The 60,948-nt window shown below is 52.4% G+C and overlaps 1 protein-coding gene across 1 annotated transcript; it reads right to left on the bottom strand.

Moving 5' to 3' along the window:
• Positions 1-3,152: 3,152 nt before the first annotated feature.
• WNT4 (Wnt family member 4) lies at positions 3,153-18,233 on the bottom strand. The gene is made up of 5 exons (XM_086476169.1): positions 18,157-18,233; positions 6,671-6,906; positions 4,331-4,462; positions 3,833-3,975; positions 3,153-3,620 (listed from the first exon to the last, which is right to left on the bottom strand). The coding sequence occupies exons 1-5, from the start codon at positions 18,231-18,233 to the stop codon at positions 3,153-3,155; spliced, it is 1,056 nt and encodes a 351-aa protein (XP_086332295.1).
• Between the last annotated feature and the right edge of the window lie 42,715 nt (positions 18,234-60,948).

The raw sequence follows: 60,948 nt of genomic DNA, 5'->3' as shown, positions 1-60,948 counted from the left end.
AAAAAGATGCAGCTGAGCGCCCCTGGCTTATGGAAGGACAAGGGACAAGTGAAATGCACTGGCAGGGGGCAGCTTGGAGCATCCTGGGCATCTGGCACTGCATCCCCTCCAAATCCAGGGCTCTGCAGCACAGGGATGGAGGTAAGAGGCGGCAGGTCCCTGCCTCTGCATCTATGGGAAGTTCTTGACCCTTTCCAGCCCAAAAGCACCTTGAGACCACTGGCAAGTTGCTTCCAGCAGCACATGTAGCAGCTGTGGGTAGGGGAGGAGCGCACTGTTTTCACCAGATGAATATCAGCGCCCTCTCGACAGGAGGAAGTTGCAGACTTACTGAAATCTAAAATAAGGGGCCTCTTAAGCCAGTGGTGTGTCAAGTGGTTAAGGCAGAAGATTAGCGAGCCAGCTTTCCTTCCACTGATGGAAAATCAGGGATGCAGCCTGTGGTCCAAACACCAGCATCTCCTGAGAAGAGAGAGGAGGGACAGCTTTTGGCAGTGCAAAGGGGATGCTAGAGGTACCACATGGGCACCTCTCCTCCTAGCTAGGGACTCTTAGGAGGAGACCAACAACAATTAGGTGTTTGCAGCACGTGCTGGTTTTACGCAGCCCAGTGGAGGCTGAGTGCTAGAAGAAAAGCCCGTGGCTCGTTCAGCACAAACTCATTATTTAATAGAGAAAGTAAATATTAAAAAAAGTCATTTCCCACCCCCCCTCTGGTGCTGAAATTTACAGTTGTGAGAAGAGCCAGAGTGCTGTGGAGCCGGGGTATCTCCGGGTGACATTTACAGGGCTCAGCTTTCATCGCAGCTTGAAAAAATCCCGTGCGCAGAGATTATCTCCACACTGATCTGGATTGTCTTGTTCAGCTTTGGCCCTCATCCTAGATGGACAATGAGCAGAAAACTTGGCCAGTGGCCTGCGGTCTCTGACCTCCTCTGCGTGAGCTGGGACGAGGAAGAACAGTCTCCAAGGTACTTGAGAACTTGCTGCCTTGGGGGGCTAAAAGGATGGAGCTGGGGGGGGGGGGGGGGCGAAGCTTAGATCCTCCTCTGAGGATTTCATGCTGCACCCTTGGCCAACTGAGCCCCTGAGAGGCAGTTCCTGCTCTGGGGAGGAGATCTCTGGTTTGCATTGAAGTGGACCAACCCGTGGTGGTTCCACCTCTGGGTGTCCCTAGGGGGTCAGCCCCCCCTGCCACCTGGCACCCTTTGCTGAAGTTTTTTTTGGAGCTGGGGCTGAGCAGGCAGGAGGGAGGCAGCTGGGGCATATTGGGGGGATGCCTCGATGCAAACCTCCCTCACCCTGTGCTGCTTCAAGTCAGTTGTCAGCAGCCTTCCAGCCGGACGGTGTCTGGAGACCTTCCAGCGACCACAGACTCTCCCCCAGCCCATCACTGCCATAGCACAGACGGGATTTAACGTATGTCTGCATGTTCCCCCAACCTTTCCCCTCTCAAGACGAAGCAAGGAAGAAAAACAAGACTGCAGGTTTGCAAAGACCCCCTCCTCCAGCCCAGAAGATGATGGCCACAGCTCCAGGCTTTTCTGGACCATGCAGGGAGCTCTCAACTTGCACAGGAGCGCTCAGACGTGCCACTCCTTGCCGATGCCTCACTGCACCGTGGGCTGATGTTCCTGTTGGCTCAAGGTGCCATTTCGAGGTTTTTCTGCGCTCCCCTTTTGCGCCTCGACTCGCAGACAAGTGGGTGAGGGAGAGAGGAACTGGTTCGCTTTCCACCTCCCCTCACAGTGCCCCTCTGCTTATTAGTTCTCCAAATATTTCGTCCTGCAGCCCAGCAGCAAGGACTCTGCACTAACCCGATCCCAGGCAGAGGGGAAGCCGGAGAGGGTCGGACAGTGCATTATCCTCATGGCATCGCTCCAGGCCAGCCTGTGGGGAGCGAGATGGGGCAGCTGGAGCCCTGCTGCACTAAATCCCAGTGGTTGTGGCACACATGGTAGCATCCCTCCAGCTCAGCCTTCCTCTCCACTTCCCGAGGGTAAGACGGCGATAGTGGCAGAGCATGAGCATTGCCTTTACCCCCAGCAGCATCATTCCACCACCCCCAACAATTGCCCCAATTTATTCTTTTGCTTTTCTCAGCAGCCAACGGGACAGGGACTGTCTCCAGAGCCCTCACTGGGTGTGGAGAACAGGCATGTGGAGGAAGAGAAGGAGACATAGTTGTGGGATGCTGGGGGAAGGTGGGGGCAATTATGGAACAGTGGAAAAGAAATCCCCTGGGATGTCCTCCCATCAGCTCCCAGCTCTGTTAAGAGTCACTGGATTGCAGGTACTATGGCCTCTCTGGACCCTCTTCACAGTCTCCAGTTGAACAAGATGCTGGAGGAGTGAGGGGCAAGGGGGCTTGCAAGGGGAAGGGGAGCACGGTGGGAACATTGCATCCTCTGACAGCCCTGGGCAGTTGCCGAGGAGCTTCTGTAAATCAGAGTGGCCACTGGAGCTGCTCCAAAATCCATCCAATGCCGAGGAGGTTATCGAGCAACTCACAACAAGGGGATGCAGGAGTGTCCCATGTACCCCTCATACATTGATCACCCTGGCCAGGCTCTCCCTGCATCGAGCTTAACTCCCAGAGACCGTGTCACCCTGTCACCATCTGCCCATCCTCTGCAGTGCACCTGGCTGCACGCGCTGGCTGCGCTCCATCCCCTCCCGAGGCTCAGCCAAGGCAAGCAGTGCTCCGGGATGCTCAGCGCATGCCTTAAACAAATAAAAATAACTGCGATGATAGAAGATACCGAGTGCCTAACGCTAGCCTCGGCTTAAACACCTCCCATTTGCAGTGCTCCAGCGTCAGCAGGAGCTCCTCCGACGAGAGCAGGCACCACGCAGGTCCCTAGCCAGCCCCTGAGAGCCCGCACATCCCTGCTGGCACGGGACACTGAGGGGCTCTGGCTTCAGCAATAAATAAGGCAAGCAAACAAAACAAAAAAAGCCAACAATGATCAATTTTTTTAAACTTTAAATACTTTTTTTTCTTTAAAATCTGTTTTTCTCTGGGGCTCTGTCTCTGTAAAGAGCTGTGCTCTCCCTGCAGCGTCTGGGTTACTTCCTCAGTCCTGGCCATGGGGCAAGGGAGAAGCAGGGTCAGTTAGAGAGGGGGACGGATGGGCGCTCCCCTCCGTGCATCACCGGCACGTATGGATTTCCACCACCCGATGGCAGGGTTTGCACTTGACGGAGCAGCACCAGTGGAATTTGCAGCTGCACCTTTCCACAACTTCCACTTCGTCCGTATGAAAGCCTCGGCCGCAGCACATCAGCTCGCAGCCATCGATAGCCTTGGAGGTCTTGTTGCACTGCCGCCCGCTGGTGCCCAGCACCCCGTTCTTGAGGTCGTGGTCACAGAAGTCAGGACTGGAGTCCAGATAGACGAGGTCCTCGTCTGTGTGCGGCTTGAACTGGGAGTTTTTGGGCACCAGCACTTTGGTGGATCCGATCTCGCTCTGCTCGACCTCTGTGGCGCCATCGAATTTCTCCTTCAGGACGTTGCCCACTTTGCGGAAGGGGGGCATGGCTTTCCAGCACGTCTTGAACTCGCACGAGCCTGACACGCCGTGGCACTTGCACTCCACTCGCATGTTGTTCAGGATCGCCTGGAGGAACAGACACAAGAAACGAGATGGGACAGTCAGCTCAGAATGGACACAGCAAGGAGCGTGCAATGCACGGGGTCGGGAAGGGCTGTGCAGAAAGCGATGCTGATGCACGTGAGCCGCTGGGATTAAATGAAGCCGCAACGGCTGCAGAGTCCAGCTGGGATGCTGCAGAGCCTCACCGACTGCCCAGGTTTTCCCCTCACCATTACCTTCCTCCCTGCCTCATTGTTGTGGAGGTTCATTAACGCTCTGTTGGAAGAGGCCCCTTTGCTCCTCTCGCGGACGTCGACGAAGGACTGCGAGAAGGCCACGCCGTAGGCGATGTTATCGGAGCAGCCTGACCACTGGAAGCCTAAGGCAGAGAGCACGGATGAGACAGATACAGCCAGCCTGCCTTGCTTGTCCTCCTCAGCCCTGCTCTTGCTAAAATACAGCCAACCTGCCCCCTCTTCCATCTCGCTACCCACCATGCTGAGCTGCCACAGGGACTGGGGAAGCTGGGGAGTGTGGCCCTGGGGGTGGACATGGATCTCTGTCCCAGGGGTGATGCTCCTATATGCCTTTTTGAGGGACTCATGTAGACTAAGGGGAAGCTTTTTTCTTACTCTTACCTCCTTTCTGGATGGCTCCAGAGGGTGGTCATTTGCACACTTGGCCATTTTGCATCCCCACTGGATTGTTCTGTTCCCCCACCCTTGCGTGCTCACCTTGCGGGCTGCCCCCCTGCACTGTGCGGTCACATCCACACTTGTCCAGCTCGCCGCTGCTGCAGGCTCGGGTCACTGCGAAGGCCACCCCTGCCGAAGAGATGGCATAGACGAATGCTGCCTCCCGTGTCCCTGCAACAGCACAAACCATGGTGGGAAATGGGGCAGCAAGTCTGAGGCATGTGAGAGAGCTTTCTGGAGGAGGTGCAGCCAGGTGGCCAAAGGCCCTTGGTCGGCTGTTGCGTGTGTCACTGCTCCTCTTCCCTCCTCATGCTGGTGTTACGCATAAAACCCCTTGAAAAGCTGGTCTGAAAACTGGCTCTCAGCAAAACATGCTCTACAGAGCTTTCCAGTCAAGCCCTTTGCTCTGTCTCTTCCTCCCAAGATGGGGTACCCCATGCAGGACATGCATCCTCTCCGCTCCCAGGGATGCTGTTTGCTTAGTACCAAGCCTGGACCGGTCCCAGCAGACACCTTGGTGCTGGGAGATTGTTTGCAGCAGTGAGAGCCCTGCCTCGCAATAGTGAAGGAGCTGGGAACTGCCCCTCAAGGTTAAAAACATGAATGCGATGGGCAAATTATAACCTGGCAATGAGGAAGATGCAATGGCTGTATTGCCAATGTGGGGAGCGGTCTCCAGAGCTTATATGGAGAGATTGTCTTGCCTGGTGCTTGCATGGCACCTCTGCCAAGAAATCCCTCCCGCATCCAAAATAGTTGGCTGTTTTCCACCTCCAGGAGCATTCCCTGCAGCTGCAGATCCTTGCCATCCTCTCACACAGGGTCCTGTAGGTCCCAGCACCTCCCAAACTATCCTGCAAAACCCCACTCTGCTCCCAGAGCACCTTGCAAAACCACGCCGGTCCCCGGGGTGCAGTCCCTTCCTAGCCCTTGTGTCTACCTCTGTGGTGCCACGCGGGTAGGAAGAGCTTGTTTGGGAAGTCAAGGGACATCCCTGGGCGTAAATGCACAGGGTGGTGTGGCCAGGAATTAGCTCTTGCAACACCCAAATCCCCACCATTCCCTGAGGCTGGCTGAGGACAGAGCCCCTCCATCTCCAAGCAAGAAGGGTTGGCATTTGGGGTAGTCCCATGCTTAGGGGGTGTATGGGGGGTGGTGGGGGTGGCTTCGAGGAGATATCACCCTGGCTTGCCGGTCGGACAGAGGGCAGCTACTTTGGTGGTCGCAGCCCAGACTTCGGTGGCCCAGCCGTAATCTGGCCCGGGCGGCAGTGGCTGGGGAGGACCCAGCCAGCGTGGGGACTGAACCGCCTCCAAGTTAATCGAGGTTAATAGTAGGATCGTGTTGGTCGGTTTGTGCTGTGGCTGCCTAAAGAGACGACTTTTAGTTTCTGGTATTTCTGGTATTTCCAGTCCCTGAACCTTCACAAGAAGAGATCTTCACCCCTGCGTAGAGGGGAGGAAAGTCATACAAGGAGCTGGGGGGTGTGTGTAGGGGGTGTGGGGGTGTAGGCTTTGGTCTGTGGGTCCTGAGATGGGAAGCGAGAGGGTGCATCAGAGATGGCAGTGGCACCTGAGGGGAGGCAATTGCCACTTCGGTGGTCTCCAGGGGCTGCAGAGGGGGTTTCCCCTCCCTCTCCTCGCCCCGACGCTCTAGGTCCTTGCTTGGTTTGATCGCAGCCCTGTGCCTGCGGGATGCCTGGGTGCAGCTGGGATCAGAGGGGCTGGGGGCTGCCCTGGCCACAAATCCCCCCGCAGAGGCGGGTGGCTGGGTGGTGGCGGGTGACGATGCTGTCCTCGGAGGGTCCAGCCGCCGTCTGTTTTACTCGCGTCGGGCGGCAGAGGGCTGTCCTCCCAAGGTCTTGCCCACAGACGGCTCCGCTCGAGCGCAGGACGCCAGCCTGGCAACGGTCACCGCTTCGGCGCTGCCCAGAGAAGAAACCGAATAAATGCAGCCACGGCTTTGTGGAGAGAAGCTCCTGGGCTTGGCAGGGAAGAGATTAGACCTCAGAGGGGATTTCAGGGCCCCCGCTCGAACTCAGCATGTCCTTGTAAAAGGTCCAGGCTCTCTGGATGCCCTGGGCTGATACCTCCATGCAACGGGCACCCGCTCAGTGTGAAAAAGGTTTGGGAGAGGAAGCACCCAGCAGCTGAGAAACTGCAAGGGTCTGGATATCCTGCTTCCAATACAGTCAAAAAAGCCCTGCTGAAATGCCCAGGGAAGACCTGTCAGCCCCAAGACCCAACACCGGGCCATTCCCTACTCTCCCCAGCCACTGGCTCAGGGGCAAGCAAGCAAAACCCACCTGCAGTGCACGGACTGCTGTTGTAGCCGTTTCCCCGTGCAGCATCACCCCAGGCACATGTACTCCCAGCTCACCTTGTGTTACCACCTTGCCGAAGACAGGCAGGGTGTCCAGCGTGGAGCAGTTCCAGCGGCGGTTGCGGAACTGATACTGGCACTCCTCGATGGCCAGCTGGGCTCCACGCCGCACCGAGTCCATCACCTCCAAGTTCCTCTTGCACATCTGCACCTGGCGCTGGATCAAACCCTTCAGCTTCTCACAGGTCTCCTCCTCGGAGATGCTCCCCACTGAAGACAGCTTTGCCAGGTACCTGCCGTAACAGCCAGCACAACTGGTTAGGAGGCAAGGGTTGGGGGAGCATGAACCCATGTTCAGCTGGGACACCCTGTGCCGCAGACAGCGAGGAGAGCTAGCCTCTCATCACCTCCATAGCTGAGGCCTGGTGACCATCTGGGGTCACCTTAAATGTGCCACTGTGGTGGCTTTGCAGGATGCGTTTTTGGCCAGCAGAGAGCAAACACAAGCAAAACAACCATCCCTCTGCAGCCTGGTCCCCTGTCTCTCGGGGAGCCCAGCTGCTGGCTCCCCTTTGCCTCTATTGCCTGCAAGGAAGATATTTTCGGCGTTGTCTGAATGTGCCCGGTCAGGTCTCCTGAGTACTGGCACATCCAAGTGCTACTAGGAAAAGCCAGAGGTCTCTGAAGTCAGCCAAAACAAGCAGGACAGGCGCTCGGCTGCCAGCTCCAGCTGCCACACAACTCCTGCAGCGTGGCTGCGTGCTCATCAGTGACAAACATCGCCCTCCAAACTACTTTCCTGCTGGAGCCTGTTTTTAGCTCCCCTGGCCCCCAGCAGGATGGCCTCTGGGAGCTGCCAGGTTTCCCGTCACTTGGGATTCGAGCAGGGCTTGAAGTGGGGAGGACAGAGTCAGGAGCCTGCTGTTGATAAAACTGCACATGCTGGGTACCTCCTCCACCAGCCTGGCTCATGAACATGGCTGTGAGGTCTTTGCTGACCTGGAAAAGACTGGCCCAGCGTGGAGGTGACCATGTGCTCTACTTTCCATCACCCCACCCTCAGCAGAAGGAGTTACAGAGCTGCTCTTGAGCATCAGCATTAGAGGGAAAGGGGAGCTGCCCCTTTTGGGGCAAGCACCCCTCAAGCTCTTGGCATCTCTCCACCAAGCACGCGGGCACAATGGTCCATCCTGCTCATCCCAGTAACCCAACCCACCACGCCCTGCACATGTGCACGCTCACCCATGCCCCAGTCTCTGGATCCCTGAAGGGTTTTAGGATAGACCCACACAGCTCAGTCAGGCTGTTGGATAATCCCAGACCCTCTCTGGGTGCCTGTGCCAGCATGTGCGTAGTTGAGACTCCCTCCTTCCCACAGCTGCTGGCACCCGGTTTAAGTGACACTGCCGCCAGTGGAGCCCCGTCCTGCCGCGGAGCAGGGAGATCCCCTGCATTGGACAGGCAAAACTCATGCCTGCACCCGCTGACCACACCAAGCTTTAACGTCCTCAGAAATCGCCAGCGTCAGCTCATGTTGCTACTTCGTCTGCACCAAGAGATGCGAGTACTGAGCAAAGGCTTTTTGGAAACCTCATTCCTTGACTCTGCATTTCCCAGCCCTACAGAGCTTGTGGGTTTTTTTGTTTGCTTGTTTTTTTCCTCCTCCTCCCAAGTTGCGACATCCTGCTAAGGATTTTTCCTTTGAAGCCCTGCTCGCCTCCGAGAAGTGACTGTGCAAAAGTGGCTCCTGCTCCCTGCCTGTTCCCATGTGTCCCAGGAGCCAGATCTGCTGACTTCAGCCACAAAATCAAGTTGTCACAGCCTCTTCCTCCCATTAGCCCTGCCAGTCTGCCCCAGGAGGAGAGAACAGGATTTTCTCTTCTGTGCATCAGCAGAATTATTCACCAGCTTGGTTTCATGCTTACAACTGGGGGGCTGTGGGAGATGGTGAGAAAGCCGGCTTGGCTTGCAGCGTCCGTGGGGAGTCTGCGTGGCGAGCTGTCAACAGCGTTCAGCTTTCCTTGTGCGTGGAGATGACTTGGTGCAATGCCTCTCGGACAGTGGGAAGTGGCAGGCTGCTGTGGTTTCAGAGCCAAGTTCTTTCCTAGCCTTTATACCAGCTAAGCATCTTTGTCCAAGGCTTTCTGCTCCTCCAGGGGCACAGCCCTGTTTGCAGAGGACCGGCTGCATGGCTTCCTGATGCACACAGCTGGCTTGGAAACCCCACCGTGGCCAAACCCAGGGCTGTCACCTTTCTGCTGGCCCCCACACTGTACAATGAGTGTCCCCATCCCTATGCTGCGGTCCCAGACACAGGGTGCAACGATTGCTGTTCCCGCATCTCGCTGCACTCCGCTGACCCAGGATGAAGGCAGCAAATGACGCTCTGGAGCTTTGAGGATGTTTGATGTTGAGCAAACCCAGACTGACTGACAGCACTGTCCCCTCCCAGGTCCAGCCAGCATTTCAGTTTGGGCATGGGGAAGCTGACACACAGCAGAGCGGTGAGATTCATCCCAAGACACCATGGGTCAGTTGGTCACCTTTGAGCCTGGAAGCCAAGAAAACCAGATTCTGCCTCCGGTACTAACCCCTTGTGCTGACTTGGCTTTCCCCCCACCCTGCAACTTAAGCAGGATTTATCCTACTATGGAACCAGCTCCTGCAAAGCAGCATGGCTGGTCCTGCCGATGAGTCAGTGCCTGGTCCGACTGCAGGCACCTTGGCAGGAGAGAGCTGTGCCGCAGGTGTAACATCAGCTCTGCTCAGGATGGAAGCATCATCTCCTTTTCTAATATATTTCCCAGCTCGGTGGGATTCTCCAGGCCATAGGAAGCTATAAATTCAAAGCACACATGAAGAAAAACATGACAAGAGCCTTTCAAGCCTTTCCAAGTAGATGTGCCTGATAAGATGACTCCCCAACAAGCATTTAATGCTGTTTGGGATGATAAAATGAAGGCCAAGGATGCTTCAAAGATAGGTACAGCTCTCCAAGAACAGGTCTGGTAATTTGTTTTGCAAGTCAGGCAAATAAGATGAAGCTATCCAGAACGGTTCTCTGGACTCTCTCCCCCATGACAGGTCCTCTGTATGCCATCACCCCTCCCCAGCCCATGCATGTCTGCCCTTCCTTGTGGATGGAGGCAACTGTGCCTAAAATGCCATGGCCCCATCAGACTACAGCTTGCTACCAGTCACCTACATCCCATGAGTACCACCACTGCTTTCCAAAAAAGTGATTTTTGGGAAAGGTCCCCAGTCCAGGAGGGAACCAGAGGCTGAGTCAAGGATGTAAGGAAGGACCTTTGCTGAAGGACCTCAGCTTTAAGGCTTTCACAGGACATCTCTCCACACCACATTCAGGGGTACTGGGCAGGAACATCTCGCCCCCTTTCCCCTCTCTGGGGCAGCTGAAGGGTGAGGTAAGAGCTGGGAAATGTGCTCTGTGCTCACCAGCACTCAAAAGATGCTTCCACCCCACAAGTCACAGTGTTTCTCAGGGCTGTGGAGCCCAAGCAAGGCACCAAACCCATCTGCAGCATCCTACAGTCACCATGGAAACCCAGCTCTAGCACTGTGCCTGGTCCTTAATGAGGACCTTGCTCCAAACTTCGTTTTTCTGGGCTGAAGTGGTAGAAACCACAGAAAAGCCTTTCTCCCTCTACCCACACAGACAGCAAGACAGGTACAACAGGAGGAAACCCAACAGTTCCTGCTCTCTGAGAGGTCTCGGTGCAGATCTCCATCCTGATACTACATCCTGATTGCTGTGCAGAGCTCTATATAATGACTTAGGTCTCACATGCAGCCTCAAAACAGTCCTGCTTGTGGAAAAGTTCCCAAATAATGGCATATTATTTTCCTTTTCCAAGACTGAGCAAAGAATGTTTCAAGGGATAAGCTGCTGCCCAGGCCATTTGTTCAAGTTTTGTCTTCTTGCTTCATCATGGCATTTATGTTTCTTTTCTCCTGCCTTTAAATCCAGACGAGTCGCTCAAAGAACAAGCTCCCTTTTAATGAAAGTCAGAGAAAAAAATTTAACACAGAACTGACAGAAAGCCCTTCCTTTTTTTCCACCCACAGTATATAGATGAAGATTGAAGCCCTATAATTTAAGCAGCTGCAGTTGATCCGCTGTGCAAGATGGCAAATAAGGAAACCTCAAACCCAGGAAGCTTTGAAAAGGCGGGTGGCAGCACGAGGAGCCCTACTTAAATAAAAATGATGGTAATCATTTCAGGAGGAAGAATAACTGGTGGAAGAGCCACAGCAGTTGGCAGATAGAGCCAGAAGGAGAGGGGAGGAGATTCCCTGCCACGGGAAGGTGTGGAAATTCGAGCCATCGACAAATTCTCAACAGAGGTGGGTCAGGGAAGATGTAGTAGATGTCTTGGAGAAAGCAGAAATCTCTGGTGTTTCTTTTATTTAAACAAATGAGTTTCAAGTGTGAGAACTCTTCATATTGTCTCATTTTGGGAATATTTTCCTGAAGATGGTAACAGTTGGACCCAGGCCAGTGGTATCGCCAATATATCACTCAGAGATGCTAAGAAGTCAGATGAGCTCAGAAGCTTCACCCTGTTCAGCAAACTCTCAACCTGCCTGGGATACCTGCCTGGCCAAGGCCACAAAAGTCTTGTTCACGTCTTAAATTGCAAAGACGCTTCAGCTGTGCTCCCCTCGGAGAGGCAGCCTCTGCAAACATCCTCCCTGCTCATGGAGGAGCAGTCAGCTGTGCATCTCTGTGCCTCTTGTGGCTGAATGTGTGGTCAGCCAGTGACACAGGGTTGTACTTAGGATTGAGATTGCCTTGTGCAGACAGGTTTCTTCTGAGAAAGAAGAAAAGGCTTGTTTAGGATGGAAAAAACAAAAGTGCATGAAGATAGACAGACAGATGCATGCAGAGAGAGGTACCGACCCAGCACCGCAAGGAGATCATCTTTTCCTTGCTGCTTTCCCCTTCCAAGCAAAGAGAAGGCATGGAGAGATGTCTCAGGGCTGGCAGGTCAAAAGATGCTCTAGGTTTCTCATGGTGTCCTGCACTGTGATTAGTACTGCTGTACCTATGCCAGCAGGGCCAGGCTCGTAGGTACCACCCACATCCTTGCCATGGTTCAACAGGTTTGCCAACGTGGGCATGTCCCTGTCAGGATCTGCTGGAGACCTGCAACCTGCAAGGTTGCCCTTAGCTAGCTGATGGCTCTGCAGCAGGACATGTCTCTCCCAGAGACTAGGCATCTCTCTCCTGGGACTAGATATCCCGCCCTTCCATCCCTTCTAAGTGTAAACCACGATTTACAAAGTCATCATCCGAGAGCCTGTCTTGTTTCTTCCCTGGAAGAAAAGCAGCTCTTTGGCTCAGTCCTGCCTGTCACAGTTACTGCACGTTTCGTCTCTTGGCTGAAACCATGCTTTTACACCCTAATCTCCATCTCCAGTTAACAGCTGCCAAAACAGTCTCCCAGGAGGAGGCATTGCCACGCTCACCAATACCTGCCTACAGACCTGAGTGTGCAGCTCCACCGCCTGAGCTCGAAGGTGAACCTACAGCTCAAATCCTGTCCCCCCCCACCTTGGACCCTGCACCTAATGCCACGTACACCTAGCAAATACCCATCTACCCAGGCACCAGCCATTGGTGGTGGCCAGCCTCCCCCATCACATGTCTCTGGGGACAGCTGGTCCCAAGCCAGCGCTGCTTCTTGGCTTTCTGCGCGTCTGGGGGCAACATCTCCACGTCTCCCAAGACCAGGGTGGAAGCTGGGAAGACCCTGAGAACAGCATCCACTTTGGAAATCTGCTTTGGATGCGTAGGAAATATCCTTTACTGCATCTTCCTTTGTAAGTCAGTAGAAGCTACACCTGGGCTCCGGTACAACAGCAATGCCTTGTTGCAAGAGGAGGCAAGTGCAGGCCACTGGGCTGAGCTCTGTGGGAATTCCCCTTGTGCAGTGCTTCAGGCTAGACCTAGTTGGAGAAAATCTGAAGAGTTTTTAGTTTCGATCAGAATTTGCAAATACGTGGCGAAAGAAGCCTTGTGCAGGATTAGTTTGATCTCACCCAACTTGCAACAGACCCCAGGCTGCTCTCCATCGGCCAAGATACTCAATTAATTTTTTCCCCAAGTAATTTCATGAAAGCACAATACTGGCTCCAGTTCTGCTGAGCCAGCCAGATCCTGCACGCCACCTTCCCAGCTGCAAACCGCAACAGCCCATGGCAGCAGCTCCTGGAGAGCCTGGAGGATGCTGTTGGGGGTCACCCAGAGGCATGGGGGCAGACACCCTTGGGCTGGAGCCAAACAAATGTTACCTGCACTTTGTATCCAGAGCAGAGTCTGCCATTCGAGCAGCCTTGGATGACTGAGATTTTTTGTAGATTTGCCAGGCTTTCAAGCTTTAAGAAAAAAAATCACCAAGTACTGTAAGAGCCAGCATCATTGCACTTGTAAGGAAATAGGGAAGAACCTCCTGGAAACAGTTAACCTCCAGGATTGCTCAGCAATTTCATCATTTTAAGAAAGCCCAAATAAACGGCTGTAATGCATTTCTCTCCATCCGCAAGGATGAATTAATCGGAGGACAGTACCTCTCAGCAGAGTAATATAAACATTTTTTTTTGCTTCAATGCAAAAGTCTAGTTCTGACTCACGGAGTCATAGCAAACCATTGCAAAGAGGAAATCTGCTTCTTGCTGTTGCTCATATTTGGAGCTGATCCACTTCTGCACAATCTGGGGTGCAGAGTCATTTTATCTCGCTCATCCATCCTCCCTTGAATAAGGCTCTGCTGCTAAAGATTGAGGTGTAATTCTATTTGAGGCTTCCTTAGGAAAAGCCAGAAATGCCCATCACTGCTGAGGAGCCAGAGAGCACAGGTCCCTCCTACACCCGGGCAAACGCAGCCCTGGTTTGGGGCTTCACTGCCTGCCAGACAGGACCAACGCTCACAGACAAGGCAAACTGGTTGGAAGTCCCGCGCCGAGACTGGCAGAGGGTTCTGCAGGATGCAACCCTTAAAGCTAGTCTGTTTTCATCGCTGAGCTAAAATTAGCTGGTTTGTCAAAAGTGGCAAGACATATATAAATAAATAGATACAAATTAATAAATATTTCCAATGGAGGTTTCACTCTCCCTTCCCACACCCTTGGGGAATGGGTGTCACTGGTTGCATGCACCAACTCCATGGACCCAGCAGAATTCCTAGAGCAATGCAAAGGAGCCCTGGGCACCCCAGAAGTGGAGAGCTGCTTGTTCAACCCACAGCAGCCCTCAAAGTAAGGAACTTCTCCATCAGACCCCATTGGTCCAGCCCACCATCCCAGCTGCCAGAGCAGATGCGACTTGGGGAACTTTCCTGACACTGTCCTCGCAGCAAAAAAACAAGAGCGCAGGGAGGGGAGCGGGGCTTGGCTGGAGCAGCTTTGCCCTGGAGCTAGCTGCACCTGCCGAATCGGCGCCGTGGCTGCACCCACGGCATCTGCCGGGAAAATGCTGGACTGGTTCCTCACCAGGTGGAAAATGGGAGGGTCGTAACGACAATGCAAAGAATCCCGTACAAAATTAAACCAAGCCAGGCTCAAGGCAAAGCGAGCTCTCCCCACTACCAAAGCTGAGGAGGATCCCCTTAAAAAAATCGTCTGGTTTAAAAACAGAGGGATGCAAGTGTAGGACGCAGGCATGCTTCTTCCTAAATCCTCTGCATTGCACAGTGACCCAAACCAGCACAAAATGAGTGTTCGGGCTGCTCTTGCAACACCCCCACTGCAAAGCTGGCAGGAATGAGCACGGAGAATTGGGCCCCATGTTTGCAAAGCACCTTGTGATGTTCAGATGAAAGGGGGGCCAGAAAAACCCAAACTTCTTTCATCCCTCCCTCTCCAGCCCTCAAAAGTGGTTACTATTAGAGAGCAGCTGCTTAGCCAGGCTTGTTCGGACACTTGCAAGGTCTTCAAGTTTTCTGAGAGTGCTCAAATTCAGTTTTTTTTAAAGGGTTTAAAAGCTCATGTGTGCTCCTGGCCCTTTAAGCCAAGTCTTAAGCCCAGACGGAAGTTTTAAACCCCTGTAAATAGGGGGTAGATGGAGCTGCTGGTGGCACACCCTGCTCTGCAGCAGCATAACTGCATCTCAGACTATCCAGTGTATGTATGGAGAGAATACTCCAAAGCCAGTTTTAGCTGCAAGAAAACGGAGAGAGGCCGTAATGATTCCCAGATAGCTTGATAGCCAGGGGTCTCACCCATAAAAGATCCCTGCCCCATTGTATCCAATGGTTTCTGGGCACAGGATTTGACTCTCATCATTCAAACCACCCAAACAGCTACAGATCACAGCAGCCCCAGTGCCACGTGCAGTTAGTGGATGCTTACATCCACACCCTGCTTTGCACATTTTCTGGTTCAACAAATTGTCTAGTTCTAGTTCTAGATAAATAAATGAATAAATAAATAACTGAATGACTACTGCCCCTTACCTCCCATTGAAACTGGAGCCCAGCACTCCCATGCTGGCCTCAGAGACATGCTCCTTTGGCTGAAACCCTCTACAAAACACCCCCAGCATCGGGATGGTTTTGGACCACTGAGAGGACATATTTCTAAATTCAACCACATTACTGCACGTGCAGGTTCAAGAGCTGAATCCAGTCTGTGAAATGTGAGTTGCTCTGGAAAGTAACTTGGCTATTTCCCCTGTACAAACCATGTCCCTGGACTCCTCCAGAGATAAAGCAGAAGCCGGAGGGACCTTCCTGTGTACAACCAGTTAGATCTAAAAGGCAGTAACTATAGCCCTTTATTTAATTTTACAATTCTGTGCCTGAAGAGGCAGGAGGAAAAGCTTTAAAAGTCTCTGAGCCTCCAAAGGCAGGAGGAAGAGCAAGCCTGAGGCTTTCACAAGAAGGGGGAACAGAGCATCTCTTCAGATTCGGAGCACAGAGATTTTCTGGATAGGCAGCAAGCCAAGCAGCGACTCCCAAAACTCAGACACTGAGAAAACACACCTGAGGTTTGGTTCCTAACCAGAAAGAAAGTAGCTTGGTCTGTTTAGTGAAAAGGTTTGGCAAAATCCCTTCCAGCTCAATGGTTGCTGTAGCGGAGCGATCCCTCTGAGAGATGCCTACACTGTCTCCCTTTTATATGGGATGGGGTGGCTCAGAGGACACCATTTGCATGGACCAAATGAGCCCTTCCCCATAAAGCCAGGCTTACAGAAAACCTTTAGCTCAAGTGTTGCAAGCGGCGTCTCTCCGAAGTGCTGGGGGAATGCGAGTCCGGACAGGTTGAAAGAAGCTTTAGGGGGAAAAAAAAAAAAAAAGTCACAACTGAGCTTAATCACTAATCCAGCAGGTTTCTGGAAAAGCAAACTTCACCGTGCGCTGCCACCCAGTGCACACACCTATGTGCAGAAACATGCACCCGGCGAGGCTGGATCTGGCCCCGATGTGCTGGGTGCAGGCTGGCAGCGCCCAGGTGGCTCTGTGATAAAGCAGAGCACGCCGGAGCCCACACGCACGAGGCTTCGTGAAGACGTACGAGGCACACTCATTCCTCGAATATCTGATAACTCCTGGGATCCTTCTAACTCTGTTTATTGCCTCTGGCAGCCTTTGTTTCTGATGTGAGAAGATAAACAATGGGAATTGTCTTAATCCTAAAGGCAAAGAATAAAAAGCACTGAGCGGGGGATGATCCTTTTATCACAAAACATTTGCAACATCAAAAAAAGTTGACCCCCTTCCTTTCAAACGCACTGAAATGTATCTGCTTTTCCTCCCCTGTTGGCAGGAATGAGCCCTCCGCTCTCCCGCTGCCGAGCCCCCCGCGCCCACCCCTCGCTTCGCCAGCACGGACGGCTGCACACAGCCCTCCCCGTCTATCGCGGTGAACCACCCCTCCGCCTCGGCTTCTCAAACACGATCCCAGCTGTGTGCAGCGCCGGGGACCAGGGGGTCCCACCTCTGTGCATCCACGTGGGGCTGCTTGTTGACCTCGCTCATGAAATCCCCCTTTGCCAGGCACTTCCCTGTGCCTGTCCCTGGGCAGCCAAGGCTGCTCCTCTCCGGGGACCTGCTGTCATCCCGCAAGGCTTCCTCAGCAGGACTTTCTCCCTGCAGGAAGAACACTCCCACAGTTCCCAATATACCTTCACCAGAAGCGTGACAGCTTAAAAGACCACCTTGATAGCTGCTATGATCCACCCACCACTTGCCGGAGACGCGTGGCGCGCAAGTCGCTCCATCTGGCAAAGGAGGAAGGGAGGAGGACTAAGTGCTAATGCATCCCAGGCAGCTACTGATGGGGGAGCACCTTTTCCCACAGGCAGGACACTTGGAGAATGTTGCTGACCTGGTGCTTTCCCTGGGCGTAGGGAGCATCCTCCAAAACCTGCCCATGTCCCACGGCCTCCAGCGAGTCAAATATTGAAGGCAGTAGAGACAGACGCTGTATATCCAGACACGGAGAGGACTCCTTGCACAGGGGATGTGCTTGTGGGACCTTGCCCACCTGAGTGCAGGAGTAGGGAGAGGCACAAGCTGCTTGGGCTCTTTCACGCCGAGAGCCCTAGGGACTCCCTGTCCAGCCATGGCGTACCTGCCCTTGCCAGTGGAGACCCAGGGAGGTGAGATGGAGGCTGCCCCCGTTCCCAGCCTGAGAGTGGGTCTGCTGGGTGCGTGCACTGGGAGCTAATTAGCTCACGGCAGCCAGCAACACTGGGAGCAGGGGAAGTGACATCTCCCACCAGAGCAGATTAATCAGGAGGAACCAGTGCCTTCGTTCAAAGTTAGGTGGGAAGGTGCTGTCACGCTCCATCCCCTCTGCCACGGCAGGGGGGGGGGTCTCCCCAGAAGACAGTCCCACTGCCTTGGCAAACACGCAGGAATTTTCCAGAAAGATTTCCGCCCCTGTTTACCTTACACATTATTTCAGTGTTTGTTCAGCGGGTTCTCAATGTCACCGGGCTCCTCTGCGGCATCCAACAGCCCCCCGCCGGGAACGGGGGGCAGAGGCGTGGGCAGCCCTGCCCGCCGCAGATCCCCGGGGCCAGCGTGCTCGGCCGTCCCAGCCCTGCCAAATCCTGCCCTGGACCGCTGGCCCTTGAGCGGCGCCAGGCCCACCCCTGGGCCCTGCTCTGACCCGATGGCCCGACCTCCGTCCTCCCCTGGCGTGGCCTGGGCTCGTAACTTACGGACAAAAAGGGGACGGGGGCTCGATAACTGGCCCCCTTCCAACCAGCCTTGATAGCACACACCGGACCCGAGCGGCTGGGGAGGGTCGGCATCCCCTGCAGCCCACCTGCCCGGGGATGCAGGCTGCGACCCCCCGCCGCCACTGGTTCGGGGGGTCAGCGGGAAACAGCCGGTACCCAGCGCGATGGGGACGGGAGCCCAACGCCCCGCCGAGCACGGAGCAGCATCGTTGCGGGGGGTCGTGCCTCGATGCAGCCCAACCCCGGCGGCACCTGCTCCGCCACCCCGGGGGGTATCAACAAGTGGCGGTGGTGCGTGTCCGTGTGTCCCCCCCCCCGCCCCGCCGCTACTCACAGCCAGTTGCTGGCGTTGGCCGAGAAGGTGGCGAGGATGATGAGCAGCAGGGAGCGCAGGGAATACTCCGGGCTCATCCTGGAGGGCAGAGCGGGGATAGAGCGAGCGGAGCCGGCGGCGGCAGCCCCCCCCGCCCGCCCGGGGCAGCCGCCGCCGCAGGTGGGCGCCGGGCAGGAGCGGCGGCGGGCGCTGCCCGGTGGATGCGCCCGCGGCGGCCGCCGAGCCCGACTGTCAGCTCGGCCGGCCCATCCCGGGATGGAGCGGCGGGCCGGGGGCGGGCCGGGGGCGGGGGCAGCCCCGGGGGCCGCCCCGGCTCCGCCGCTACCTGGGCGGGACCTGCCGCCGGGGACACCCCCGGAGGCGGGACGGCGGCGGGGAGGGCACGGGTGGCTCTGCCGGCGCCCCCTGTCCCGCTGCAGACACCCCCCCCCCCCCCCTTCCTTCCTCCGCAGCGACCTCCGCGACCCCCTGGATGGGTTTGGTGAGCGCGGTGGGATCGGGGCACGGCGGGGTTTGGTTCGCCCTGGAGGTGCAGGGAGAGATGGCGGGGGGGGGGCATGTCGAATAGGGGAGGAGGGGTTTTACTCTCTTATTTGACGCTTTCAGGGTAATTTCCGCGTGGCTGTGAAAAAGCGGAGCCCGCAGGATGGGGCCTGGCGCTGCCTCGGGTTTCTGCGTTGCTGGCAGCAGCCTGGGCACCGCCGGGACTGCCTTCCCCATGAACCACCGCCCGTTCGGTCGGGAGGGGCTTCCCCAATCCCCAGTGCCTGACGATTCACCGTAAATGCCAAATTTTGGCACTTGAAAATTCACAAAGAAGGAGAGTGGTCTGGCAGATTTCTGTCAGAGTGGAACAGCGGCCGGAGCTGGCGGCAGGGACCAGGTTGCAAACCCTCTTGGTGGCTCCGCAGGGCTGCCCCCATGGAGAGCAACCAGGCACGGTGCTCTGGTCATGGGCTCTGGGCTGTGCATGTGGAGGGTGATGCTTGACCAAGTGTTGAGGCTTAAATCCACCTCTGAAGTTGTCTAGAAAGGTCCCAGGAGCTACTAGCAGCATGGCTTGCCCACCCTGGAGACCAAGAGGTGCAGTGGGGATCCCTATCTCCTCCCGCATCCACCATGCATCCATCTATCACCAGCAGTCCACATGGGTACAAATAACTTAATTTAAAGCCAGGAGCTACACGAGACGGCTGCTTGGTGTGAAATCCAAGATTCCAGGCAGCCAACAACCATGCACCGAATCTCCTCTTGACAATGTTGTTAGTTAGGTCCATTGCTAAAACCTCTTGCTACCATCTCTAAAATCTTGCCAAGCTGGTTTGGAGCTATTCAAAATTCCCTTTGTCTTTTCAACTCCATTTTCCTGCTCTCAGGGTAGCTGGGACACACTTATTCAAAGCACGGCAACTTGCACTGGGCTGCGCACATGCCTGTCGAAGTGTATTACACCTACTTTAAAATCTCTGCATTAGTTCCCTGTCAAAGCGGGGATTTAATTTCAAAGTGCTTTGACTTATATTCCAGCTCCTGACAGGCGGCAGCCCACCCTCACCTAGTCATTCATCTGGCTTTCACGTCCCTGCTGATTATCCCAGTTGAAAGCGGGATGTTGGCTGCTTTGCCGGTGAATCGGAGGTTGTTGCTGTGAGCCCTGACTGGGTAATTCAGTGCAACTGGAGCTGATTAATCTGGCTCATCATTCGAGACAAAGCTGTGGCCTTCCTCTGGCTTCTAATCGCTCTGGGTGTTGAGTGAAGTCGTCAGGAAGGCAAGAGCTAATTGAAAGGCTAAGGGGAATGAGAGGTTAGAGGGCCATGGCTGACTGGCCAGAGCCACGCAGGTCCATGGGAATATCGTATTTTTAGCCTCAGATTTGTTATTTCCCCCCTCAAGGAGAAACACCAAAGAGTTCAACAGAAGCCAGAGGAGTGGGCATGGACCCAGATTTCTGCATGGGTCCCTGGGGCACCCTGGCTGGTCTGGACACCTGTAGCCTGAGGAGCATCCCTGGCCGAGATGCTCCTGGTGCCAGGGCTGGTGGTGCTGCTGGCAGGCTCAGGGCACCCTGCTGCTCTTGGCGGGATAGTTGTGATGGCAGGATGGTGCGGTGGGTGCCTAACATGAGCTGGAAGACCTCTGCGACATGCCATAGTGGTTTCCTGGGGCCCTTCATATGGGCCCCGTGTGCTCTGGGTGATGTGAGATGCTCCTCTGCCCTATGATGTCCTCTCCCAGGACCTGGCTCCAGGCTCGTTTTGCTGACCCTGTGTTAAGGGCAGGTTAGATGGGTGGAGGTGCTTGGGAAGGCAAATCCCCCAGTCACTCTGCTCCTCACCCTGCTAGCAGCAGCAGAAGTTGCCGGCCACTTGGCCCCAGCACCCCTGGAGATGCTCCGCTCTGGGTCTGCTCACTCCTTCCTTTCACTACCCACCTTCTGCCTGCAACACGCCTGCCTTCATGCCTCTCTCGGCCTGGGTGAGAAGTTGTAGAGCATGTCCACCTGCTTCTGCAGGGGGTTCAAGCCGCTGTCTCTGGCATAGCAGGTAGAGCAGAGGGGAACATCCCGACTTACCCAGCAGGAAGGGAGGTATATACAGAAAGCATGTCACAGCGTGGGGTCATGTCCACAGGATGCACTGGGGCTAGGGTGTCCATAGGGTGACGGGTGGGAGCCCTGTGCTGGAGGGAAGGCAGATGCAGACACATCTGGAGTGAGTCATCCTGAAGGGAAGTGCTGCGTGAGCTGTCTGCAGAGATGATAAGAGTGCGGCAGGGCAGGAGGGGTGTTTATTTTATGGCCTCTGCAGTGGAAAAGATGATGAGTGTGAACGGACAGAATATGGAAATGAGCGCTCACCAGGAAAGGGGGGGGTCCCTTGGCCTTTTCAAAGATGCTCACGAAACACTGCTCAGTCGTTACCTGCAGACCAGGTGCTTTTTGCACGCTGGCCTCTTCTTCAGAAGATGCCAGGTTGCTGTAAAGACTTCACACGCAGCTGATTTGAAAGTGAGGAAGGCCCAGATCCAGGAGAGCATCTAAGGAGGTACCAGGTTTCCTGGCCTTGTACATTGGTGCAGAGCATCCTACACAGCGGAGCTGCTCCTTTGCCACCCTCTCAGGACAGCAGCTGGGGGTGAAGAGCCCTTGTCACCCCCAGTGAGGCTTGGAGCTCAACACCTGCTGACAACCTGAGCACTGCAGGGCACCTCTTTTTATTACTGCCTATGTGTTGCTTTAATGAACATCAAAACCCCATTAGGTAAGAAGGCTCCCTTTGATGTGTAAATATTTCAGTGGATGGGAAGAGGAATAAAATGCACCTGAGGAGTGTTTCATAGACTTGCCCAGCCTCTTCTCTATTCAAAGGCTGCAGAGACATTACCATTGCCATATCACAGGCGAGGAAAAGGTCATGGTGGTGGTAGTGAGAAGGGAGTTTCCAACTCTGAGACCAGTGTGAAAGCACAGAGCTTGCAAAGGTCCATGCAAAGGTGTAGCCAGACTCTGGATTTAAGTGATGTAAATACAACTGCACTGAAAAATAAGGGCAGGCAGGTAGCACTCTTGCTTAATTCCTGGATCTGACCAGTGCTATTAGTCATAGAAGTTGTGGGAGATATTTTACAGGTTCTTTCTGACTTTCTGATGCCCCTGGGGCTTACCAAATGGGATTGAAAGTGGGGTAGTCTGCAATCTGAATGGTGGTCTCAGCCGTGCGATGGGGAGAAGAGCTGCAAGAAAGAGGGAGGCAAAACTCATGGGTGAACCTGAGGCTGTAGGGGTTGACGCTGAATAGAAATAAATTCTGTTTTGCACTTAATGGAACATAAATATCAGACACTTAGCAACAGTACATGTATTAATCCTGTCCTGGAGAAAGGAGAAGCTGTTCTGAGAGCCTCCATACCAGAAAACACAGGACAATTGTACTCCTTTATAGAAACCTGTGGTTTTTCTGATGAAATTTATTTCAAACTATCCAAACATTTCAGAGCAGTGCTGATGACTGCTCAGAGAAGGTGCTGTATAGGAGTGCAGTTCACAAACAGAAGCAGCTTTGCAAAGATGAAAATTGCTCTGACAAAAGAACTGTGTCCAGTGCATTATAAACAGAAAGCGGGTGGTTGCTGTAACCCATGCTCACCTGGTCAACTAAACACAACACGATGGTCACTAGAAAATCAAGACGGTCCCTTTTCAGCTGCAACAGGAAGCCTTTAGCTCCGTGTGGGTTGCAGAGCACTTCAGCATGCGTGCTTGGGGATCTGCATTTATTTGTGTGAGTCTTCAGAAACCGCAGGCGCAGACGTTCAGTCTTAACAAATCTGCTGTGCCATCACCTGAAATTCGGTGCCAGGGCTGGAAATACTCAGTCCTCTGAGTTTATTGTCAAATAAAGCATTGAAAGAAAAGGACAGTGGCTTGGAATTTAACGTCATTGCTTTTGGATGTTGTCTCTGAACAGACCATGAAAATTTGGGAAAAATGAATGTCAATGGCGAGTTTGCGGGTGCTGTCTATGTGAGAACTTAAGAGCATTGCTGAATATGGTGAATACTTTCAAACCATACCATTGCAGAAAGAGCCAAGTTTTCCACCAGCCAAATATAGCCTTTTTCACAGGGCTGTGAATGAATTGTCCCCTGGCTTGTACTATCTTCAGAGGAGCTTGTATCACAATTCCAAGCTCCAGAGTTTAAAATATATCACAACTGATTTCACCACTCACCCGGGTGCCGTCCAAACCGAACAGATTGTAGCACTGCTGCAACAAATCTTGATCCAGGTGCTGGACAAGTGGTCATAAACAGCGATGCACGTGCAGTGAGCCAGCGTTGGAGTGACAGCCGGCTACTGCAACCTTTGCCCTACTCATCCTGCCCAGGGAGAAAACGAGACTGCAGGCTGGTCAGATACATAACACCCTGATCGACTGCTCTTCAGTGCTTATTATACCTCCAGGCATTCAGGAGCACCGAGACTTCATCCCCCGTCACGGGAGCTGGTGGGGAGCCACGCTGAGCTGAGCAGGGTGGGAGGAGGGATGGTGGCCACCAGGATTGCAAAGGGTCTTTGGGGTTGGTGATGTCCAGGAAAGGACTGGCCAGGGATGAACACCTCTGACCATTTGTGGCTTGTGGTGGAGTTGTCTTCCCATTCAGCGTGCTGCAGATAAAACCTACTCCCATGCCAGGTGGTGTTATCAATGCTGAGGTGATCAGTGTAAGTGATGACCACATTGCTCTTCCTGCATGTGACCTTTTTCAGAGGGGGTTGTGGGGACACATATTGCTCCAGCACCACCCAGCCTGTTAGTGCTCTTGCCAGTGATTTTAGCCCAGCCACCTTGCAGCTCGCCAGGCAGCGGCTAGGCAAAGTTCAAGGGAGATCTTGTCCCAGGGAATGGGACAGACGAGGCAGCTTTCGTTTAAGCTTAGCTGTACGGTCCCTAGCAGGTCCATACCATTTAACCCTCTGTGCCACCGTTCCCTGGCCTCTTTCACTTGTGGATACAAACCCAGAGGTGGGAAGGAACAGAAGAAAATCAAGGAAAAGAGAGGTGCTGATTGGAATATTTGGTCTACTGATGGTGAATAAAATGCTGCTGGAGAAAATCGTCTAAATCTCAGGCAGCAAGAAAAACTGTGCACTAGAGCCTGGAAAGAGCCTCCAAGCTTCCTCCTGGGACAAGGGCAGACAGAGACAAGTGAGCTTGTCTGTGCCGGTGGAGAAGTCCAGGACCAAAGTCCTCTGCCGCATCTCGCCCAAAGTATCTGCCTTCTCCATGCATAAATTCACCCTCTTTTCGACAGCAAAGAGGCTGCAAAGCTGCCTTGGCAAAGCCCTCTGAAGGCCATATGGAATACCAGTAAGGAACAGAGGGTTTTCTGTCTTTCACTGTCGGACAAATGACAAGACACTGGCCTTATGGCAGAGCAAGGCTATGTTTAGAGGACATCAACCCATCTTCCCCTTCCCTGAGTGGAGAATGTTTTAAACAAGGACAGCATTTCCTCTCCACACCTACCTCCAGGAGGTCCTGATATTTGTGCTGAACCATCTCTTCTATTTGCTTAACGTACAATCTGCACCCACAAAGTGGAGGAAACGGGAACCTGAGATGTGAGCAGCATCTTCTGGAGAGCTGGTCTTTGGCTTAACGGGGCCTCTCAGGTGCACATGGCACAATGCGTTGGCCGTGACTTTACAACCTCTTCACGCTGGTGGCTGATGAAGGTGCATGGATAGGGCATTGTCTCCTGGTTGAGAGGAAGATGCAGGGTTGGGCTTTGGGAGACAAACAAGGGGCAGGTCCCTGCACTCAGACCAACTCTGAGTCTGCTGCTTTGCCAAAATGCAATGGGTAATTGAATCTGATTCCCTATCCAAAATCTTGTTTCTCCTGAAACACAGCAAGAATGAAGCTCACACAGCAGTGTTGGACTGTCTGGGGCTCTTCAATTTAATTTTCTCTTGTAGCAGGAAACTTCTTATTTTAAGTAATGTTCTTTTCAGAAGTGACTAATTAAACAACAGAACAGGAAATCTAAGAGACAGTAAAATCCCCTCAGCTGTCCAGCGCATTTCTACGTAAATATGGTGGTAAAATGATGAAAACAAAACCTTTTGGAGACAAAGGCGAGTGAGAGACCTGGTGACACAGCAGTGAAAAATCTATACTTTGTTATAATAAAGTGAAACCACCATGTTTATCCTGTGTCTTGGAGGATTTGGCGCAATTATTCTTAGGAAGGGAGGGAAGCCACGTAGTAATCAGAATAGTCCAGATTTTTGCTAAAATATTTGTACAAATCAGGTTATTCAACTACAGCAAAGGACTTCTTCGGGGCTGTTGCTTCTGAAATTATCCTGCAAAACTGGAAGGACCGTAAATGCTTGGCTTTAATAGCTAGCTACATACAATGCAAACCTAATCAGTGAAGCTTGAAACGTCTGTGGCAGGGAAGAAAGGCGGCATTTTATGGCTCTACGGACATGTACAGAAGATTGGACAAAAAAGCTGCCTAACGCATACGGAGGAAGGCACCCGCTGACCTCCTATCTGCTAAGCAAAGTCACTTCGTAGTCAGAGAGAACTGGGCGAATTTTCCATGCTGAATTTTCCATGGGCTGCCTTTTGCCTGGGATGGTTGTGAAGGCTGGGAGGAGCCGTAGCACAGGACCCCCCTTGCACCCATCCTCCCCCAGGGTGTTTGGGCGGCCTCCTTACCCCTGACTCCCACCCAGGCTGCGTGGCTGTGGGGCAGGGACCCAGCAGAAACCATGCCAGCAATTTGGGGAAGAATTAGGGTTGCACTGTCTAACTTTCATTTTTGCCTCCAGCAAAGGCTAAAAATGTTCCACATCACTTAGAGGTGTCAGGTTATTTAGCTGTAGGCTGGGAACAGCCCTCAGAACATCTTGGTTACACATTACCCTGAATATCTCAGCAAATTACTTGCAGCTAATTGAAATGAAGGAAACGCAGTGGCTCAGTTTACCTCATGGACTGTATATAGCAACGCAACCACTGCCTTTTGCATTGATCATAAATCAGGATTTGTTATCCCACCTGGCAAATATTGACTTCATTTTTTTTTTCTCGGTTGGTACTTCCTTCTCACGTCAATATAGCAGTATTCATCTCAACTGCAGTCAATAGTTTCTTATTAACATTTCAGCTCTAGAAGTGCAGAGCCTCTGAATCATCTTAGACGTTCCCCAGAATCCCCAAACCTCTGGTCAGTGGTTTTCAACCTGCTTTGGTTTGCTGAGTCCAAAAAAATTTCCTGTGGCAATGCAGCCCCTTCTAAAGCAACTTAACTGTACTGATAACAGACTCCAGGTTGATGAGTTACTTTCTGTGGACCCCGCATAAGTAGGGAGTTGTGGATCAGAGGTTCAAAAGTGCAGATCCAAGAGATACATGGGAGACAGTCAATCAGTTAGACAAGAATTGTTTCGCATATTGAATTTAGAGGGATTCCTGAGTCATGGGGCAGATGTGCTCCAGAAAACCTTTTAACAGGAATCAACAAGAATGAGACTGTTGAGGTGAGCAATGGCTGTGGGTGCTTGCATATGTTTGACCTATGAATATGCATATACATATATATATTTTGATCTGTGAATTCAGCTTGTAGTCAGGAAAATCTTGCATGGGTCAAGGGATGGGAAATCCGCCCTGCACTGGCAGTGCTGCATCCATCGCCTGTCCCCTGTTCATGGGAAAGCTCCTGGGGATGACCTGGTGGCTGCAGCCTGGGCAGCCCGGGCAGCCGAGTCTGCAGCACTGGGATTTCTCCAGAGCAGAACAAAGAGATAGGTTGTAAATATTGCAGAGCTGGTGAAACAGGGGAAATGCAGAGGGGCTCAGACACAGGAAATTTGGGGAGGAGACAGGATCAGAAAGGCACATGTTCACAGTCTCACTCAGGTTAGTGAGAAAGAATGAAATGGCTGGAGGAAGGAGCGGGGAAACTCCATATGTTTGGGGGACAAACCATGGTCAGGTGGAAGGAGCCAGGATGCCTTGGAGAAGGCTAAATAGCAAGTGGAGAGGAGATTAAAAATGATAGATTGTGTTGTAGATGTACCTGTGTTTCTTGTACTCAGTAACCAGGTGGTGATGGATAGTGGAGCAACACCTTGTCTCCCTGATGAGGGAAGCTCCAGAGTAATGTCTGGGTGGTTTCTGGGCAAAGGCCAGTGGAGGGATGGCTGTTTGGGGGGTGAGGAGAAGCTAAGCACTGTTTCTAGGGCTGCTAGACCCAGTGACTGCTCCCATCAAAGGGGCAGCACTTGGACTTTGTGCCCTGGACATATGAAGAGCACTGTGGGCTACCACGATCACAAAGTGCCCAAGTCATAGGGTGGACCATCGAGTGCTGAGATGCGGGAGCCCTGCCAGGATGGTGTTAGTGAGGCAGACACAGAACAGTGCTCTGGGGACACCTACCAGGAACGCACTAACAGAGGTGCTCTTGAGCTGCAGCTGATGAGGAAGCGATACCAGGAGCAGGAAGGCACAGCACAGAAACATAGCAGTGGAGATGGAGGATGTGGAGCTTCACATCACCCCTGGGTGTCTGGGTAGGCAGTGCCTCAGGGAAAAGGGATGTTACGAGTACAGGAGCTCCCTAACACAGATATTTTCTGAGGCAGATGCTCAGCATCAAGGGAAATGTCCTAGGTCAAGACCCTCCAGGCAGTAAGCAACCTGGAGACTGGAGCTGAGAGGTTGGACATGTTCCTCCTCCCAAGGGTGTCTTCAGTGTCCTCTAACCTTGGACCTGGTAGGTTCTTTCACCTCACCCCACCCTGGGGAGGGAGAAATAGCAGAACCCATGGTGGGAAGGAAGGCCTTGGGGATGCTGAGGGTTCGGGTGGGGATGCCATGCTGAGATGCGTGACACACTACAATGGTCTCTGAAACACCTGAGAGCCTGGAGGGCATTATTGGCCTGCTGGACCCCTTTGAGATCCTCAGACGGGTCCTTTGCTGTAATTTGCAGGATGCATCATCCTGCAAAGGACAGATACCCAGCACACTGTGGGGAGCTCATGCATGGCAGGCTACCACGAAGGGCTCAACACATCTTCCTTAAGTGTAACCACTGGAAAAATATGTGTCAACTGTAAGATAATCAGCCAGGGTCCCTTTTTAATCCATGGAGAAATGCTGGCCTCTCCAGTGGACATTCACCCCAGCTCTCCCCAGTGGGTCGTTCTTGCAAAGCCTGTGGTGTTGCTTGGCAAAGCTGTAGAGAAGCCCATGTAAGTCCCAAAGACTGGACTTTTTATTGTGTGAGTGGGTGACACGAATTCATACCTGGCAGCCCATGTGAGGAGGACTCAAAGATGAAATTTGTAAACCATTTGCTGATTTGAGACATTTTCCCTGTGTGTCTCTGAAGGTGAAATTACAGCAGTAAGTCAGGCTGCCCAGGCCCACAGAGCTGCTGTCATAGATGCCAGAATTCATAAGTGCAGTAGTGGGTGACTCAGGGGTCTCCAAGGACTCCCAGTTGTAAATGCTGACATTGATATACAGGTCATCTTCCATCCTAGAAACACTGTACAAAGTGACAGACTTCATACAGCCCAGAAATGTTGCATGATTCAGGAAATACCTTGGCGCACGTCTGGCATTGAGGGAAAGCCAAAGGGAAGATGTTTAACCATCTCCCTGGCTTTCTACCAAGCTGAGATGAGCAGCACAGAGTGGCCAGTGTGCATGGACCCAGGCCTGCTGAAATGAGAAAAAACACTAAAAAGTTTTCTTTTTTTTTTTTTTTTTCCTTCCCAAAGTGCATTTTTTGGGTGTTTCTTTGTTTTTCAGACTACCGATTTCTGTCTCTTGGGGAAATTCCTTGTTTTCAAGAACACTGGGAAATATTTAGAGCACTGATTTCCAAGCAATTCCTCTCCAGAGGTGCTGGTAGATGATGGCAAAAGCCTCACAGTGAATGTGAGCAGAGCCTGCAGCACTCACCGCATCCTTTTCTTTGGACACCCTGATGTTAAGTGCACAAGGGTGCCTAGTTTGGGGACCGCAATTTAGAAAGAAGTTGAAACACACTTTGGTGAGATGCATTTTTAAGGATCTGGCCCAAACCCAGCATGCTCAGCAGATTCCTTGGGTGTCCCATCACCTCTTAGAGCTTTTATGGTCACCTGCTTTAGCACCATTTCAAAACCAAGAGTAGGTCTGTCCTCCCACCAAAGGAAACACTATGCTGAGTCAATACAGTTCTGCTCTCTTGAGCAAACCAGGACATTGCTTAGTCTACTAGGATATATGGAAACATGAAGCTGTGAAACAATTATGGTTACTTAAGAGAATCATCCAGCAAAACAAACACTAAATGTTTAGGAAAGCAAGAACAGCCATGTCCCATGGCGCACACACACAGCTAACAGGGAGCCTGACTTGCTGGGTGTTTCAGGACTAAACACAGTCTTCAGCCATAAACGCAGCAAGGAGACAAGTTTCACTCCTGCCCTGTGGTGATACTATGGATGAGGGAACATGAAGCCAGAACTGTTGAGGAAGTCTTAAGTTAAGAGTGATGCAGAATGCTACGTCCTAGTTGCGGTGAGGAGGCATCTTGCTAGCTTCACAGCCTGGATGCCCATAACTTGTCTCTTCATCTGCAGGTATCAGCTGCCAGAAATGAATTTCACTTAATCCTCCCAGCCCTCTCAAAAAACCCCTTCATATGAGGCAGGGAGCTGTTACAAACTCTGGTACCTGTGACTGGCTGTAACACTGCCCTGCTTGGCCAAGCCATCCTCCAGCCCTTCCTAGGCCAGCTGTTGGAGAGGTTTGGGGGACTGGGAATGTCGTGCTCACCTTGATGGACCAGCCCTTTCCTACAGGGAAACCTTGCCCTGCCATGGCCGATGGAGGTTGGCGCTTGATAGGGGCAGCAGCAGCACTTATTCTTGGAGTTTCTCTTTGTGCATCACAGGTTTGACCATGCTGCCACCCAGCGCAGGACCACCGAGGAATCTCGGAGGCGTGAGTTCGTGGTGACCATGCCAAGGGTGAGCGTGTCCAGCTCACTGCAGTGGCCAGGGGCGTGCTGGCTGGGACACGCCACTAGAGGGGGACACAGCCATATGTAACGGGACGTGGCCACTGGCCACGAGTGTGGACTTGTGGGGCAGACTCAGTGGCCCAGTGACCAGGTGGCCAGCATGAGCCATTGCTGTCTTGGACCTTCTGGACCTCGATTGCCCATGGTGCTTACAGCCGCTCATACCCAACCACAGGAAGGCAACGTGCCTGTGAAACTCTCTGGCCCTTTGGTTGATGGTGAAGCCAATGGATGTGGTGGTGTATGGGGTGGACTTCACTCTTCACTCTTCCTGCTTGTTATTGGTATGACTCCGAACATGGCTGAACATGAGCCAGCAGTGTGCCCAGGTGGGCAAGGCGGCCAACAGCACCCTGGCCTGTGTCAGCAATGGTGTGGCCAGCAGGAGCAGGGAGGTGATCGTGCCCCTGTACTCGGTACTGGTGAGGCTGCACCTTGAATGCTGGGTGCAGCTTTGGGCCTCTCACTACAAGAAGGACATGGAGGTGCTGGAGCGTGTCCAGAGAAGGGCAGCGAAGCTGGTGAACGGTCTGGAGAACAGGTCTTGTGAGGAGCAGCTGAGGGAACTGGGGTTGTTTAGTCTGGAGGAGTCTGAGGAGACCTTATCACTCTCTACAACTGCCTGAAAGGAGATTGTAGTGAGGTGGGGGGTCAGTCTCTTCTCCCAAGTAACAAGTGATAGGACAAGAGGAAATGGCCTCAAGTTGCGCCGAGGAGGTTTTGTTTGGACATTAGGAAAAATTTCTTTACTGAAAGAGTGGTCAGACATTGGAACAGGCTGCCCAGGGAAGTGGTGGAGTCACTGTCCCTGGATGTGTTCAAAAAACCATGCAGACGTGGCACTTCGGGACATGATTTAGCAGGCATGGTGGGGTTGGGTCAATGGTTGGACTTGGTGATCTCAGAGGGCTGTTCCAACCTAATGTTTCTATGATTCTATGACATTGGCTGACATTTTCCAGGTCTGAAAATCCTGGAAACCCTGCATTGGGTCTGCTCTGTGTGTGTAGTGGGCATACGGCATGATGGGATGTGACCTGTGGGGAACACCCAAAAATCACTCCAGTGAGAGAAAAAGTTTCAGGAGTTTTCCACTTTATTTTTTCCTTCACTGTGGCATCTCTTTAAAAAGAGATCAATGATTTGAGATAACCAGGCTGTGTGCATGTCTGGTGTCATGACTTGCAACTTCCTGCTTCTCTTTCCTTACAGACCTTTTCTTGGGGACTCTTAACTGCAGTGACTTCTGATGATGTAGCTGGTTTGATCTTGGATGTACACCTAAGTTGAGACCTGAAGATGGGGCAGGGTTTCAGAGGAACCTAAAGGAGGGTGGGATATGATTCCTACTAAATTGTAGTGGGGTCAATGCTTAATTCTTCAGCCAACTTTGAAAGTTGCAATTTTGTGGATCAAATTTCCCCCAAAAGGGTTATACCTGGGCATGAATGATGCTGCTGATCTGTTAACCTGGAAGCAAGATAGCTGTTTGCATGGCTGTAGGGTCTATCTGCCCAGTGGAGCCAGAAGTGTGATATGCAATGGAGAGTGGACCATGGTGTTCAGAGATGAATGCAGGGTCCAGCCATGGTGTTTGATGCCCCGGGTGTGTTTCACATGCTAATTCAGCCCAGGTGATGTCTGAGGGTGGGGCAAGGAGGAGTGTCCCTCCCGGCTGCTTGTGAGTGTCAGTGGGGCATGTGTGGCTTTGGTGACCTCCTGCTGTATGCCTGCGGTATGGACATGGGTGGTCTGGGTGGACATGGGTCTTGAAGAGCATGTATGTGTTTGGGTGGGATCAACTGACTCCAAGGCATGTCCAGTGGTGGCATTTCATGTGGCATATCCAATCCTGTGCACCATCTACCTCCTCCTCAGCAGACAAAAGGTCTGATGAAGGTGCCTGATATCAAATTGAACAATTCTTTGCAAGTGAGGGGCGATGGTAGTGGATCCCGGTATGTGCAGGTGCATGCAAGTATGCAGAAACTCAGCAGAGATGTCTAGGGAAGTGTCTGTATCAGAATGTTTTTCTCTGGACAAAACTGAGGCTGTTACAAGAAGCTGTGGCCTGTGCAGTTTGATTGACAGCTCATGATTTTGTCAAAAAACCGTGCAACCCCCCATATTTTCCTTAGATGTTTTTCAATCAGCCACAGAAGTTTTAGCTTTCATCTGAAGGCAAAAATGACTTTAAATTCAAACTAGAGTAAATGAATTTAAACTGGTGGCTTGCAATTCCCAGCAGATAATAAGAAGTGAAACTACTTTCTATTGTGTTAGCTAATTTGCTGAATCTTACAGTCATTTCTCCTACTCAAATGGTAGGTATTTTATTTATTAGATTTATTGCTAACTGAAACCCTCCATAGCAGTGAAATTACTTAGGATTTCTTCAGTATAAATTATTATGAATTTCTGCAATTGATTGCACAATGAATAGTTCTTTTTATCACTCTAGAGAAATGTAGGAATGGGATTTCATGCCATTAATTTTTATGGGAGTTCAATGTCAGGATCCTCAGGGAGCTTTGAAAATCACAGTCCTTAACTTTTAATTTTCAGTCCTTATAAACAATGCTATTTATTTGGGTGTGCCTGTGAGCTGAGGGCCAGTCAAACATAAGTTCTTCATAGACCCTGCCAAACACTGGATCCTTCTGAGTTTATTATTTCAGTCTGTAGTTACAGGGGAAGATCTGAGCCCTGATGCAGAGCCCAATCCTGTGCTGTCTTTCCCCTCGTCCCTCACCCTGCTGGCTCCATTTGATGCATTTGGCCAAGGACTCACGCCTGGACCTATATAAGGGCTCAGAGATGTCACATTTACGAGCCAAAAGGGTAGTTTTGGGAGGGGAATTTGCTTCTGTTAGGCCAAGTGTTGTCACCCGGGCACCTACAGCAACTGCAGGGACTTGGAGGAGCCAGACTGGGTTTTGGAGGAGTCTGTGGCTATGGTGGTCCCTGGGAAGGTCCAACCTCACAAGCAGATGCTGCACTGGGCTGATCCCTAGGACTTGGGAGCCACTAAGAAAAATCAGTGGGGAAACTTCTTTCTGGCTGTCCCAGAGAGGGGGTAGGAGGCAGGAGAAGTTGGAGAAAGTTTCCCTGCAGCGCTTGTTCCCATATCAAGTGGGTTTAGTCTTTGTCATCTTCAGCTGAGATCAGAGCTGGCACTCCATTCCTGAAAAATACCTGCAGCTTTGGAAATGGGAACCCATACTGTGATCTTCACCTTTCTCAAGAGAAATGGCATTAAATCCCATGTTTTGCCTCAGGGGACAGACATCCGCCCAGGAGTGTCTCAATCTGCTCCCACTGCAGTGACCTTATTGCCCTGACTCACATCTTCCTGGCCTGGCTTCTCCTCTCACTCCCTGCCTGTGCTACCCGCCTGCTGGCAGGGTGCTGGGGGCCCTGCGGCTGCCAGCACCTCCCTCTGCAGTTCTGGGTGACAGGACCAATTACACAGCCTGGCACCACTTTTGCTGCGCTGCCATCCATCAGCTGAGGGGCAAATCTGTCCCACGCCGTTGCTTGTGGCCAACCCAGCAGCTCTTGTCCACTGCGGGAGCTCTGTGGCTCTGGGCAAACCCAGAGGTGTTTGTACCTAGCTGAGTAGTGGCCATGGGTTAAATTTGATTGAAAAGATTGGGAAGATCACAAAAGAAATGCTGGGTGAAAACTGTCATTGTCCCATGCCCATCAAAAGCAAAGCCCAGGGATGAGTCATCTCCTCTCCCTTGTCTGCAGCCTGTGGTTCACCACTCCAGCTGCTGTGCCAAGAGGACAATGTACCCCTGCTTTGGGTGGGGAAGGCGTTAATGGGGGTCCTCATACCACTCAGATCCAGCCCTGGATGGTGGGGGGGAACTGGGGACTTGCAAGGATGGGCTGGAACCTCCCAGAATCTGAAACTGGGAGGCAGTTGGATGCAGGGACGCAGTCCTTGTCTAGTCCTTCTGCCCTCTGTCAAGGGTCATATTGCTCTGGGACTTTGAGTGGGAATGAGAGATCAGGACTTTGGAGGACTCTGTGACTTGCTTGCAACAATGGGGAATGGGGGAAAGAGCTTGCAAGTGAGAGGAGGCACTTGCCCCAACAAGGGAAGCTCACTTGACTTGGAGGCAACATCCTCATTGATCCTGCTGGCCCATCAGTTGATGGTGGTCCATTAGCTCGTACCTGGCTGTGGCATGCAACACTAGGGTCTGCTAAGCTGGGCTGGTGAGGTCCAGAACCCAAGGGAGGCTTTAAAAGCTAGGCAGTCCTGAGCATCTCCCATCACCATGCACCCCTCCATGTGCAGCGGTCTCAGGTGGGAGACTCTTTGGTGACCCCTTACTGCCAGGTGAGCCCTTGTTTGTGCAGTTGCCCGGCGGATGAGATATATTTATAGCCGTTGTTAAATCATAGCTGTGCAGCTGAGGGACTGGGCGGCTTCCAAGGACTGCTCATGCCGATCTGGCAGGGGATGGAGGCAGGTTACATATTTACACATTAGTTTAAAATGTGGATTCTTTCCCCCAGGGGCCCAGAATGGCTCATAGGCAGCTGCTCCAACCATCAGCTCAGCTCGTATTTATTTGTGTTTTTCAAACATTTAGTCAGTATTTACACAATAGACGCAATATTAGTAATATCTGCAATAATTTATATGATACCAAATGGGATTTCTCACAGCCAATGGGCTGCCTGGGGACTTGGCCCCTGCTCCCTGTTAAAAGCTCGAAAAAGTACAAATTAACAAGCCATAAAATAACGTCTTCATAAAAGAAAGGAGAAAAAAGGCCAGATCCTGGGAGGTGCTGAGTGATCATGACAGCCCTGAGGGCCACCAGGGATGGAGGGTGCTCAACACCTGTGCGAATCAGGGATCAGCTGCCCTGCAAGGAGGAGGAAGGGTCCTACATGGCTCTCCTGGCGTGGACATCGGCATTCCTCTGTGCCATGGTGGGAGCTGGAGCAAACCTGTGACTGGCACTCGTGGCAGCAGGGGAATCCCTTTGCCCTCCAGGCAGTGGCCAGGGACCACACGCCACCAGGGTAGAAAGTTCATGGCTTCCCCATCTCCCACTTCTGTAAGTGAAAGGAGGTGAGAGGAGGCAGCTAAGCTTTGGGGCAGGGCCAGGCCGGGGAACATGTCCCAGCAGCAATGCCCAGGAGGGAAACTGATGCGCATCCATCATCTCCATGGCTGGACCCTGCTTCTGCCCTGGTCCTCTGGGCATGGTGCTGCTGCAGGAGCCAATAAAGTGATCACTATGTCAGGGCCACATTTCCCTGTGAGGTAAACTAAAATGAGAATGTATGGGGAACACCTTAACGTACGCAAATGTTTTCCCATCTTCTTCCTAAAAAGCAAGAAATGGAAGTTTGGTCTTGTTTTCAGTTTCTTTATGAACTTGTGGGTCGTCCTTAGCAAAAGCTATTTTGCCAAACCCCGATGTTGAGCCTCAACTTAACATCAGACCCCCTTTTTATTTCCTGGGTATGTTCACTCAGAAAAGTGGTTTCCCAGCCTGTGTCTTCTCTAGCCTGTGCTTCCCTCTGCCAGGGTGCCCCTTCACTGGGCATCCTTGCCTGCACCTCTAGCAGCTGCATGGCACCATGTTTCAAGGGGCTCTATGCAAGCAGCTCTTACAGGCTCCCATGTCTTCACACAACGTTGCAAAGTGCTGGTGGATCTCTTGCTTCACTGGAGGCCCTGCAAAGTCCCTGACCTGAGCTAGATGCAGATCAGGGTGTGAATGCAGGGGAAATAAATAAGGGCATCCTCTGCTCATCCTCAGAGGCTGCCCCCAGCACCTTGTGCCCTGCAGCCAGTGATGTTAGACCAAAAGTTACTTTCCTCTGCTGAAATTCTCCTGGCATCGGCTCCACCTCCCCCGAGCCAGCCTCAGCACCCTGGGGACAGTGTGGCCCCAGTCCTTTCATGTACTGCACACTGCAGCCCCTGCAGTGATCACACACTGCTGCTCACGGGCTGACAGGGGGCTCTGGGGAGAAATAAGCCTTTGGCACCCACCTGCTTTCTTTTCCCTTTGCATCTCCCCTCCCACTGTCTCCTCCAATGCCAGGGTACCTTGCCATCAAGTCTGTGTCACCCACAGCCATCCTGGCCATCACAGCCCACCCCATGGATGTCACCCCATACTGGTCCGACTGGTTGTCCTCCTCCTCCTCCACCTCCTGCTCCTGCCTTTTGACCAGGGGTGTGAACTGCCTGGCAATGGCAGTGGCATGGGTCAGGGTGACGGTGGCCTGAGGTGATGGACTGTGCAGGTGGTGGCAAAAGTTTGAGGATGCAGGGTGGAGTCTTGCAGCATAACGTAACTGTAGGGCACATGGTCCAGGGGGACTGGGAGCACGAGGAGGCGTGTGTTGTATTTCAAGCAGCTCCACACTGTCTCTGCCTCTGCAGCCACTTGCCATATTCAAGCCAGATGCAATATCCGTTTGTCAGCAGCGTAGCGTGCATTCGGGGATTTCATTCATATGTTTTGGACCTATCCCAAGCCAAACAAATGATGGAAAGGCGCAATTAACCCAATCTCAAATCTAATCCACTCTGAGTGCCTCTCTGTCCTGGGCTCTGCCTGCTCCAAATCGTGGTGACTTGCCTCCAGATATATGTGAGGAGATGATGGACACTCGACCAATAAAGCAAATGACAGTTCGAAATGGGACTGGTGATGGTGCTGCTGTTGGGGTAGGCTGAGTCCGAAGCGAAGGTCACACCATGCCTTGCACCAGCATGTGGTTGGGGAACATATGACACGAGGCTGAGATCATGAGTGGGAAGAGACCAGGTCACACACACCACCAACTCCAAGACCAGATGATGGCTGTGGGACATGAGAGTAGGGACAGAGAGGTGAGCTACAGAGAGCAGGATAACCGAGGTCCTTGGTGAGCCATGGCAGGTCCAAGGTGATCACAAGAGGCTCTGGATTGTCCCACATGGACTCTCCAGCCCCATTTGCCAGGTATGTTGCCATGACAAAAGCAGAGGAGAAACGTGCCTGTTTCCACCAACCACGCTGCTTTGTTCAGGGCTGACTCCACAGAACTGTCAGAAGTCTCCAACACTAAGCTGTCCCTCTGAACACTTTCTGGCCTGGTCACACCAGTTGCCCTTTTCAATGTTCCTCTTGAGGTGAGCCACTTGGGTCTTCTACCTCAGCCAGGCCCCTGCAGGGGCACCCATCCAAAAAGGGCTTTTGGCAGAGCCGTAGGCTTTGCTTTCTCTTCAGTGTGGTGTGCCCCCTGCAGGAGACGGGAAAGGCTCTTGTACACCTCTTCCATGGCCCTCCTGACAAAGGTTGTCTTCTAAACGCAAACTCCCTTCCCAGTTTTCCAGCTTTCTACCTCTTTGTTTAGGATTATCTGAGAAGGCCTTGAGTTCTGAGTCTGAGTCCATCTGACTCTCATGAGTTATCCTGGGGGATGCTCAGGGCCCTCTCGGTAAAGCACCACTGTGGAGACATGTTGCATGAAGAAGCTGTCTGTGGCACTGCACAGGGAGCAAAGTGGAAACATCCCTGGAGGCACCACTGGCTTCCCCGCAACCTCAGAGGTTCTTTCTCCATCTTGGGTGTGCTCCAGGTCTCAGGGAAATGCTGTCTCTGCTCAAGTCCCAGGGAAGGTGTCTGGATTTGGGATTTGCAGGTGGGGAGGGGGATTTGGCATTCTGCTGGGTTGGGCTTGCCAGCTCAGAAAGAGCTCAAATCTTGCAGCGCAGAGTTTCCAAGCCACTGTCAGAGCTCAGGGAAACTCCTGACAAGGTGAATGTCTGTGCTGAATGACAGAGACCCTTCAGGCATGCCCTGGATCAGGGGAGTGGCCTTTCTCATCCAGCCCTGCTCATGACAGGGAAGCATATCATGGTGGATGTGAGATAGGAGGGATGATAGGAAAGCACATCACTGGGAAATGGACCCAGGAAGCTCTCTGATCCATCACCAATTCTGATTCCATCTTCATCTACTGCTTGCCTCCTGCAGGGCCAGGCATGCACCTATCCCATCCTCTCTGCCTACACCTGCAATGACAACTCTCCATCTCTTCCTGCAGGCCATCTTCAGCCGGCTCCATCCCATGTGTCCCAGTTCTCTTGCCTCCCTTGCCCAGCACATGTTGCTTTTGCTCCCATACCCCGCCTCTCCCACTGCCATTGTCCTGCTTGCTCTCTCTCCCATCTGCAAGGGGTGGCCCTGCTCTGCAGCTCTGAGCTCTGCTTTCCTTCCCCAGCTTCTTGCAATGCTGAGAGCTCCAAGGAAGACCAGGACAGTCCCTTCAGCTCATGCCAGCCATGTTTTCTGCCAGGGCCTGCCTGTCAACTTAGCAAGCCATTTGGGCTGGATTTCTCTATCTAGGTCTTTTTATAGCTCATTTCATCTGTCTGGGTGCCTGGTGACCAAACAGGCATTGTGGCCCAATTATGACAGCCAGCAAGGCCACATGGCCCTCTGAATGTCTTATGGCTGTTTTCCTGGTTTAATAATGCTGCTCCAGCACAGACGCTCTTTGCTTGAGCTGTCCCATGCAGGGATGGCTTGGGCTGGTGCTAGGGCCACGTCTGACCCTTGTCATAAGCCCTAGCAATGTTAAAGATATCGCTTTCTCCCTGGGGGCCAATTCAAATGCAGATCAGGAATGTGGGTTACTACCTCCAAGCCCCTCCAGAACCTGCCCTTAGAGCCTCTCACTAGGTAGAGGCTGGGCTTTAGCAGGCAACAACCTTTATGGGACCTCCAGCAAGGACTGAGTGGTGAGCTGTAGCCATGTAGCATCTTCTCTTTTCACTCAGGCCCGTAACACTTAGAGCTGATCTCCAGGACCCTGTGTGGGTGCTGAACCCCCTGAGGTGAAGCCTCAATATGCAGGAATGAATGTTCAGAAATACATTGCCCAGGCCTTCTCCTGGATCTGGTGTCCAGAGTGAGGACCAGTGCCAGGCCTCCCTCCTGGGCTGACTGTGGATTGTTATGACAGAGTCACAGAGTGCTGGGGGTTTACCCAGACCAGGCTCACTGGTGTAGGTCATAATAGGTATTTCATCCAAACTGGATAAGTTTCTCTGATTCTCCCTCTGCTGATGCTCTGGGCAATGGGAGCAGGAGGGTAGATGTACTTGAGAGTGGGATGTGCAGACAGCAGACAGACAAGCACTCCAGAGGAGAGGGAGGACGGAAAACAGCCCACACCTGTGAGTGGAAAGAGAAGTTAGATGTTTTCAGAAAGTGTTTGCTCTGATGTAAAAAGGTTTCTTGACATGATGTTGTGATCTCTCCCCATGTGACTTCTCCTAGCATCTCCATAAAGCATGAATAGAAACCTGTTTCTAAACATGTGAAGGGACTACTCCACCCTCACACACAAAGAAATGTGTCATTGTGTCATTTGCAGCCATGCACATTTTGGATAAAACCATGCTTGTCCCCATCCAGGTTGCCATATTTGAAGATGCACAAACACTTCTGCCTGACTACACCTGGGGACAGTCACATGCAAGCAAAGAGTGCCAAAGCACTTAGATGCCAAAGGTGAGGAAATCACCAGCGCTCAGTGACCAGGTGAGCTCAGAGCAGGACTGTCTTTGTTGCTCCATCCACATCCCAGCAGACAAGCCTGTAGAAGCAGTATCTAGCTAGCATGGTGTCCCTTTCCCCTAGTCCACCTTCCTTTATCTTCTCACCTCATCTCTGCTCGTCTGTTCCTGTAGCCTGGTTTCACAAGCTTGCATGGTGAATGCCAGAGGAGATGCATCCCAAGGAAGATGTAGTTAAGGATCCTTATGAGCCTGCCTCCCTTTCACTTGCACTTTGTTACACCCGTTCCCAGCCCTGTGGAGCGACTCTTCAACCTGTGTGCACGTGGCCACATCTGCCTGAACTGTGGGCAGCTCAGCCAGGAGACTCGGTATCACCCATCACTTCTTCCTTGCCTCCAAATCCAGGGAGCCATGGGGAGCCCAGTAGGGTCCTGCAGAGGGGATGCCACAGCATGGCACCCCCCAAAGATCAGGAGATCTGCTGGCTCAGGCGAGCGGGGCTCTGACAAGGGGCAACCACAGTGCATCTTTCCTCTGCGAGGGTGGTCCACATCGAGAGAGAAAGCCAAATGCAGCAGGGAGTTTGCAGCAAGGAAGGTGGTTCTAATATGTGCTTGCAAAATGCTCATGGGTCAGGTCCTGGCAAGTCACAAGTCTGGCTTTAAAAACAAGATGAAAGCAAAGCATACGCTCTGCATGCTCCTTAGATGCCACCTGCAAGTGGTATGCTACAAGAAAGTGTTTACAGATGGGGATGAAGAGGAAGAATGCAGCCTTTCTTTGCTAATCTCCTGACTCCAGCAGCTGGATCTTGAAGGAAACAGCAGATCTTGCAAAATGTATGCTGAAAGTTGGCCAGACTGTGGTGTCCTTGGAAGCCTGGTCTCTTGCTGCACTCTAGGCACTGCTTGGTCCATCCAACTAGGGCCTCTGGACATGGCCATGACTGTTGGGTCCATTCATGCACACAGGGCGTGGTGAAGGTTGGAGCCTCCTCTTGTGTTTGAGCTGGTGGGAAGATATCGGGTGGGATTTCCACACTAGGAAAGGTGTCAGGCATTGTGGGCACTCTCTGCCGAGAGCACATGGTGTGACACTTGCATGCATTCATGAGGATGGGATGGCTTCCACCGTGGTGGCCCTTGGAGTCCTTTGCCGGTGCTGGACCTCAGGAATCTCCTTCTGCCAGCGCAGCTGGAGACCATCTCCACTGGAGACCATCTCAGCAGCTGGAGAGGGACATGGGGCTGTCTCGCTGAGGAACTCCATCTAGTGGCACGCCTGGGCCTTGGCATGGCCCGACCACCTCCATCCCAGCTGCTCCACAGCCTGGACACTTGGAGCAACCAGCTGGCCCTGTCCTTGGCTGCAGGAATTGAAACACCAGCAGATTGCTCCCTGCTCCTCTTCCCCGTCCCCAGGCTGTCTTGCCATGGTAGTTTTGGAAGAGCGTTTTGTAGCAGTGATCTGTTTACAAGCAAGGTAAACAGCTGATGCAGCGGGGTTATTTGCAGTGAAGGCTTTGCTTCATCATTCAGGGGGGAGAACCAGTGAAAAAGCAAGTTGGGATTTGGCCGTTTCAATGGGACAGTCCAGCTGGCAAGTTGTGCACATTTGTCCCTTCCAGGGGTTACACATGTGTGCTGGACACTGTGGGAATGGGATTTTATAACAGTAATTAGTTTATTCCTGAGGTAAGCAGTATAAATAGGAGAAAAATTTGTTTCCTGTTCCAATGCAAATAACCAACTGGCAGCCAGTTGGATAAGGGCCATCGAATATCAAAAGCCAAACAGGGGACTGTGTCAGCTCTATATCCCCTTCTGGCTTATTTGCATGCTGGTTGGTAGAGGAATGTTTCTCTTTAGGTTACTAAATTTACTAGCTTACTGTATTTTTTTAGCTTGGGGCTGGTTATTTGAGTGGCCACTGGCCAACTGGCTGCCTACTGTTTATTTGAATGGCTGTTGGCCAGCATTTGTCACTGGTCCTCTGAGTATCCCAAACCCAATCAACATTATTGACCCAGGAGAACGGGCTTCTCAGCTGGGCTGACCCTGTGTCAGCGGCAGAGATCTGCGTCACGTTCTAACAGGCTTCTCCTCCACCAGCCATGAGTCTTTTGCTGCTTTTGCCCTTGGACCAACCGTGTTTTCTTTCCGCCTTTCTTGCTAGCTTTTAGTTTTCCTCACAGTGGCATAAGCCACAGCTAGAAAGAGCTCCTGCTGTTCTGTGCTGGGTGATGCTTTCTAATAATGCTTTGGCCTGTCTCTGCACCAGGGGCGTGAGGTCCTTCTCCTGCTCCAATAAACGTTGCATCTGTGTTTTCCCTCGGCTTCCTTCACATCCAGTCCCAGACTTGTACAGGATCCCTACCCTCTGCATATGGTGGTTTCAGCAGAGCAGGATCGTGCTTGGCTTTGGGTGCTGTCTCTCTCACTGTGATGTTCAGACAGGACAAAGCTTCACTCCTCTTGTGGAGGAGAAGAGCTGGTTGTCCCATTGACATCCAACCAAACCAGAGGTCCCTTGTCTGGCTATTGATATTGGATTAGTAGGATGGTGCTCCACTCCCTCCTCAAGACCTACAGAAAAGAAAGATTTTATTTTCCTTCCTATGCTAGAACCACATGGCTATTTTTCTGGGACTTCTTGGCTGTCTTGCAAGCCACTGGATTTTCCTCCTCCCACTGGTGCTTTCACATGAGAGCATGCAGCAAGACTTTGGGGAGCCTTGGCAATGACTGTTTCCTCAGGCTCCTGGCGTCTCCCTCCATTTTCCCTTCCCCTGCACCCCCTTGTCTGCTGTCCTGCTTCCACCTACTATCCTGACAGCTTTCTTTATCAGCTTTGCAAGGACAAACAACTTTTTGCAGTGGGGCAAAACACCAACCCACCTTTATCTTCCTCCCTCCACAGTCACAGTCTTGAGTGTTTGGGGTCTCACTCTTCTCTGTCCCTGTATCTCCTTACTAAGTGTGTCCAGCTGGAACTCATTTAACAGTAGCAACTGGATGAACTCCCCTGGCTTTTCACCTCACTCATGTGGGATCGCTATATTGGACCAGCCCCCTGCTTCATGCAGATACTTGGCCTGTGAGGGCAGTGCCATAGGTCATGTCCTTCCTGTGGCTAGTGACAAAGACATTTCATGGGAGCTTTCCCTCAGCCTGTGGCCAGGTCCATAAATTCCTCCTGTTTGCCTGGAGAAACTCCACCCATTACACGTAGGTCGCTCAGTGTTTCTCATAATGAAAGACTCATCGTTGAGTGCTTCACAGCTATGCCAACTCTCATAGCTGAGGCTGGAGATGTCCCCAGGCTGGTGTTTGGGGTTTGTTTTGCTAGAGAAAGTGGGAAATTTGGTAAAAATGATCTCTCAAAATAAGGCCAGGAATGCACTGCGTGACCCAGGTTAGGAACAGGCTTGGTGCCTGTGGGTGTGGAACCTTTGATGGAGGAACAGTCTGGTGTTGGGAAGCTCTTCTTCATCACCCTCTTGAATGTTTCCTATGCCTGGCCAAGGGCCATCTCTTCCATCTGTCTTGCCTTGGAGATGGATACGGTGTGTGAGACATGACCTCAGCCACTAGTCTGGACAGTGCTTCCTTGGGGACCTGGCAGGGGACAGGGTTGCTGCGGTTCAATGCCAGTGGTTCTCCGTAGCCCAGAGGAACCGAGGTTGGTGCAGGGCACTGCACAGACACCAACAGTCCTTGTTTACCAGGCAGAGATCCCTGGAATCTTGAGAGGGCTTAACACCAATCCCCCTTGCATGGGGACCTTCATAAAATGTTCTTCACACACCTGTGTGTATTCCTAAATGTAGCCTCCCTTTTCCTGCCTTGCACATGCACTGTGAGAAGCAGACAATCCCATGGTGGCCGATGGCAGCAAAGAGGCACAGGATGATCCCTGTGTCCCCGGGGTCCCTGCAGACACGGCAGGGAATAGCTCCAATGACACCAGATGCCAAAACCCAGATTCACAAGAGTATTTGGGTGTGTTGCAACATCTAAGCTCCCTTGTGAGGCTGACCCCACCTCTCCAACTGCTCTGGAGTGAAATTAAGAGATGCCTTCATGCTAAAATACTTCAGGAGAGGCTGTTCGAATCAGTCTTAGAGGAGCCTTTCCTTGCAGCAATGGTAAATCCCAGACCTTGCAGGGTTGCAGTGTGAAGACGGCTCAGGCCCCGTCCACGGCTCTGGTCAGCAAGGCTGCAGCTCCCTCTCAGCACAGCCCATAGCAGAGCATTTTATTATTTTCCTTTCTCTCTTGTTTCTATGCACACTTCTGGTGCTGGGTGGCTGTACATGGATTCCATGGATGCTGGTGAGTTGGCAGGGCTCTGGCTGCCAAGGAGAGGATCAGGGCAGGGCCCCTGTGCCTGTCCATTCCTCTCTATCACCATGCAGCTTCCATGACAGATGAGCTCCCTGCCCTCCCAGCCCACATCCAAGCCATGGGCTGGCATCCCTCCCTTTTTCTGAGTTCAGCCTGGCTGGGTGCTGCTGGAGAGTCCTCCAGGAGGAAATTTTGTACCAGCCCATCTGGAATGGGAGGTGGAAACCCAGCCATGAGGTGCCTGCAGAGGCTGAGAGTATCTCTGCCATTGCGGGCTGAGCTGCAGGTCCCTGGAGAGCCCCAGGCCCTCCTTGATCTTCCCAGGACCTCAGGTCTCCATGCCAGGTCCAAGGGAGGATGGCTGGGGCATGCTTACACCTCATGAAGGACCTGCTCTGAGGAGCCAGAGGATGGTCACGGTCCCTGGGCCAACACAGAGCTGTCTCTAGTGGGGAGGGGCTTTGGAGTTGCTTCGCCCCAGCATCAGAGGTGGTCTGGGCTCGGCACGGGCTAGTGGCTCCTCTTTGTGTCCAGCCGCTGCCACTGGTGTGAGCTCAATGAAACGCCTCCTTGCCATCCTCCCATTGAGGAGAGACCCCCGCTGAGCTGCCTGGTGAATGAGGAGCTGCCATCACCAGCCCAGCGACTGCAGGAGATGAGATTTCATCTCCTCACCCTTAATTCCTCCAGCCGCTCTGCCAAATCCAGCCCCCATCCCGCCTGCTGCTGGCTGGCTCTCTAGCGCATTCACAGCCCACCATACAAACCCGCTTGGGATTGTTTTGAATTTAAAATCCTATTAGTCTTAAATTAATTGCCTTTTCTTGCGAAGCAGTGGGTTGGAACTGGTGGGCCTGGCTTGTAATTATTAACTGGGGAAAGGCTTGCTTGGAGAAAAGCTGCTTCGCTCCTGCTGGGTTGTGCTCTATAGGCGCAGCCCTTCTGTCCTGCTTTCTTCAGCTTTTATTAACCAGCTCATCCCCTTTTGCTGATCACCCTTTTATCTGGGAAAGGATGGGGAAGCTTTGAACCTTGGAATTAAATTCTCCTCAGAGCCATGACGAAGGGGCAAGTTTTGGTTCATTTCACTCTTGGGGAAAGTGGAAAAAGCCCTAATGGGAACCAAAATGTGTTGGCGGGGATGTCAAGGGGTTAATGCAGGGGGGAACGACAGCAGCACCTGGGGAGATGATCACCTGGATCCCTTCTTGCATTGTATGGGAGAGCTTATTCTGGCATAAGGATCCTTGGATCAGGCACAAGCCAGGAGGAGCCTTGGGCTGTTACTGCAAACAGCTCAGCCACAATGGCAAGTGACACTTTTTTTTTTTTTTTAAGTTGAAATTAGATTTTAGGAAATTTCTGGCACCAAGACCTGGCATCGGTGTGTCTGTGGAATTGAGATAAAGAGGGTTTGCTGACCTGGGTCAGGGCCACGTGAAGTCATGGGTCTCCAGACCCACTATGCTGTGGTGGTGGGATGGTGGCTGGCCCTAGGGAAGGGGTCAGGATGACTGTGGCACCTCTTCCATATCCCTGCTTGTGGTCTTACCTGTATGAGGGGCAGGGGCTTGTCCCAAAGCACCCATGGGTGCCAGCAACTGTGCTGGCTTCAGGAGGGTGTCAGGTACAGAACAGCCTGTGCCAGGGGCGGACACCTCCTGCCCGGGGCAGAAGCGGTGCTGGTCACATTAACAAACTGCTTTGGCTTTTTTCCCTTTCTGGTGGAGCTGAGGGCTGGCTGTGCCAGGTCCCATCCCGGCGGTGCTGCCTGCAGGGGACTCGCTTCTGCCAGTCTCTGTCTGTCCAGGAAGGCTGGTGGTGGCCAGTGCTGCTCCTGCTGTGGATGTGGCTTTGTGGATGTTCTTGTGCTGGAGCCATCCCAGGTCACTTCTGCCCCTGAGCCAGGAGAATGCAGACTGACGGGATTTTGCCATTTCCCCAAGGACGCTGGGGATATCTTGGGGAACATCCTCATATTTTAAGCCCAAGTGACCAGCTGGAGCAGCATCGGTCAGAAGGGACCACAGCAGCCCCAATTTCCCTCTATCCCCATCCCCAGACAGACATCATGGGGAGGGGGAGAGCAGTCCACCAAGCAGGGCAGCAGTGGTCTGGACTTTTGCAGGATTTTTTGATTCCTGGTGACACATCTCTCTTCAAGTCTGTGCATGACTGAAATTCATCTTGGCTGGTGGGAACTCAGTGAGCCCAACCAGGGAGGAAGGGAGGGGAGGCTGGGCAGTGGGCAGCAGCTCAGCTCGCCCAGCCTGCTGGCCGGATTAGGCAGAAACAGCTCTCACGACGACGGCTCACGGGCAGGGTGAAACAGGAACTCCAGCTCACAGACAAAGTTATTTTGGTAGCTGTGCGCAAACCCCCCATTGGAAAATGTGACACGCTTCTTATCCCCTTGAATTTGCTCACAAAACACTAATTAAGGCATGTAGAGAAGACAGCAGCATCCATTAATAAAGAATCATTATGGGGTTGGATTAGCCAGCTTATCGGAAACAGGTGGAAGTGAGCTGGGAGACTGCTCTGGGCGGCATGTGCGTGCCGAGGCTTTCCCAGCACTCCAGGACAGTGTGCTGGGAGACTCTGAGGGATGCACCCTGCAGTCCTCTGCCATGGGATGGATGGGGCAGGCTGGGGGATGTCCATTCCGGGGGCTCCCCTGCTCGACAGTTTGTTTTAGGACTGAGCTCTGCACCCTTCCCCAAACTGCTCTGCTGCCTGGGACGCTGCCAGTGGTGTTGGGTCCCTCACTGTGGGAAGCCACATCTGTCCAACACAGCAGATAGGAGCTGGTGGGGACAGCGAGACCCATCTAGCCCCTTGGGAAGGAGGGAGGCAGGGAATGGCTAGAGCATGGGAAATATTTACTCCTTGGAGGAATATTAACTTCTCAGGCCAGGGGAGCGTGGTGTTTCTTGTGCCCTTGTTAGCCCCTGACACCTGCCTGGCTTCTGCCAGAGCAGAATACAGAGCTGACTCATGGTCTCTGCAGCCCCTCCGGGCAGGATTTAGGCTGCAAAGACACTCAGCCTGGTTATTTGAAGGTGTGTGGCATCTTCTTCTGAGCAGCTTGGCTAAGGCCACTGATGAATAAAGGAAGCTGGGCTGTCCCTGGCCTTGTGACCTTCATTGAGGAGATATTCCAGTGTCATCCTGCATTGCTGCCTGTGTGGTTGGGAGCCACCTACCCTCCTGTGAATTTGGTATGTGGCAGCCCTGCTTCCAGCCACAGGCCCTGGTGGGACACCCTCCCACCCCCTCTGCCACCAGCTCCCATCATGTTCGCACAGGGAAACCATCAGCCACCTCAGGTCCTTTGACAACCAGGGACTCCCATGCTCGCACTGACTGTCTCCTCCTTTAAGTTCTGGGGTTCCAGTCCACCCACAAAACTCTTCCCCTGTCCCCAGTTATCTGCCCAGGTTCACCCAACCCACTGTCCCAGTATCTGACATCCTTCCACATTCTCCTTCCTTACTAATTGGTCTCCATTTCCCACAGGGTTCAAACCCACCTGGGGTGGTCCTGGCTGCATAGTCCGATCTCCTGCCCCATAGATGGTTACGCTTGGGCTGGAGGTCAAATAAGCCTTCAGGAAAAGCGCAAGGAGTCCTCACACTAGCGCAGGCTGCACACACTACACTTTTCCTGTCTCCTCCATGGGCAGGCAAAACTGCCTGTGTGCTCACAAGCATCTTCCTCATGCCATTGCTCGCAGTATCCTTCAGCCTGCACTGGTGGAGCTTCTTAGGCATTGCCTGGGCTGCATGGGGACACAGCAAGGCTGGGGCTGTGGTCCCACTGTGGGTGTTTTGGGAGGGAAGCGAAGTAGCAGGTGGTTTTTCTCGCTCAGGGCATGATGCCCCGTGAAGTGGAGGAAGGTGTGAGCCAGCAGTTTGGCCTCATGGAGATGGAAACCGGAGAGGGGAGATTTATCCACGGGCATTATGTGTGGTCTCTACAGAAAGCTGGTAACACAGAGAGGTCAAGCGGTTAGCAGAAGGGATGTTTGGCTGATGGCAGGGGAATATTTTGTATATTCTGGGGGTTTTTTGTATACCTGTTACTGTGGCAGAGGAACTGGATCTGGGCAGCCCTCCTGCAGCCCTGGTGCTGGGTCCCAGAAAAGCATCGTTTACTCCTGTGCAGGCCACCTATTGCCCTGAGACAGGGAATGTCCTGGCTTCATCTGGAGCACCTGGGACATAACATTTGAATGGAGGGACAGTCTATACAGCATGTAGAGGGATAGGACTATGCACCCCGTGGTGGGGCCAGACCCTGCCTGGCTTTTCAAGGTGAGAGGATGCTTTGTCGTCAGTGCTGAGCCCCCTGCTTTGGTGTCTGAGCTGCAGCTGGATGGGGGACATCTGGGAGGGTACTTGGTCCTCAAGTGCCAGAAGAGCCAGGAACTTCACATGCTTTTACTTGTCACCTTTTGGTCTGAGGTTGGTCCCTAAAATTCTAAGCCTAACCCTCCAGCTCGTCTGTGTTTTGGTAACATTGCCAGGTACTGGAGAAGGGAGAACTGTGATAGGCCTCACTTAGGTGTTGCTGTCAGGATAATTGCAATGTGCTGTCAGCCTGGAGACCTCTGCATCATGGAAAGCACTAAGGGAACCTGTCCTGGTTTGAGCTCTTCTCCAGCAAGCAGCCCCCAGCATCCACCCTACAAGGACTTGCTGAAGCTCTCCCAGGCCTTGGAGGGCTGGGGCAGGAGCACAAAGGGTGAAGATATTCTTTGGATTGCATTTACTTCCATGTCTCCGAAAGAAAAGCAAAATCTTTTGTTTTGGTGGATGTTTACCCCTGCCGGGAAAGCTGTGGCTGGTTGGCAGAACGTTCCCGGGAACCGATTTCACGGCAGATCTCATAGCAGTGGCTATCTCCCAGCTCGGCCTCTCCGGCTACGCGTTCCCACCTGCTGTGCCGTGGCTGGGATGTTCAAAGGAGCGTCTACTCCCACTGCATTCCTGTGCCTGCACTCATCTGTGAATCGGCTCTGGCAGACCAGTGTGGGGCTGGTCAGGAGGCGCTGGCAGGAGAGGCGGAAATGCCTGCAGTTTTCTTACTCCAGACCATCTGCACATCTTCAGTCCAATGCTCTCTGAAAAGTTTTCCCTGGATGAGAGTGGTTGTCTCCACTCAGCCTGGCTCACAGCATCCTCCCTTATTCCTTTCTGTGGGAACGGGGCATTGCAGTGGGAACTGATCCACTCCGCCAGTATGGCTATTTCCAAAGTATTTCCAAGAACTTTGTTTTTTTGGAGCTGGAGGGAGCTGCACAGCCTGTTGCTAGAGTGCAGAGCTTGACCACCATCCCTGTTGCCCTGGGTGCCCAGCGCTAAATCTCCATGCACTTCTCCATGCATCTTGGCAGAGATGTCTGATGAGATGCAGATTCTTGGTGGGGCTCCTGCCTGAGCTTCATACTCTCAGTTTCTGAGCTCCTCCTTGCAAAATCTGCAAGGATGAAATTTCTCTTGCAGGGAAGACAAGAGGAGGATCAGGAGAAGAGCAGCAGCCCCTGTGATTTACTGGCTTGCTTTCATCTCTCCTGCTGGATTCTCCTTTCTCCCTTTGGCTTGTTGTTTCTCTCCTCTCCTGTCTGCTCGTGGTTTGTGGTTTCCCCCAGTGTAACCTGAGTAGATTATGTGTTTATCTGTGATTACGTGACACATTTTGGCTGCCTCCTTGGTTTCTGAGGTTATTTGCGGAGCCTTAGCCCTGGCCAGCCCCAGGCTCCTTGGGGTCCCCCCCCCCGCACAACATCCTGGCGTGGCAAAAAAGGGTTTCAGTGCCTCGTGTCACCCTGTCCTGAACATTTGTGGGAAGACAGAGGTGTCCTGTGGTTGCCCAGATGGGTGAGGAAGAGCCCAGATTCCCCGTGCATTGCAAGGCATCCCTCGTTGCACCATGCAGGCTCTTCCTTTCCTTGCAAAACTTTCTTCTCCAGCAGGCTCAGCTTCTCTCCTCTGAAAGACCCTTACGGCTCAGCCCCAAAATGGACTATTGTCCTCCTCCCACCCTCCAGCCCTTGATCTTCCTGCCAGAGAGGCTGGCCAGCCCACCCTGGTGGGCAGCTGCCTGACAGCTCTCAGCTGTGGGCTGCCCGGCTGTTGGTCCCTGCCTCTGGCTCACTGCTGCCTGCACCCTGCTCACACTGCTGACAGCCCAGGAGCTTGCCTTGACCCGCTCTGGCCCCACAGACAGGAGCTGGGGGCTGTTTGCTGCTACTCCAGACTCGAGGTGCCGGCATCTGGACAGGGAGCGGTAGGAGCACTCAGAGAGTAGTGGCATGGACTTGCCCTCTAGGCTTCTTTGCACCTTGTAGGGCTTCTCCTGGCTGTGCCTGTCTCTGGCTCTCAGGTTCTGTTGCCTTTGAGGACTGCTTTTGCCCCCTGGTAGAGGAGGAGAGGATAGACAAGGCTGTGCTGTCCATCTCAAGCTGCATTTTTCCTATAGACACGAAAGGAGCTGCAGCCCAGCAGTTTCTTGGACTCACTGCACAACCTCAGCTCCTCAGAGGTGAAGCCAAGCTGAGACCTGTCAAGAAGTGCATGATCCAGGTCTCCTGCTGAGAAGGTCACCATGATCTGAAAGATCAGCCAGCAAGCTCCTGACCTTCTGATCGTACTCTCCTGCTAAACATTTTCCCCATCATCCCACCCTCCAATATCACTCCCTGCAATTTATGCCTCATGTTGTAGCCCTGGGGGAGGATTTATTTTCTTTGCAGCAGCCTTTTAGGGGCTTGAGGACTTGGTAAGAAGTTTCATCTCATGGTCTGTGCTGGTGGAGGGTAGGCTGGTCCTGTTGCTCTCTGAAACCATCCCATCCCTGCTCCCCAAAGTCATGGCTGGGCAACGCACTGACCAACACCATGCCTGTTCAAAATCACAGACCTTTTTTCTTTGGAAACATCTAGTTTTTCTGTTTAGGAGGATAAAATGAAGATACACTGAGTTGCTGTGACCTAAATGAGAGGAAGGAATGCAACCTCAGCAAGTTTGAGGGTGACACCAAGTTGAGGGAAGTGGTTGATATGTTGGAGGCCAGAGCTGCTGTTCAGAAGAATGCCAACATGCTCAAGAGGCTGGCAGGAAATTCATGAGGTTCGGGGCAAATGCAGATCCTGGAACCTGGGATGGATTATCCTCATGCAACAGAATGATGGGAAGGATGAATCGGGATCCTGTCCTCTCTTTTGGGCTCCTTGCCAAAATAAAAGTGTCTGCAAACTGGAGTGGGTCCAGCTGAGGGTCACAGAGGTGGTTGAGGGCTGGAGGATGTGATGTCTGAACAGAATTGGAAGGAACCACGTTTGCTGGACATGGAGAAGAGGAGCCTGATAGGGATCTAACTGCCTATGCCGCCACCTGAAGGCAACAGTACAGAAGAAAAAGCCAGCTCAGCTACACAGACAAAGAACAGTGGCAATGGGAACGTATTGCGCTGAGAGAAGTTCTGATGGGATATAAGGAAAAATTTCTTCATCCTGAAAGTGATTGAGCACTGCAGTGGGGGCTCTGAGAGGCTGTGGCCAAAAACCCTTTCCATCCTTGAGGATTTTCAGCACTCAACTAGACAAGGCCCTGAGCAATCCGATCTAAACTCAAATTTAGCCCTTTGTTGAGCAGGGGGTTGGACAAAAGACCTCCAGAGGGCCCATCTGACCCATATTTTTGTTCATTTCTATAATTCATAGTGTAAAATGATTTGCAAATTGCTTCTTCGGAGGCATCTTCGCTCGTACACGTTCTGCCTTGCAAATCACAAGCCATGCAGCTAGAGATGTAACCTGCAGTTTTGCCCAGAACATCTGTAATTACTCAGTGCAATTCCAAGGTGTGTGTTAAATCAAAGATAGCAGGAGAGGGAAAATGGGCTGGAGCTGAGGTATTAGGCAGGAGTGCCCTATGGCTTAATTCAGTTCCTGAGTTTGTCATTTGTTCCCTGAGGGATTCTGGACAAGTTTCTAGGTAATAATACTTTTTACCCTACGCTGATTGTAAGTGCATTTCCAGCACCTAGCAAAATGAGGCCTGGATATTTTTTTGCATGGTGGGGACTGGAAAAAGTACTGTGGGAGCACCAGGAGACACAAATCTTCCTAGTGTCTCCAATACAGAGAGGAGCTTGTACCTATACAGTGCTCTGCTTCACATGGGTGAGATTCCAGCAGCTGTGAACACGCACAGGGGGACAGGGAATGAAACTACGCTTCGTCTTTATATAAGATGGAGATCCTATAGGTCTTATAACCTTCCTGTGACAAACACATTAATAATGAATCTGGCCTGTTTCACAGTCTTTCAGCGTATACTGTGGCAGACATTTTTCCCCCAGACTGTTCAAGTCATCATTGGCTTTTCAGGTGCATCAGCTATACCCCCACCCCGCAAATGTTAGTTTGCCACGTGGGAAAGCCTGTCAGGCTGCTTCTCCTGCTTCAGCATTTCTACTACTTGACTTCAATCTCCAGCCAAACCCACCACTACACTGGCCAAGGTGCTGGGAGGAGGAGGGTGAGATGCTGCTGCTCTCTCGCACATGGCAGGACAGATGTTAGATGGTGCATCTCAGCCTTAGAGGAAATATGGAGACAAGCCTTTGGAAGGATGAGAGTGAAGACCCTTGAAATCTGCCACGTCTTCTGCATTTCCTCCAAGGTCTTGCTTTTGACTCTCAGGTAGCTATATGAAAAGAAAAGGAAGGACTGGGTGGGGGCATCTTCTCCATCCTGAAGTGCAAATGACCCATGTGTCATTTCCCAGTATAGCATCTGTATAACAAGACTTGCAGATGCTCCCAAATCCTATTAGAGCCACCCACCTTCCAGCACTGCCCCCTCCCTGGGGACACAGGGATGACGACGTGGGGTGCACGACCACACAGCTGACCCTGAGCAGAGATGAAAGATTTTCATAACAACTCTGAGGTGTGATAAAGAAAGTGATGATTTCAGCCTGTGAAACTGGATGATGAATTGCATGGTTCTAGCTGCCTGCTCCTTGCTCTCCTCTTATTAAAGGTGTCCTTGGTGCTTCCATGTAACCAGCTCATGGGATGGGTGCAAGCAGCACTGGGGGCAAAATCTCTAGGCAAAGACCAGACTGCTTCTCATGAGCCATTTGGAGCACCTTCCCCTGCCCCTGCTGAGCTCCTGGCCTCTCAGAGCTGATCTGGGACTGGAAGTGGACACAGCAGGTCTGTAGCCATTCCCAGACAGTGGGATGTCTCCTGTCCTTGATCAAATTTGAGCAGAAATTGGGATCTGAGCAGAGCAAGGCTGCTCACTTGCATGGGCTGAGCACCCCGTATCCATCCTAGGTTGTGGTGCATTTGTTATTAAATGCTGCCGGGCAAGAAACATGGGAAACAGGGAGGAGGAGGCAGTGTAAGGCTGGTTTGACACCATCTGCCCTTTGGTAAAGATGCTACATAAATTCCCTGTGGGCAGCACGTTCTTCAGCATAGGGGTGTTTGTGCTTTAAAGGGTGTCTCCTCAGGCTTGTGTTTGAGTGGATGGGCCCGGAGCAGCCGAGATCTTCATGCAAACTGATCCAGACAGCCTCGTTCACAACCCACCTCCTCACCAGCTGTCTCTGTAGGGATCGCTAACACACCTATCTCAACGCCTCTGTAACATACCCTGAAATCACGAGCCAGTAGAAAGACAGAAGTCCTGCATGTGTGTGGGTCTGGCTGGTTTGAAATCCATCTCTATTTGCTTAGGACAGTCCCTCCTGGGGTGTAAGAGACAGGACCTTAGTCATCCCGCGTGGCAAGCAGCATGCAGACATAGGCATGGATATGTGGCAGGTACTGATATGCCCTTGGCCTCCCTCCCTCCCTTGTGCTGTGCACAGGCATGCAAGAGAAATTCCTCCCAAAGCAGCTGGGGACTGAAAGGACCCATCCAGAGAGATTTATCCTGCTGGAAACTGATTTCACTTAAAAATATGGGCTGTTAACAGAAGCGCTTCCAGAGCATCTTATGTGAATGCATCAAAGTGGAAGGAAGAGGAGTTGAGTGAGGAGGAAAGACCTGGCAGTCGTTGGTGCCTGCATCTCTACAGGGATGGGGGAAAGGATGAGGAGGTTATGGGAAAAAGAGTGGAAAAGGATGGAGGAGGTTATGGGAACAGCAGCGGCACCTTGTCAACCCCCAAGGGGCTGCCTTAGCCACTGAGCTGGCCCAGCTGAGCCATGCTTCTGGAGCGTGAGGGAGTGCCATGGTCTCCAAAATTGTGTCCAAGGAACCTGTAGTGATGCAGTTCGGTGTTGCAAACACCAGCCATCAGGTCCTCAGAGTTGCAGAGACCAGAAGCTCTGGGTTGTCCCTTTGGGATTCCTGTTTTCAAGCTCTGTATTTTCACGAAGTCCAGAAATATGTTTTATTTTTTGTCATTAAAACTGTGACTCCAGTCTGTCGCAGGGCTCCAGCAGTTGGGTTTTTAAGAGTACCTGCAGCACTTCAGATGTAAGAGGCATCCAGGATAAATTGCCCCGTGTTAAACTCAGCCCTGTGGTCGCTGTCAAACCTGTCTAGGGTTGTAAAAAGCAATCACACTGTATTGAAATCGTCTTAAGTTGTTCCCAGTGAAAGGTGCTGGGCTAATTCAATTAAAGGCCTAGTGCAGATGGATTTAGGAGCTGGGGTGGAGGATGAAAGAAAGCAGAGAAAGAGGGAGAGACCCCTGCAGAGGCAGGGAGCGGTGCTCCCTGGGCCCTAAGTCCATCACCTAATTGCCCTCTGCTTTGAATCAAAGGGACAAAGGCTGCCCCTTGCCTCCTGCCCCTAGCACGGCCTTTTGCAGGGGAGAGATTCAGGGCTGCCCCCTCTGTGTGTGCAAGGAGAGAGCTGCTTAACTCCCCTTTGGTCTGAAAGGATTTCCCCTAATCCTGACCTCTCCCGGCGCTGCTCAGACGCCGCTGCTGAGAGCAGGGCGTTAGTGCCGGCTCTAATCCCACCCCACCGCTCTCCCCTCCGCGGGGGCACTCGCCCCTTTTCAGCCTCTGTGTTTGGGATTGAAAGGCTTGCAAAAGCCTTTGGAGTTCAGTTCAAGAGCCACATTCCTCAGGACACAGCACGCTCCCCGGGAGCTGGATTGCAGTGGCGAGGATGGAGCTCTCCTAGAAACCCTGCTCGGATGCCGTGGCTCTGTCCATCTTCCCCTAACTGAGGGTCTAGAGCGGCACCAGGATTTGGGCTTGCTGGTAGTGGAGCTGGATCTCCTCTTTTCTGCTTGGAATGCTCTGGATGAGCTGTTTCCAGCTCCTTCCATGGGGTTTTGTCCCAGAAGCAGCAGACGGACCCTTGCAGGATGGTGCGATCTGGCTAAGGATACTCTGCTGTCAGTTTTATGAATCTCACGCTGCTGAGGCTGCTATTGCCAGACATAGCTTCTCCCACGCAGAACTGTTTTCTCCCCTGCAAAGCCTGGCAAGGAACACGCTTTGCTGAGGAGCAGGAAGCACAGATCAAAGTGATGCTCGCTCCATGGACTTTTCTGTTATTTTTCACCTGGTTAATTGCTGTCTATTAATGTGTGAAGCCCTGGGCAGCATATGCCATGAGGGGACAGGCTGGTTAGCTTGATGTGGTGTCAGGCAGCTACTAAGGCTGTTCCATGGCTACCCAGAGATGTCCCTAGGGATGCATGCCACCACATATGTGATGGCTGCAAAGGCTGGAGAAGTGCAGCATCACGGCTGCAGGATAGTGGGAAATGGGGTAAAGAGGACTTTTGCTTGTGGTTCCCTGGCAGCTTTTTCTGCCCGTGCTGTTGCAGGCTGGAAAGGCGCGAGGCAAATACACAGACAAGCAGAGACCCTAGTAGGGAGGTAACTACAAGACTATGTAGGGCCAGCTATGAGCTGGGCATGGAATGAAATAAGGGGACCTGCAAATGAAGCAGCACTGGGACCCTCATGGAGGCGACCGATGGCAGAAAGGACACACAGCACCTTCTCAGATCGGGATCAGCAGTACTGTGCTACCTGCTGTACCCGTGTTAGCCACTGCAATGGGGAGCAGGGACGAGGCCATCCCGAGAACCACGGCTGCTCAGCTCCATCCTCCTGCCCTTGGGTTGCTGTTCTGGTCAGGCCCAAGTTTGGACACATGTGCTGTGTGAAGCATTTCTCATGTGGGTGCCACAGTGCTGTTCAACTAGCAGAAGTGCATCTGCTGGTCTCCAGCGAGCAGAGCCGGGTGACAGACCACACCTCTGCTCAGCTCTGCTGCCACAACATGGATGGTCATGGAACAGGGAGGAACTCAGAGGCTTGAAAGCTGCCTGATTAGCAGCAGGAGAGCCCGTGGACAGGGTACACGTGTCAGCCGGCGTGGCTCCCAAGTCCTGCAGTGGTGCCTGCAGGTCTTAAGTCACATGGTCTTTCCAGAAAGCCAACATGGTTGGTGGTGGGGAGAAAACACTGTGGTCTGCACTGCAAAGACAGACTGCAGCATCTTCTGCAAGGTGTGTGGAGAGAAATTCACTGGCTGGATTCACATGACCTGAGCTGTTTGCTCATTTGCAGTTCACTGCCCTGAGCAAGGGACCATATCCCACCATCAGCCCAGCCTTGGGAGCTTCATGGCATCCAAAAAGAGTCATCGGACTTACTAGGAGAGAAGCAGGCTGCAATGTGAGGATTCCTCCTCATCTGAGACACTCCTCCAGGGACAGGGACGGCATGGGCACGTTTCAGGAGTGCTGCAAGCTCTTGGTGATGCTGGGGAGCTGAGTCAACCCTAAATGAATCTGCATGGGCAGTGTCAGGTTGTGGTTGGATCTGTTAGGAAGTCACATTCGGCACGTCCGGTGGCCAAGGGGCTCTTTGTCTCTTCTCGTCTGGGCCGTTGAAGGCTGCGGAGATCAGGTTTCTGAGGTGCTCTGGGCTGTTCAATAAGGGACCCATGTGTGAAGCTGCAGGGTAGTTTTCCTGCTGCCAGCCGTGCTTCACCCAAAGACATTGGATCGGGCTCTGAAGAGATGGGGGCATTTTGGACTTGCGCCATACCAGCACATTCAGCTGCAGATGGTTACAGGAACAGATAACTGGTCCTGCAGAAATTCCAGGAAGTCTGATCACCCTGGAACATAGATCCTATTCACATCGTCTGTAACCTGAGAGCAGCTCTTCGGAGCTGGGATTAGCAAAAGTATTTGGCTTCACCTGCCCTACTCCCAGGGAGCTGGTGGGCCAGTGCTAAACCCCTGCCGGTGGGGAAGAAGAGGAAGGGCTTTCTGCAGGCTAATGCTGGTCCTGCCATGGGAGAGACTTGCTTCTGCTCTGGTAATAGCCATGGAGAGGTGTGAGCAGGGGCTTTACATGGATAACTCCCTGCTTGGATCAGTGAGAGGTATGAGATCTATATATGATGGGTTACATATACACCTTGCACACCCAGACTCGTCTGCAGGGTCAGGCGTGTATGCAGATGTGCTTTTGCCTTGACACCCCAAAATATTGCAGCCAGCAGAGATGTGACGAGCAGGGGGTTGTGTGGTGGGATGGGGTATGCAGAGCATGTGAACACAAAGCACACGCTGCCTCTGGAGCCACAAGCAGGGGAAATGCTGAAATCTGTACCTGGAAAATACCCCTTTTCTTTGCTGAGTTTTATCCTGCTCCTTGAGACTAGGCAGGGACCTAGTTGCCTGCCCCAGCCTCTGCCCTGGGGGATGGCACCTGGTCCCAGAGCAGATCCAAGGAGGAGGTGGGGCTCCATCCCCAAGGGAGGGGTATTAGGCATCCCAGAAGTGATGCAGGCTGGGCAGGGAGAAGCCCTATGCCAGCACTGGAAGAGGTGAGCACAGCTGTGTGGGGAAACCCCTGCCTGTCTCTGGAGCTTGCAGCATTGCTTCCCAGGAAAAAAAGAGCTGAGAAATTGCCTGGTGCTGAGGAGTCAAGCTGGAAAGCTGCAAAATGAACTGATAAACTGGACAGAAACAGTCACCGGGACATGCTGCACTCGCCAGAGTTGGAGCCAAGTCAGATGTTTAGTGGACCCTGCTGTCTAAATGTCAGTCCCAGAAGACTGGAAACTGGTAAATGCGATACCAATTTTTGAAAGAATGACCTAGGAAACTAAAGCTTGGTGAATCTGACTTCTGCATTGAGCAAATTATCAATATTATAATAAAAGACCAAATTAATAGACGTGTGCATGTTAGCCTGGAAGAAAGTTAAGATGACTTCTTGCTGTGGAGGTGGTGCCTCTCCACAGATTGAAGGAAGAATGTGTGTGTAAATCAGGGAGGATCTCTTGAAAAAGTGGCCTTGATTTTCCAAAAGCTCCTGACAACCTACATCACTAAAAGCTCTTATTTTGTCACAGCCTGAGCAAGAAAGTCACTTCATGAGTGAGTTAGGAATGGGTGGCGAAGCAGACTTTGAAAAGGGGAGATGCGAGCAGGTTTCTATCTAGCTAAAGGAAGTATTTTTCTATGGTGTGTAACTAAATGGTGGCACTCACTGCCATGCAGTGTTTGTGAAGGCCAAGTGCATTAAAGGCTCTGAAAAGCAAGCGGATAAAGCCACAGTGGACAGATTCATCCAGCATCCACCGTCTGTCAGCTGGGAGGTATCTGAAGCACAGCTGGGACATGTATTTCCATTTCTGTGATTTGTGCTGACCCATATCATGTCCTGATGGCTGTGAAGGGGAGGTGGGATGAGTGAGCTCGATTTTTCTTTGTGTACCCCCACCCCAGAAGTTGTTGAATTCTGGGGTTACTTGGGCTTTTCTTGGCATCTCTTTCTCAAAGACCCATTTTGCTCATGCCTGCACCCATGGCTGGATGCAGAGGCACCCCTGTGCTCCTGGAGCAGTCCTGCATGCTCATGGGGCTGGGGCAGGCTGTGGGGCAGGGCAAGGGGTGCACATGGGGAAATGATGGCAGCAGGCTGTTGTGATCCTCACACAGACTCTGGAAGAGATCAATGCAGTGGCTCAGCCACCACAGGGGTGGGGGTCCCACAGGGGCGAGGAAGTATGCTCTGGAGATAGATGCCCCTTGAGCACAGGCAGTGCTGCTGCCCTGGCGATTTCTTCCCTAGCAGACCCTGATGGACAGCGCTGGCCCCTGCAAAACCTGAGGCCACGCTGGGTTGATAACTGTGTTGGGGAGATGGCTGCAGGGTCAGAATACCAGCCCCAGCCCCTGCCATACCAGGAGGGCTTCCAGACACCCAAAACCAGCCATCAGAGACACGCTCTGCTGAAAAGCAGGCACTGGAGAAGACACGCAAGCAGGCCAGGCCAGGGGGGGGTCACGTATCTGGGGAGGGATGAGCCTTTGGATCAGTTGCCAGACAAAGGTGGGCATGTTCAAGTGCTTCACCCTGCGCTGCTCCGCCAGACAACTTGTAGAGCAGTTGGCCTGGGGGCAGCAGCTGCATTAATCCTGGCCCTGTTCTTTATCTAAGGCTCTGTCTGAAAAAAATGAGTGTGTGTCTTGCACACCCTCCTGAGCTTTCAGTTCCCCTGAGCTGTGCAAGGCAGAGAGCATGGCACAGAGGGACAGGTTGGATCTTCTGGTCTCCCCTTCTGCCAGGACCTTGATGAAGAAGCAAGCTCAGATCCATGGCCAAATGCAGAACAGGGCTTTGAAAGTGAGATGGCCAGCCTTGAGTCCTTTGTTCCCACATTTCATTGCTTTCCTTGCTGCAAGGTGTGTGTGTCTGTTGCATTTCACCAGTTGGTCTCTGCAGATTTGAAACCCATCTGCTCTCAAAAACCTTGTTGCAGGTGTGCAGGTCGAGTTGCACCTCAAGCACCTCTCCAAAAACTCAAAGCTGTTGCTGCCTTTTGCAGAGAGACAGCTTTTCTAGACCTTGAATTGTGCCTGTACCCCTCTCCTGCACTTCCTCCACGTTGTCAACAACTGCTTTGAAGTGGAGACAACAGAGCTGTGCCCCTATGGCAGTGATGGACTTGCTCCCACCATGCACAGAGATAGGCTGCTTCCCTTCTATTCACTGCCCCTTTGCTAAAGCCCGTAAGGCTATTTGCCAGCTAAGCCCCCTTTTGTCCTGGGAGCTTATGCTCAGCTCATGTTGTTTCCACAATTGCCTAAGGCCCTTTCAGTGCTGCTGCTTTCTGAAGGAAAAGACCCTGTCTTGTAAGCGTGACCCCCAGCTGTCCTTCCTAGAGGCATTTGGCCACGTTCAATGTGCAGCCCTTGTAAGCCCAGGTTTCCGTTGAGTTCGGAGCAGTGGGGAACGTACCTGGTCGTGCCACAGTTTATAACTCCACCAGGTTTCATCCCTCACCTTCAGATACTCCACAAGACTCTTCATATCATTTACCCTTAGCATCTGGTATGGCAAGCTCAGGAGGGATGGATTTGGGTTTGAATGACCAGGTTGATAACACTGTGCAATAAATGGTACAATAAGTGGGATGTATTACAGCCTTGCAGAAAATCCACTGTTGCTGTGTGTGGTGTTGATTGTTTAGTCTCAGAAAGGATGGAGGAGAACTAGAAAAGGCCCAGAGAAAGGTGCTGAGTATGACCAGAGATGTGGTCTAGTAGCATGAGACCATGCTGGTCCAAGTCTGGGCCAGCATGGGGAGCCTGGCACCTTGAAGAACTGAGTATTTTGTTACTTCATGCCTCTACATTTCCCAATCACCCTCAAACTAGTCATGTTTGAGGATGGAGTTACCCACAAGCAGTCCTCTAGGTGTGCCTCCTTGTCCATTTCACCTGAGAAATTTGCACAAATAATTAATTATGTTAGCAGGTCCCAGATGTGGAGACCCAGACTTGGAGTGTATCATGTAAACATGTTGATACTGAGCTGAGGACTGAATTAATGTCTCCCTGGGCTCTGGGTTTCAGCATGTTGGGAGCTGCTGCCTGTCCATCTGCACTTGAGGCAGTCTCCTCTGCCTCTGGGCAGACTGTTCCCCATGAGAGCTGCCCATGCCAAGCAGAAAGCAAGAGCTTTATACATCACCTGCTCCACCCAGGTGTGGGAGAGACCCGTTTGTTTGCCTCGATGGTCTCAGCTTTAACTTCCAGCTCAGCCAGACTAGAGAGAAGACAAATCTCTGTGACCACTGGAAAACAAAATCTCTGGTTTTAGGAGGACACATTGCATCAAAGCAGGGGAGAGACAGCTAGGGGGAAGATGATATGTCTCTGTCCCGCAGGGTTATCAATTTGTATTGACTCTAAAGAGAAGAGTCGCTGCCTCCACCAATTCTTGCCTAATTTTACCAATCCCACTGTACAGCACCAT

This window comes from Leptosomus discolor, chromosome 20 (assembly GCF_034619465.1).
Source record: "Leptosomus discolor isolate bLepDis1 chromosome 20, bLepDis1.hap2, whole genome shotgun sequence".
NCBI lineage: Eukaryota > Metazoa > Chordata > Aves > Leptosomiformes > Leptosomidae > Leptosomus > Leptosomus discolor.
Note: the sequence above shows the minus strand (reverse complement) of the source record. Positions and strands in the feature narration are given on the sequence as shown.

Coding starts and splice junctions, on each gene's coding strand:
- WNT4 (XM_086476169.1), bottom strand. CDS start 18,233: ATGAGCCCGGAGTATTCCCTGCGCTCCCTGCTGCTCATCATCCTCGCC. Junction 4,463..6,670: donor CGGCAAGGTGGTAACACAAG/GTGAGCTGGGAG, acceptor GTGCTGTTGCAG/GGACACGGGAGGCAGCATTC. Junction 3,621..3,832: donor ACAATGAGGCAGGGAGGAAG/GTAATGGTGAGG, acceptor CTGTTCCTCCAG/GCGATCCTGAACAACATGCG.